This window comes from Phoenix dactylifera, chromosome 2, assembly GCF_009389715.1.
Source record: "Phoenix dactylifera cultivar Barhee BC4 chromosome 2, palm_55x_up_171113_PBpolish2nd_filt_p, whole genome shotgun sequence".
NCBI classification, from domain to species: Eukaryota; Viridiplantae; Streptophyta; class Magnoliopsida; order Arecales; family Arecaceae; genus Phoenix; species Phoenix dactylifera.
This window is the reverse complement of record NC_052393.1, coordinates 2,937,466-3,003,429: the sequence shown is the minus strand read 5'-3', so window position 1 is coordinate 3,003,429 and position 65,964 is coordinate 2,937,466. Positions and strand designations below refer to the sequence as shown.

Sequence of the window (65,964 nt, the reverse complement as noted above, 5' to 3'; positions counted from 1 at the left end):
TGGCATTGCAGGTGTTAATGTCTTTTTTCTTGGGTTTTTTCATTGTGGGAAATGGTGATCAGCTGCTCATTCTTCATTTCTATAGTTATCTGACATGGAGAATGTGAACATTCAAACTAATATGATTCCTTTCCTTCGCATCGTTACTATCCTCTTATGTTTTTCTGTTTATTTTTATTCTAGTGTTTCTGCTAAATTGACTGAACCATTAGCCTCTCATAGGCCATTTTACAGTAGTTACTCTTTTTCCAAATTATGGTAATCATTTGAATAGAATAAACATAGTTCATTGACTTGAACCTTTTTTCCGTTGTAGGGGACGCCAAAATATTGATTGTTTCCAAAGAAGGAGATGCCCTCTGGAAACCAAGGGTGACTCAAAAAAAAAAAAAATCCCTTCCATGTAAATAAACATATACATCAAAACTTTCTCATATTAGATCACTTAACACGAATTTGTTCTTCAAATTCATTTTCAGTACATCCACCTAAATCTTCGCTGTTCTCTTTCTTTTAAAGCGCCTTAAGCAGTATTGAATATCCCCCCCATGTCAAAATATTGTAGTTTATACTCTGCAACTGTTATGTCTTCATCTACATCACCATTCCTTTCGGACTTGAAGTTCATCCACCTTTAACATCAGAACTTCAGTTTATTGAATTAAAAAAAATCTAAATATTTCCATCAATGCAACAAAACATGAAGTTACTAAAATAAAAGCAGAGGAACAACAAATCTAAAGCAAAAATATGATTGCACTATATAAAATTTCATGCACTAGTCCACGGGTTGGCTGGCATCTAAATCCAGCTCCCAAATGGCATTTTATTGTATGTTTACATCTAGTTTAACATGCAGTGGAGCTTACTCATAAACTTTGACAAATCTCACGTCAATATATATGAGTGTGTGTGCACCCGCGCGCTCTTGTTTCAGTGAATGTGGTAATAATGAGCTTATTGATTGGCTTGCTCTTGCTGTTTACTTTCTAATCACATCATCAAACAATTAGTCATTGCACATTCAAAAAGTGAATTGGTTTTTAATCACTTTGATCTTATCTTTTTTAGAGAGGAAGAGAGACCATAATGAAGTATATTGCCATCAAGCCATGCTACAAATTATATCACCCAAAGGAAATACTTACCTCAGATGCTAACAGCTTACAATCAGCTATAAACCTATCAGGAAAGAACAAAGGTGCCAGACAATTAAGCTGACATTATAGCGAATAGATCTGGTGAGAAATTGATAGCTAGCCTCGCAAAGTGGGGTTAACATCAAGGAACAGAGGTAAGAGAATTTTATTGAATAGCTATTTGACCAGTTTAATAATTGGGTCAGATCATTACTTGAACCATATTGCGTGTTTAAAATCTGTTTAATCTATTTGAAACCTTATTTAACCTGTTTCTGATCTATTGAATCCAACCCGCTTAACATGTTTAACCTATTTAAATCCATTTAACCCATTTAACTTGACTTGACCTGTTTAATAAATGAGTTATATGGGTCGGATCGGATTACCTATTTTAATAAATAAGTTAGGTTCGGATTGATGAATTTTTGATCCGATCCGCATCCGACTCGATCCAATTACCATCTCTTATTCTAGGATTCATAGGAGGTTCTTTATCTGCATTAGGGTGAACGGGAAAAAAAAGTAAATAGAGATTTTCAATGCATTGCCGAAACACTATTTGACACCATTTTACGAAAAATAAAAACTTTGCACCAAATAAAATAAAAATGTTGCAGTTTGGTCCAAAGTCCAACACCTGCCCAAGATAAACCCACTCAACGAACTGGAGCCTCGACTCAAGAATGGATCTGATTTGCAACACCGCTTCCAGAAATCCAAATTGCAACCCATGGAAAAATACAATGGATCGAGCCTCGCGACAGGACGACATGGATATCCGGCCAAATGCTCGGCCGAGCCGCGACCGACCCGGAAATATCCACTGCGAGAAACCCTCGCATTTCCTCAAGCAGTTGGACGCACTCCCGTCACAAAACCACCGCCCACGTCCTTTGTTTATCGTTGTTGCTGCCGTTCCTTGTAATATAAACGTACGCTGTGGGGAGATGGCAACGTTTTTTATTGGGTTGGTCGGTTGATTTGAATAAGGGGGATGTGGCCCTGCACATGTACCCATGTGGGGTTACGAGAGGGACACAAATTTCTGGCTCGCCGGCTCATTAACAGCTTGGAGCCAGTGGCTTCTGTTGGCCCAAAAGAATGTCTTGCAAGGGCTTTTTAAGCCACCATGGTTGGTATAACAATTTTTTTTTTTTTCTTTTGTAACAAGCTTAACAATTTCATAAGTATTTTAAAGAATCTCTATATCTTCGATGTATAACTATATAATGTGTAGCGCCAATACTGCGAAGTTATTTCTAGGTTTGAGATGAGGGGCAAACAAATGCTTATGAAATTTTCTGAATACAAATGCTTCAAGCTGAAAAAGATTAATAAAATTTTCTGTAAAATATAATAGATAGAACTTGATTTTTTTAAAAAAATTTGAGTATTTCACGCCTTCCATATTTCTCAACAGACAGTAGCAATCGACTGATCCGCAACTTTTCTTATTGGTTGTTAGTATAACAATTGTTTTGAGAAATATGTAATTGATATTTGTATGACAGCTGGTTAGGGGGGAAATAAATTGACATTTTTATTATCCATTCAATTAAGATATTTTCATTAGATTCAAATTTGCATTCCAAGGCAATTTTTTTTCAATCCAATGAACATATATGTAATTGGATGACTATAGCTATTTTCTCTCAAAAAGCATTCAAATACTTGATTGGGCAAAGAAGTTTAAGAGGAAGATTGTTGCCAAAAGATATCTTGTTTTTTTCCTAAAATCTTAACTATATCTCTTTTTTCTTTTGCCAATTTTCCAGTGAATGGTGAAAGTTCAAGTAAATATCAAAGCTGACCCTAGTCTCTTGTATCAAGAAAAAGACATTACCAAAACTTGTCTAGTTGGTACCCTCAGGGCATTTTATAACTATGTTGCACAATAAGTTTTCAAAAAATGACATAAATTTAGTTATTCTTCTTGACTCTTCAGACATGGCAAAACAGCGCCATCTGTAATACTTTAATTGATGGTGATTACTGGGAGAAGAATACTGCAATGCATGCATACGAGCAAGAATTAACAACAAGATTATTGAAATTGAAATTTCTACTAAGAACTAAGCACGGCATATAGTTACCTTTGGCTTAAAACTGAAAACTACTAGATCTCACCTCCTGAGCCAGATAATTGCACAGTCCAATGAGATATTGTATATCTACCATACGTTGGAATTATATCATGAAATAATTCTTGAACTAAAAGTAAAATGCCGGCTCAGAACAGGCCCAATATTGCATGGGAATTTACTATTGTTTGAGAATATAGCAGCTTTTGGTAAGTCAGAAAGAACTCGATAAAAATTTTATTCTCATTGAACTATTAATCTATTTGAATTATACCTAGAGGTCTAGTGTTGCACTCCTAACAAAAATCTAAGAAATGACCTTACTATCAGGATTTCATAAAACTTTGATGATGCAGAGATAATTCATTTGCATGGTAAAAGGAACAAATTAATTAGCACCCCTTATTTCTTAATTAAGATCATACCATGTCCTAAGTTACCAAAGTGACCTCTCACCTTCATGGAATGATACAACGGTATCTTGGAAATTGATGATGCAACTATTCCCAAGAACATAGAGTCTTAAGAGCTAATTATTAAACATATAAAGATTTGACTAATCTAATGCTAGGCTCTTCTTCATTTAGTCGGCATTCTGGGGGGCATAATCCATGGCTCGTGGCCACCTAGAGGAATAAAATCCAGAAAAAAAGGAAGTTGTTATTCTTGTTTGTCTCACTGATCACTAAAATAGCTGCATACAAAAACATATACCAATATAGAGTACTAGGGCATGATTATATCAATGCAGATCATTCTAAAAGGCCAAAACACAAGTCATTAAGATGATTTGTGCTGAATAATAACATGATAAAAATTTCCATAAAACATGTAACTGAGTTCAAGCCAACTGTTTCTCCCTCCCACCTTTGATGTCATATGCTATGAAAAGCTACCATTTTGCCTAAACAATTAGACACCACCCTCGAACAAGGACAAATTAATCTCCTGAAAGTTTGTCACTTTAGGCCTTATTTTAATTAGTGTATATTCAATTAATTAAATGAAGAGCCGTGATCACTCATTTAATAGTCCTTTCAATCAGTCAGCATAGGATTCCAAGAGACAGCGGCACCAAACTTTATAGCTAAAAGACTTGAGAGGCACCAATACCCAACTTACAAGACCACCTCATCTAAGTCAATGCTTACAAATCCCTATTAGCACGTCTCCAAATTTTAGAAGACTTAATGTGACCCACTTGATCAAGCTTATCCCACATTAAGATAAACTCATTTAAATGGTAATTAAATCCAATCAAGAAAGAGGTTATATAGAGTTTATCTTATCTGATAGTTTCTGTGATGGATGGAAACTAATTAGAGATAAACCTTAGGGCTCGTTTGGTTCGCGGGAAAAGAAGGGGGGAAAGTGTGGTCAACGGGAAAGTAATGAGATGCCTCTTGTTTGGTTGGAGTTTTCAAAGGAGAGAGAAGGGAAAGTTGTATTCCCATGGGAATGTGATTCCCACATTTCATGGGAAAGTCTTTCCCATGAGAAACATGGGAAAGTTACTTTCCCATGAGGCGGGAATCACTCCATTTTTACTTTTTCCCAAAAAGTCCCTTCAGCATTAAAGAAGCATTAAAGAGGCATTAAAAACCTAATTTTTATTAAGGGCATAATAGGAATTATATATAACTTTCCTAGGAAAGTGGATGGCCAACCAAACATAAGCACCTTGGAAATTTGTCACTTTCCCATGGTCAACCAAACATGCCAAAAGTACTTTCCTAGGCATCCTCTTCCTAGGAATTTGTTTCCCAGGAATCATATTCCTAGGAAGGAAAATGCTTCCCGCGAACCAAACGAGCCCCATAAGGATCCGGGTTCCTAACCTAGCACTATAAATAGCCTGTGGATCCATCACCTAAGCATTCAAGTCCTGCATAGGTTAGAAGATCCGAGTCTACACTCTCTCTCTCTCTCATGGAGTCTTCTTCCTCCTCGGTGTGACATCTACTTGCTTGAACAGCATGAGCGGAGGTCAGTAAATATATAAATTTATTTATTATCTGTTGCATACATATCCAATATTGTGGTATTAGAGCCAACCTCAATAGCAAGTAGATGTGTCTTCAAGAGGAAGAGAGATTAAAACATGAGACTCTTGAAGTTGCTAATTTGACATCTTAAGATAAAGAAAAAGCACATAAAGGAAAAGATGTCCTTAAAAGGAAGAATACTAAAGTGTCTTCCAAGCGTGAAGGCAATAAGGTTGCATGCTTCTTTTGCAAGAAAAAGAGATACATGAAGAGGATTGTACCAAATATAGGAAGTGGCTTGAAAGAAAAAATAACCGACTATCTCTTGTGTGTTATGAGTCTAATTTTGTTAATATTCCTAATAATACATAGTAGATTGATTCTGGTATTACAATTCATATTGCCAATATCATATAGGGCTTTTCTCTCCCTAAAAGATTGACATAAAAAGGAATATTATTAAAGAGAACTCCTCGTTATTATGACATAGGCGATTGAGACATATCTCAATAGCAAGAATAAAGAGGTTACTAAATGAAGGAGTTTAAATACTCTTGATTTTACCGACCTTGGTACTTATGTGGATTGCATAAAGGAAAAGCAAACCAACAAGACCACTAAAGGAGCCAAAAGAAGTTCTGAGACTCTTCAGATAATACACAGATTTTTGTGGACCATTTACCCCACTTGTCTGAATGGTCAGAGATATTTTATCTCGTTCATTGATGACCATACTCAGTATATGTATCTCTATCTTTTATATGATAAAGGCACTTGATGCTTTCAAAACATATAAAGCAGAGGTAGAGAAACAAACCAAAAAAAATAATAAAATTGTAAGGCCAGACAGGGGTGGAGAGTATTATGAAAGGTACACAGAATCTGTGTAGATACCTGGGCCATTTGCTAGATTCCTTAAAGAAGAGGACATAATTGCTCAATATTCAATGTCGGAGATACCACAACAAAATACTGTGGCAGAAAGAAGGAATCATATGCTGATGGACATGGTAAGGAGCATGCTTAGTCATTCAAATATTCCTATCAAGCTATGGAGTGAAGCTTTAAAAACTGCTATATATGTACTAAATAGGGTTCCATCTAAGGCTGTTTCTAAAACTCCTTTTGAATTATGGAAAGGATGGAAACCAAGTTTAGGACATTTACGCAATGGGGTTGTCCAGTTGAGGTAAGGATTTATAATCTACACATGAAGAAATTAGACCTCGGGACGGTTAGCGGTTTCTTTATTGGGTATGCTAAAAACTTCAAGGGATTCAAGTTTTGTTGTCCCGCACACACATCTAGAATCGTTGAAGTTAGAAATGCTAAATTTCTTAAGGATCATGAGTTTAGTGGGAGTGGTTTTTTCTCGGACTATATCATTTGAGGAAATAAAGGAACCAATTGGTGAACCAAGTGATAAATCAATTAGAAATATGGTTGTTTTTCAAAATCCAGCTTCGAATATAATTAAAGAACAACAAATTCAAAAGCAACCATGCCTTGAGGAACAAACTCATACGGAACCTCTTATTAAATCAAGACGATCCTCAAGAATAAGGAGACCAACAATATCTAGCGACTACCTTGTATACCTTCAAGAATCCGACTTTAAGTTGGACCTTAAGTTGATCCTATTTCGTTTTTAGAAGCCATGACATGAGATATTTCCTCTTTATGGCATGATGCCATGAAGGAAGAGATGGAGTCAATGACTAAGAATCAAGTCTGTGATCTTGCTGAGTTACCACAAAGAGTAAAAGCCATTGGTTGTAAATGGGTCTTTAAAACTAAAAAGGACTTCTCTGATAATGTTGAGCGATATAAGGCTAGACTTGTGGCCAAAGATTTTACTCAAAAAGAAAGAATTGATTTCCATGAGACCTTCTCTCCAGTTTCTAAGAATGATTCTTTTAGGATAATCATGGCACTAATAGCTCATTTTGATTTAGAGCTACATCAGATAGATATGAAAATGGCTTTCTTGAATGGTGATCTTGAGAAAATGGTATACATGGATCAGCCTAAAGGATTTTCATCTAAGGATAGTCATCTGGTTTGAAAATTAAGGAAATCAATATATGGACTTAAACAGGCCTCCCGCCAATGGTATATTAAGTTTCATAATATTGTTACTTCATATGGATTTACGGAGAACATTGTTGATCAATGTATATACCTTAAGGTCAGTGGGAGTAAATATATTTTTCTAGTCCTATATGTGGATGATATTTTGATTGCAACCAGTGATTTAGGTTTGCTACATGAAACTAAAGATTTTCTTTCTAAACACTTTGAGATGAAGGATTTGGGTGAAGCCTCATATGTCATTGGCATAGAGATTCATAGAGATAGATCCCGAAGGATATTGGGATTGTCTCAAAAGGCCTACGTTGAAAGAGTTTTAGAAAAATTTAATATGAAGTTTTGTTCACTTTCAACAGCACCCATTGTCAAAGAAAACAAATTCAGTTTAAGACAATCACCACAAAATAGTTTGGAATTGAAGTATATGAAAAGCATACCTTATGCTTCTGCAGTTGGTAGCTTGATGTATGCTCAAGTATGTACTCATCCAGACATTGCATTTGCAGTAGGAATGTTGGAAAGATACCAAAGCAATCCAGGGCAGAAACATTGGAAAGTTACCAAGAAAGTGCTGCGGTATTTACAAGTAACCAAGAACTTCAATCTTACTTATAAACATACGGATTCCTTGGAGGTTGTCGGATATCTAGATTCAGATTTTGCTGGTTGTTCGGATATAAGAAAGTCTATAACTACTTCATCAATCATAGAAGCAGAATTTGTTGCACGTTATGGAGTGACTTTATAGGCTATATGGCTAAGGAATTTCATCGCAGGACTAACGGTCGTTGATTCTATATCAAGGCCGATAAAGATCTATTATGATAATTTGGGTGCAGTTTCCTTCTCTAAGAATAACAAAAGTAGCAGTCATAATAAGCACATAGATATAAAGTTTTAGTTGTGAGAGATTAAGCAAGATCTGGAGATGTGTTTATTGAACATATCAGTACTTAGCTGATGATTGCTGATCCCATGACTAAAACATTGCCGGCTAAAGTTTATACTGATTATGTGGATCATATGGGACTTATTAGCTCATTTGATATATGATCTTTTTCTCTCATTTTTGGTGTTCGCATTTTGTGAACAATGCTTACAGCTTTGATATATGACTATGGTTGTGCACATAAAGTTTATTTTTGTCCTGTATGGTGTCTTTTAAGACATAAAGAAAAAACTCTAAGGGACTATTATCTAGTCATTCGGTAAGATATGGATATATCTTATGAAGTACATATCAATAAATACCTTACATTGTAATACATGGAAGGAAATGTCTTCATAATAAGATATAACCGCTATGATTCATATAATGGTATTTATTGATAAAGGATACAAGATTGGATAAATTTATTATCTAGTCATTCGGTAAGATATGGATATATCTTATAAAGTACATATCAATAAATACCTTACATTGTAATACATGGAAGGAAATGTCTTCATAATAAGATATAACCGCTATGATTTATGTAATGGTATTTATTGATAAAGAATACAAGATTGGATAAATTTAATTTATTGCCATACTACAGTTTTATCACTATTATGTCACGTGGGCCAAGTGGGAGAATGCTAGCACGTCTCCAAATTTTAGGAGACTTAATGTGGCCCACTTGATCAAGCTTATCCCACATCAAGATAAACCTCATTTAAATGGTGATTAAATCTAATCAAGAAAGAGGTTATATGGAGTTTATCTTATTTGGTAGTTTCTGTGATGAATGGAAACTAATTAAAGATAAACCTTAAAGATAAGGATCCGGGTTCCTAACCTAGCACTATAAATAGCCTATAGATCCATCACCTAAAGCACTCAAGTCCTCCATAGGTTAGAAGATCCAGGTCTACTCTCTCTCTTGTGGAGTCTTCTTCCTCCTCAATGTAACATCTAATTGCTTGAACAACATGAGCGGAGGCCAGTAAAAATATAAATTTATTTATTATTCCTCTTCATACAGTACAACAATCCCTTGAACCATGCCATGTTATAGCCAAACATTCCCAAGTACGTCGCCTTAACCCCTTGACTCCAACCTCAAGCCAAGCCAAAAGACCCAGAGCCGCAAGCGAAAGACAAGCGACCATCACCACCAACCAACCTCCATTAGATCAAGGGTCGCCCATATACACATATACATATATAAGAACTAATAAGGAGGCCTAAAGACCCAAGAAGAGAGAGAAAAGGGTGGAACCAAGCCATACATGAGAATGGACGGGAAGAGGAGATCAACCGCGAAGGCGACGCTGTGCATGCCGAGGCTGATGAGGGGAAACGGGAGGGCGGTGACGACGCCGGCGTCGCTCCTGGAGCGCTTCCGGGAGGTGGTGCTGAGGCTTATCATGCTGTCCGCGCTCCCCAAGGGCACGCGCCCGCACCGCCGAGAGCCGGCCCCGCGCGCGAACCGCGGAGAGCCGGCCCCGCGCGCGCACCGCGGAGAGCCGGCCCCGCGCCCCTGCCACCAGCCGGACTCGTACCGGAGGGAGGCCGTGGAGGACTGTATCGAGTTCTTTAAGAAGTCGGCGGAGGGGGCCAAGAGCTCCAACGTCAACGACAAGTCCGTGGAGGTGGAGGTAGGCTTCACGGCTTTGCCGGTCTTGTAAAGGTTTAGGTCCCTGTGGCTTTTGCCAGTTCTTGTAATGGTCTGTGTGATTGTGTCCCTGCTTTTTTTTTTTTTCAAAATTTTCTCTAGTTTGGAGGTAAGTGACAGTGTAAAGGATAGGTAGCGTTGGTTAATTTTGCATAGATTGTAGAGGTGGATGTGTAGATAGTTCATGTACTACTTGGATTTTCTTCATTTTTATGTGCTTGATCGAGAGAGCCTTATGTGTTCGAGAGCCTTACTTAGGGGGACTTCAGTTCTTCTTCTCAAAAATAGAGAGCCTCATGTGTCTTAGAGTTTTTTTTTATTCGTTTTTTTATTTTTGTTTTTTGTGGCGGGGGTTGGTTGCATCGGCTGCCAATGGGCCCAGGCCCGACTAGAACATCAAATGCGACGCACATGCTAAGCGCTAACATCCTTATTTTTGTGGCCTTGATCACTACACGGCGATCTTAGATCACCAATGATCCTAGTAATCTGCATCCCGAGCTAATTTGATTCTCAAAAATTTTTAGATATCTATTATTAATCTATTTGATATACCATAGACGTTCAGTTAATACCAAAACTATCAATCATATATTTCATATATTTTACAGCTATTAAATAAATTTTTTAAACTAATTATTAAAAAAAATGTGAACATAAATTAAATAATCAAAATCTGTCATTCCGGACTAATTCAACAATGCCAAAAATTAATGAAAGCTTGTTAAAGTAACTTTAGGAAATTGTCAAATCTTCCTAACTAGGAAATTTTTTTATGAAATTATCAAATCCTTCCAAACTAGATGGACTTGTTTGTCTATAAATCGGTATTTTTTGAAAATAATTTTTTTATTGGACTAAGAGGTATTTTATTCCTAAATTTCAATCCAAATTAAATTACTGTCATATGGTGTTCTTAGAAATCTGCCTACAAAAATGGGTTTAACATCATTTGGTTGGGCCGTGATTTTAGAAGTGTGAGTGATGTGAAATCATTGCCACCAGAATCGTTGGGGTGCAACCAAACATAGTGATCCATTAATTTTGGGGTCATCACCCCATATCAAATGCCACTTAAGGTTTTAACAATGGTTTATTTTGTAGATGTACCCAAAATCAGGCTGAAATCCTGCATTCAGTTTGACGGCAACCCCATGTTCTGTAGTCTATAGTCTACTGTTATTGGATCTTTTCTGGAGGGAAAAAGAGAGGCTAGACGGTCAATCATTTTTTTGAGAAAAAAAAAAAAACAAGGAGACGCACTCCATTACAGGGCAATTAGATGACTGTAACAAAACTTAGCCGATGTAAGGTCCACCATGTTAAAAGTTCTTCAGCTAATGCTTTCTCATATCATCATTCTCATGAAAAAAAACTTAGTAGTCCAGTGGTATTTGATTCTTCATGGGGTAATATGTTAAGTCCTATAAAGCCAGTATTAGGAATATGTTTATAAAGACATACCCTCAATGATAAACCAAGCTTTTTTGTGGGTAAATTAGAGTTAGGAATATGAAAAACTACTTGTAATTGAAGATCACCAAGGGACTAGGCTTTGCCAGCAGTTAATATTGTTGCTACCACTTGAAGAAAGCTTGATATTTTCTCCTATAATTGCTAGACTTGGAATTAATATTATCAAGATCATCATCATCTTTGAACCTTCCTCATTCTAAAATAAAGTCAGTTACGGAGTATAATTCCAGTTCGAGGAAGAATCCGGCAAGTTCACCCTAATTAATCAGCTTTGGCACCACATTAACCTTCCAAGAATTGATGCCAGATTTTAGGCCAAGGCAGTTTAACATTAGAGGGAGGCATGCCATAGAATTAAAAAGCCGAACCAATGGGTGGGTAATCTATGCTGGTGGGTGCAATTCAGCCATGCTTACATGACGCCACCATTGAGAATTTATTAAAAATGACATCAATTAATTTCTATCTTTATATTAAGAGATGCATATATCAATTTAGCTATAGTGGTGAATACGCTCAAATGTCTTAAACTAGGATTTAATCTATTATTATCCTTTATCTCTGAAAACGGTCCATTTCTTGCAGGCTACAGCTCGAAACTCCATCGAAAAGGGGTTAGTGTAGAATAGATATAATGTAGCTCATACAAGCATGCATTTCCAAAAATGCTATATACTCATGTGATAAGATTAATTGTATTGTGGTAGATAAACTTAAATACATTATAAACTAATTGAGTTCATTGTTGTGCTTCTACCTTCAAAATAGTTTAGTGCTGAATTTCTCTGCGCTGATGCTAAAAATTCATATAATATGCTTTCTAATGCTAAATATATACAAATGATATCTTATAATAGTTAAGCAAATAAATGGTTGAGAGTAGTATTAATGGTTTTGGGTCTATAAATTCTCCCTGCTTTCCTTTACTCAAGCATCTACGATTTAGGGTTTAGGTATCAACGCCACCAACGCTCCCCCTGCAAGATTTGAGATAGAGGTAGAGAGAGTCCTATTCAAGATTTGTTAGAGAATGATTGACGTAGATCAATTCTACCCCCTGTCAAAAAAAGTTACGTAGTAGTACAAGCAGTGGAGAAGATCGCCGACAATATATTTCGATCACCACTGAGGTCCAAGGCAACAACAAAGATAGATCATTGAGGACTGCTTCAAATTCATGGAGCATGGCAATTGACATGGTTTTGGGAATAAGAAGAAGAATGCTCCATGGATGCAAGATGGAAATTGGGGGGAGGAAGGGGGTCAAGGGAGAGAGAGAGCCACGCTAGCTTTTATCAAATCCTTGACAATTTTTCTATTAAAATTAGTCAGATTCATTGGACTCTATACTTACTAAAAGTTTGAAAATTACAGCTCTCATAAAGTCGGCAAAGCTCAATGTTTTATGTTCATGTGGCAATATATCGAGTTAAAAAAAACAGCACTTTCTAGCCAAATATGTCCAAAAATTTTTTTTAACAAATCTTTAGTTGAATCTTGAATTACTTCTAGATCTCCAAACTATGCATGAAATGCAGCATCTGCTGACTTCATTTTTCAAAAAATTTATTTAAGGCACCATTTGGAAGAAAGAGAAATGGATTTATTTTAGTCATATTCTAATGGTTACACTTATATCATGTATAATTTATATCTAGAGGCTCATGATACAAGTTTAAAGAAAGTATGATGTGGTTAGACCCTCCTTTATCCCCTCTTTTTTTTTTTGGCAAAATCCTTTAACCCCTCTATTGTTGAAGAAAATGACTTATTTAAACCCCCACTAATATAATATTATATTATAATTAAAATATTATAGGTATTAATATACTATAATAATATATAATATGATATTGCATTATAATATTATTGCAAATAATATCATATAATATTAAACATTATTATAACCTTATTTTATGAAATAACTTTATATAATATCATAATATTATAGTGTAAAATATATCATGTGTAATATTCTAAGATATAATATAATATTATTATGTTATATAATATATTATTATATTGAGGACGAATTTGTTCAACTTCAAAAGAATCACCTTTTTCATTCACCCATTCCTAGATAGAAATCAGATACCACTTCTTATCCCCATCAGAATTTACATCATTTCTATTAAATACAAAATATAATTTACACTGATTTATGCAAATGTATAAATTAATACTTTCGATATAATTTTTTCTTTTTGAAAAATAAAATGTCGAGCCAAGCGGTGTCTAAAAGTACGATGGAATGGGAAATTACTTCGCGTAAGAGTTAAAAATAAAATATATCCAAAACATCACCCGAGAATAAAATAAAGAATTTTTTGCATAAATACCTTCTAAATATCAAATTTTATATAAATATTCTTCTAAAATTAATATTTACATGTATACCCTCATCAAACACTTATTTTACTATTCTATATTTTTTATCTTTATTTTTAAATATGTACTCACGCCATCTAATGACGTTAAAAACTTAACGGTTTCAAATTAAAATGACTAAACTATTCTTAATGGATACATGTGCAAAAAAATATATTTATAAATCATGATGGAGGACAAAAAAGTAATTTCAAATTTTTATTTTATTTCTAATTAAAATAAATATGGTTTTTATTAATGATGTTGAAAGCACCATTATATTAGAGCTATTTGAAAAAAATAGTGTTTTATAAGAGTACATAAATAAATATAAATTTTAAGAAGGTATTTACACAAATCTAAATTTTTAGGAGAGTGTTCATAATAATAATAATAATAATAATAATAATAATAATAATAATAATAATAATAATAATAATAATAATAAAAAGGAGAAGAAGGGTGTTGATGGCAAAAACTCTAAAATAAAATATATCTAAAACTTTGGCCTAGTCCAAGTCTAGTGCCGAAATCCTTTCGGATCCTTTACAACCTTTTGGGCACCCGATCCGGATATGCACAAGATCCGACCCGAATCCACCTCGTCAGGTTACCGATTCTCCCACCACTCCGGCAAGAAGGTCCAGAATGGAGTCCACGGAGAGGGCCGGCGTTTAATCTCTCTTCTCTCTGATAACAACGGTAAAATTCCTCGATAAACTGGAGATCCAGATAAGGAATTGGATGCCAGGTTTCCAATTAATCCAAGAAATCTAATCTCAATCATTTTTGTCTTCTTTTATTCTTCTTGATTAACATTAATTTGTAATTTGGGGTTATCGCAGGCGGGGCGCTGGAGAGGGAGGAGAGGGTGTCCATGGAGCTGACGGACGAGGTGCTCAAGAGCATGGAAGTCGGCATGGCCTTCCGAGATTACGTACGCGCCCTGCCCCCCTTCCGTCCCTTTAACTGACGCTCTTTATTTTCCTTTCATTTTCTTTATTTGAAAAAGAAGGGGATTTATGTTTTGGGAGTGGGATGATGATACGACTCTTTGATCTGTTTCTTGGATTTCCTTTAATTTCTCAAGTCTTTTTTTTTTTGATTGGTTTCAATTGAATTGGGGGTTTGAGAGTTGGATGGTTACTAAGAAAGGAGAATTCTTGGGAATTTAAGGAAAAAAGGTGGGAACTTGGAACGGACCAAGGTGAGGGCACTCGATTTGTACAGTTTTTATCTTCATTTGGACCTGTTGCAAGTGATCATTCACAATAGTCTTTTGGGAAATTCTATGGCGGCAGAACTGTGCGTCTGATATGGTCAGAAAAGTTCGGGCCTAAATTTTCCATAAAGGGATTTAATTGGAGAGAGATGCTTATTATTTTACCTACCAAAACCTCGATCTTGAGTACTGAATCATAAATCTTCGCTCAATTTTACTCAAGGTTTTTGTTTGACAAAGAAGTTTCATACCTTTTGGGAAAGAACAGCATATTTGATGCATCTGGCATGTTGCATAGATGATATTAGACACAAGTCCATCTCTATTTTCTCGCTTCTTTAGCCATCATCAATCACATTTTCGACGACTTTGCTCTTTTTAAAAAAGTCCTTGTTGGTTCTTAATTTCTTCAAGCAGTCACTCCTTAAGTTCGTCACTTTTATTCATTAGAATCTAAATATCAGAAGGTATAGATACGCACAAGTGAAATATGAATGCATTACATGTGAGACATTCAGAACTTATTTCATCTTTGATAGGATAAATCGTGATGCATGATCATCAGTTACATTAATTCAAGTGCTGATTCACTCTCTTAAAGCTTAACTTTATCATTTTAAACTCTAGATTTATTTCTTGATATTTCATATTTAGGGATCCTTAAACACCAAATGATGTAGCAAGTAGAGTTCTGTTTTTTCTTCTTCTTTTTTTTTTCTTTCCTCCTGAGGGGGAGATCTCAAGCTTATGAAACTAGACTTTTTGAATCTAAAAGAAAAAAAGAAAAGATACTTTAATATTTACTATTCCTACTATTCCCATCCCATATCACATTAGTTCTGAGATAAGGTTTAGGGTTCTCAGGGTTGTTAGGTACAGAAACAAGTTTTATGAAAAGTTCAAGATTTAGGGATGAGTAAGAGATTAAGGAAAAATAAGAACCAAAAGAAAGGGAACAAGATAAGCTTGAGTCTCCACCTTGTGAAGTGATTCAATTTAATTATTTCCCCAAATATACTACATGTGTAAATAAAGTCTAATAGCTTGAATGAAATTTCAGAGAATCATGAGTCTAATCTAGCAGGCATAGACATATCACTTACATCTTGTCTGATTACATAGTAAAAGATAGAAGAGAAAAGTTGGAAGAGGCCTTGTTCTTACGATATTTTTGTCGTTAGAAAGTCAGGGACAAAGATGACTAGAAATTATTACCTACTTTTTCGCATAAAAAGATACTCTTTATCTTTTGGGAGAATATACATAAAACTATAGTGGGGTTTGATCTGGTCAATTTCTTAATCTCCCGAGATTTTTTTTAACTTGTATGAGGCTTCATTCACATATCAGCTATATCAGCACTACTCACCACGTTGATCACCACTATGACCTTCAACATCATCACCATCAATGTCATTATGGGTTATCTAAGGGCATTTTGGTCAAATTAGTGTCAAAGTGAAGTAATTTATGGTAAAATTTACCTGGTTCGTAAGACTAGGCTTGCGAAGCAAGATGTTATACATTTAAAGGTGCACCTGAATAGTGTCAAATATTTCTAAGAGAAAATGGGCTTGTTCTTTTGCCATGCACGAGTCATAGATCAAAGGGCATTTCGTGGCACAGAGACCAAATTGTCTTGAGCTGCTCCTTGAGTCATCATGCAAGTGCCAACAATAGATTTCCTTGCCAGTGGACATTCTGCACTTGCATTGCGCTTCTTTGTTTCATCGCTCTTGCAACTGATCATTCATGGTAAGGCATTGAGAAATCCTTCAAAGGCCAAATGATAGGTTTTCTTTGTTTGAGAAGGTCAGGTAACTTATGTTAATAGAGCCTGTAGATAATTTAAAGGTTTTCCACATGAAAGGTCTCTAGATTGGGGCTTTTGGATATGTCTTCTGTCAATGACATTGAGACTGGTCGAGGTAACGCATTGAATTGCATAGAGGGTTAAGTGTAAAAGGAATGGACAAGATGGTCAGGGAGAGAGAAGGATGTAACCTTCTGTAGATTTTTCCTGGAATTTCAGGGGTTCGAGCAATTTGGAGGAAAGTAAGGGTCCTGATTTAATTGCAAATAGAATTGGCTTTATTTGCACACAATAATCAATAATGTAGGTATTATTCTCCTATTCTACTTATGCTTAGAAGTTAGAACACTTACAGCAATGGTTGATATCTGAAGCTTTAAGATTGGTTCAAAGGAATCACAGTTTTATTGTAATGCAATAATTTGGCTTCTTAAGGTTCTGCCAGTGGAACGATTTGTTGGTTTTGTATCAGTGGCGGAATTGTCTAGATGGGATGTAACTGCACTGGACGGCCCAATAAACCAGATGCATGAGATGGCTAGTGCTTGAAGCTGTTTGGTATAAGGTGAAGTGGGAGGGCCCTTAATGTAAGGTGGAGTAGGTGCGTGTGTATATGTATGTATGTATGTATGTATGTATGTATTTTATGTAAATTGGGTGGCATGTGATTACTTATTTGCATCATATGGAAATTTTATGAGGTCTCCAAGAATTCTTCAGCCTTTTGATATCTCTATGATTTTACATGGTCCTCATGCCATTAATTTGTTATATTGTTTATTTAGCTCAAATTCATTGGTAAATTATATTGAAAAGTAAAACTTCATTGTGTCAATCGTTATGCATCTTCCATTACTCAGTGTATTAGCTCTTCCATCATGAGTATCATATCTGTTCTCTGTTATGCTAGGAGCCTATAATTTCTGTGATTAAAAGGCATTGTTTTCGAGAGGTGGTCAGAAAAGGCTGCTTCTAAGGTACTCAGCGCAATCTCTCACACATGGCATACGACCTATTATTTGGGGCACATGCTTTCCAACTATGCAATTTTTGACGTGGTGTGTGAAACTTGTCTGTGCTATAGAGGCAGAAGGGCTGCTGAATGATTTATAAGTTTATACATGTATTTGAATATTTGTAGCATGTGCATGGTTGTGCTTGCATTGTGTATCTTGTGCATGGTTGTGCTTGCATTTTGTATCTTGATTTTGGAAATTTAACATGTCAAGTGCCTACATTTGTGTCACCATGTGATTCAAGTAGCATGAAATTTCTACAGTGTAGCATACCCACTTTAGAGTCCCCATGGAAACTTGCATCAGTACCTGCTTCTTAAGGATTGCCTTGGAATAAATATTTTAGAGATCCACTTTCGTGCACCCATATCTGGTTTCCACCCATATCTTAGGTTACCACATTCTAGAAATTGGTCATTGGGTACAATCTACATGTAATCTTCTATAAATCTTTTGGATGGGAGCTTTTAAAGGAATTCTTTGCTATAAAAATGAATGGGAACTTAATGTTTACATATTTTATCATGACTCATTGCGTGAAAGCTAGGTCATGGAGGCATGGCTTCAAATTGTTAAGAAAATGGTAGTCCAGATTATGCTAATCTTACCAACAACAAGTCTTTTCAGACTTAAGTTTGTTTTTAACATTTTTGAGTTTCATGGAGATGTTGGAGTGCCATGAGAAGAAGAATTTCAGTGACTCTTGACCACTTCATGAACATTATTCTTTCAGACACAACTTGAAATCTAAGAGGGATTTTGCAGTTATTTTGTTAAACATATAAAAAGAGGGCTGTTCACAGGGAATATATGATGGAGATGAGTTACTTGGGTGTCGGGGAATCCATTTACAGATGCTGATAGCTTGATAAATATACTGCCAGACATGAGCAGGACAGAGTCTGTTCCTGCACCAGTTACATTGGTTGCTACTGAGACCTAGAGCAATGATATCGCTGAAATTTATTGTATCTTTGAAGTTTTTGGCTGATCTAGTGCACTGAAATTCCTGTCTCCTTACTTATCATGGGCTTTGGACGGCATTGAAAACTCCTGTTATAAGGGAAGGTGCATCTAAGTCTGGAGATCCAGGTGATTTTCTTCCAAGCTCTGTGGTTCTTAAGGTGGTGCTTTTACAATTGGAATAAGAATAGTGAGCAATAGATGTAAGGAAATCACTTCTTAAGTGGCTTATGGAGAACTGTAAGCTAAACCATCTTCCAAAGGGCAATCTACCGCCCAATCTATCATTTGCTGGAGTATGGTGTGATGACCATTCCTTGCCATAAAACCTAGTTAATGTGGTATACTATCATTGAGAACTTGTCTTCCAAAAATATATGCCAAGGTTATATTTCTATTATTTTATGAATTCTTAGCATCTATTTTAGAAATCCCTTCTTAATTATCTGACTCAAACTGTATCCAGGAATGCAAAACATTGTGTTGTGATTTTATATTATAACTTTACCAGGTGTTATAAATTGTTATACTTAACAAAGTTCATTTCTGAGTTTCAGTTATTTGGATGATGAATCTCACGTACAATTCACAATGTGAACTTAGCTAGTATTATATGATCAATTGTCTCCGGGCGCCATTGAAATTCTTTTTCCTTATTTCTGCTCCTTATCGTATGTACTATGTAGTATCCCAGAACATGTAGAATGTATCACAGGCCTGGCTAGGATGCTGCTTCTATTGCTAGAAAATAAGTAATTGTTATTTGATTTATGCGTATAGTTCTTCAATTCTATCTTATTTGTCTTGACAAATCTAAGATCACCAACGTACTTCTTTTGCATTCCAGAACGGCAGAATCAGTTCCATGGATTTTCACAGGACTACAAATCATCTGGTAACAGCCAGTGATGATGAATCAATTCGCCTTTATGATGTTCAAAATGCTGTGTACGTATTTTCTTGTGTTTTTGAAATATAATTGTATCTTGTGGACACTCTTCACTAAATCTTTACTATAGCTAAGATGCTTTCGTCTTTGAAATTGTTCCAAAGAAGTGATATTTTGATCGGGATAGGGTGATATTTTACTTGAAAGAATGAGCATTCTCTTGCTGCCCTATTTGGCATAAAATATCCCTAGTATATTGGCAATATTTTTTTTTTTTTTTGCATAATGTTTTGTTGTTGATTTTGCTTTTATGTTTCAATTTACTAAGTCACCTCATCAAGGTTGAGGAACCTGCTTATTTGGCTAGTGCTCTACTATGGTTTCTAGAATTATATTGTTGAATTTTCTTACTCTTGAGTTGATTCTAGATCATCTAAAAGATCCTCCAGAAATTCATAAGAATTATAAGAGCACACTTGAATTCCACTTTAGCTGGATCCCTCAAACAGAGCTTTATCTTATATATTGTAATTTTAGCAAGCGAAAAGGAGTTGAGATGAAGGATGCCAAGACTGACATCTACTATGTACTATGTGAATTCTTAATCAGACATAACATGAATATATAGTTTCTATAATCTCCCTAAAGGAATCAGGGTGTCTGAAGCAGCAATGAAATCACATGACTCAACTGAAGTGCAAAAATCAGGCCTTTTTTTTTTAATGAGAACTAGGATGGGAGAATCCCAGCCCAAAATGGGGTTGAGAGCGGGACAGGAACCCAAATCCTTGCTACCAATCCCCGAAGATTTTACCAACTGCACCAGTTGGCACCCTCCAAAAGCCTACCTTCTGCCAATTATGATTCCAAATTTTCTTGTTATGAACACTGGGTTGGTTCGAGAACTCAAGTAAGGGTATTTTATGTAAATTCCTCATGTATTGTTCAACTTTTAACCTAATCCTGTGACGTTCTGATTTATCTCTTTTGGTTTTCTATGTGAAATATTGCTTTATCTTGCTTATCTTTTTCATTCTAGGTGTTTAAAGACCATCAACAGCAAGAAGTATGGTGTTGATTTGGTTTGCTTCACTGATAATCCAGCAACAGTTATATACTCTTCAAAAAATGGTTGGGATGGTAAGTCGAGTTTGTGTCTCGTCCGATCCTTTGCTTTTTGTCTCAAGTCATTTTTTGTACTTACAAAAATAATTCAGAATCTCTGCGGCTGCTTTCTCTGAATGATAACAAGTACTTGCGGTACTTCAAAGGGCACCATGACAGGTGATTTCGTGCTTACACTCCCCTTTTTAAAAGAAGTCAAATTGACTCAATTAGAAGGTAGAATTTATATTGAGATAACATGTTCCTTGTTTTTTTCTTTTTTATTTTTGTGGTTAGGGTTGTCTCTCTGTCACTCTGTCCTCATAGGGAATACTTCATCTCTGGGTCTCTTGATCGGACTGTTTTACTATGGGATCAAAGGACTGAAAAGGCTCAGGTAGAAAAAAATGAAATTTTTGGGTGTCTCGGAAGATAAGATGCTTTCTCAAATGTAACAGCTGGTTCATTTATTGTTGCAGGGCCTTTTACGTGTGCAAGGAAGACCTGCAGTTTCTTATGATGACCAAGGAATGGTTTTTGCAATTGCATTTGGAGGCTACATACGAATGTTTGATGCTCGGAAGTATGAGAAGGTTAGCAATTCTGTGGATTACTTACCCAGCATTCAAATACTGACATGGTCTTTGATGATTTTTTTTGTTTTCTTCTCTCTACCCCATTTAGGGCCCTTTTGATATCTTTCCTGTTGGAGGAGACAATTTAGAAGCCAATGTGGTAAAGTTCAGCAATGATGGCAGGCTTATGCTATTGACTACTACTGACGGGCATGTTCATGTTCTTGATTCTTTTCGGGGCACTGTTGTGAGTACATGACAATTTTCTCTTGTCTTGCATATGATTTTTTGCATTGCAAATCTTCTTGACCAAGGAACCATTAGTATGATCTCTTCAAATCTTTTCCCACTGTAATCATGTCGAGTTTGTCAATCTGATTTGGTTTTTTCGTCATCTGGTAGATATCCACATACAATGTGAAACCAGTTTCAAGCAAGGCAACATTAGAGGCATCCTTCAGTCCAGATGGAATGTATGTTGTATCAGGTGCAAATACTTGTTTCCATCTCCTTTGTTTGGTAACATGGATTTTCTTTTGAACTGCTTTTGTTCTGTCTTGAAATATTCGTTTCATGATTGTCTTTGTGCATATGCTGATGCTTGTATGAGCTCAATATTATTTAATCTTTCTATTTTAATCAACAGGTTCTGGTGATGGGAGTGTTTATGCTTGGAGTGTCAGAAGCGGCAAAGTATGCCTATAATCCTATATCCTGTTCAATTCAGTTTCTTTTTCTTTTTCTTTTTTGATGTAGTAGTAGCTTGTTCTTTCTATCCCTTGTGTTGTCCATTACTCCTTGGTTTAGTCCCTAGTGACATGTTCTTCTTTTTATGATCATTGTGTTTCCAGGTTGCATGCTGGGCAAGCACTGATACTGAACCACCTCTGATAAAGTGGGCTCCAGGAAGTCTCATGTTCACTACTGGATCATCTGAGTTGTCATTTTGGGTCCCAGATTTATCAAAGTTGGGATCCTTTGCTGGCATTAAGTAGAAGTTTTAATGATGCTCCTGGTTTACTCATAACACCTCACAAAGGCTTATTTGCAATAGCTAGCATATTTCTGCTTTATTCCCCATTAAACTTCATGTCTATTCTTTCCATTTGCTCCAAGCAGATTGAACTCGATGGTGTCAATGTGATAGGACTGCAGGGACCAAGAAACTAGCCTCCATTCTGATCAAGGAAGGCCTCCACCATTGATAGTTTAGATAAATTTTGGATCTTTTTTTGCCCTTTCCTCGCGGTCTTGGAGGAAATAAGCAGAGCACTATCTATTGGCATACCATGAGGGGTTCGACAAATTTAGTGTTGTAGCATACATCAAGTTTAGAGTTCAGTCTCCTATGATTATTTAAAATGCGATGATATATTAAATATCTTAGGCTGCTCTTTTATTTCCCATGTAATTGACTATCAAAGATGTGGTTATCCTGGGGCTTATCTTTGTACAGTGCATCTAATTATATTACTTAAGCTGTTCTTACGGTGGTTCCGATTCTTGTTTCTATATATTCTCGTTCCAATCTTAATATTATTCCCATAAGAACTGACACAACTAGCAGTCTAAAGGAACGCAAGATGCTGTACGGAGGAGTCCAGTACAAGACCAATCCTACCTCTCCTACCAATCAGAACGAAAAGGTTGAAAGACAAAGGACAAGGCGTGCCTCTGAAGCGGTCTCCGGGAGACCAGCCACTGAAGTCACGCCAGGAAAGCATGGAGGTAAGTAAAGATATTAGGTGTTCATTAGACGTAATATATGTGTCTTTCATGGAGAGTATCGTAGGATCCATTAAATGACAAGAGATTAGATATAGATACCTGTGCCACGCCTATGTGCCTTTAAGATTGTTTAATTGGCACTGGATCCCTGAGATTTTCTTCCTCTGAGGGCGCAAATCCCTGTAGACTTTGATGGATGTGAGAGAGAACCTTCACATGGTATTACGCAGCTGTTTTCTATTTGTTTTCTCTTTTTGTTTTTTTTTTAATGTCATCGCATAAAACGATGTCGATTAAGACTTTTGAAAAAGTGGTGAGAGATAAGGAAGGATATGCACTTATAATTGGTCCCCTTCCTAAGGTGTTATTTATCATTATAATGTATATGTAACAACCATTACATATTCTTTTCAGCCAAACGAGTGCATATGGTTGGGAGCAGCCCGAGTTAGAGCGCGCATCCTCTGCAGTGAATACACGGCACCGTAGCGTGCCATGCAGCTATGAATGGCCGTCATCGAAAAATGAATAAATTAAGAGCCGGATAAGGTTTCTAAAATTAGAACATAAGATTGGTTCAACTCAGATCCCAAGTGAATCAAAAATTAAAAAGAAGTACCATCATAACAATTTTTATTATATTCACTTATGGTTAGCATTCTATAGAAGTATCCTAACAACAAAAGATATATTTAAGAGTACATTACAACAATTCTCCTTAGATTTATATTTATTATAGTTACACTCAGTGTTTGTTTGAATGATTGAGTTGAAAATTTTATAGATATATTTAAGAGTACATTACAACAATTTTCTCTAGATTTATATTTATTATACTTACACTCAGTGTTTGTTTGGATGATTGAGTTGAAAATTCTATATAATTCATGGATCGAACCAATACAACTAGTAAAATTATAATTACCTCATCTAAAAAGTCAAAAATTTCTTTGAGTGAGGAAGAGGATGATAATATTTTCTTTTATCTTGAGTAAATGTTATATGATTTAAGATTATTTTGATTTTTTTTATTTTTTTTTATGTTGCTTCTGGGTCCTATATAAGGTTAATGGTTTGAAAGTGTTGGATAAAAATAAATTTTATAGTATATTTTTTAAAATTATTAAATGCAAGTGCAATTTATTTTTGATTTCAGAAAATTTTTTTAATTTACTCTATATTTAAAAGAGGTTGGGCAGCGCCTCCTTCATAACCACTTCGCAAACATGAGTCCACATGTCACCTTCTCATTAATTGTCCTTTCCAAAGCAAATTTAGCAAAATTAATTGCACCTCATCACGCTCCCAATTTGCTGCCTACCTAATGACATTCGTCTACCATTTAGGGCTCGTTTGGTTCGCGGGAAGCTTTTCTCTTCCTAGGAATATGATTCCCGGAAAACAAATTCCTAGGAAGAGGATGCCTAGGAAAGTACTTTTGGCATGTTTGGTTGACCATGGGAAAGTGACAAATTTCTAAAATGCTTATGTTTGGTTGGCCATCCACTTTCCTAGGAAAGTTATGTATAATTTCTATTATGCCCTTAATAAAAATTAGGTTTTTAATGTCTCTTTAATGCTTCTTTAATGCTGAAGGGACTTTTTGGGAAAAAGTAAAAATGGAGTAATTCCTGCCTCATGGGAAAGTAACTTTCCCATGTTTCTCATGGGAAAGACTTTCCCATGAAATGTGGGAATCATATTCCCATGGGAATTCAACTTTCCCTTCTCTCTCCTTTGAAAACTCCAACCAAACAAGAGGCATCTCATTACTTTCCCATTGACCACACTTTCCCCCCTTCTTTTCCCGCGAACCAAACGAGCCCTTACAAGTAGGAAAAACTCGAACATACCATAACACCTTCAATGACACTGGGATTTTTCAGCGTATATAAGTATTTGATGTCCTCGAGAGGAGCAAAACAAAAGGATTTTTTTAATCAAGAAATACAAGCGATGATGCAACGAAACCCCATTATAAAGCTTTTCTATCAAGAAATAAAGCTTTTTATTAAGAAATATGTGAGAAGGAGACAAGAGTTCTCTTTCCGGGGGTGGTGGGGGGCCTAATCAATTCATTTAAATAGAGAATTAAAATAGAGTAAGTAGAACTGCTCTATTCTAAATGTTGAATTAGATGGGGTTTATCTATATTTGGCATGAGGACGCCCTTTTAGGTGGCTATTGACGACCTGAGCCCAAGTTTGTTCAACCAAACTCCAGCTAATCTATTTCCTATTATTGGAACAGGTGGCTATGGACGTGCGCTGTAATAATTATTCCAAAAAACGGAATAACCGGAAGGAAGGGTGTGTTTTTGGATCAAGGGACGTGGCTGGCAGCGAACAGAGCAAGTCAACGACATCTAGTGTTTGGCTACGTGACTGCTGTAGTTTTATCCTTCGTGTGCACAGAGGCAACCGGCGGAGCCTTCTCTCCCAGGGCAAGTCAGAAGAAAGTTTTATACATTAGGGTTTAGCTCGTGGGGAGAGGAGGAGAAAAAGTATGGTTAATTAAAAAATAAAAAATAATTTATATTTGGTTGGAGTTTTTAGAGATGGAGAAATAGAAAATATCTCAACTGGTGGAGTATTCTCCCAGAAAAAAGTTTGAATGAACTGATTTAGCTCGCGGTTTAGTCAAAGTGCCATTTAGTGTTTTTTTATAGTCAAAGTGCCATCTATTTTTTAAAGTAAAATAGATATATCATACATTACGGATACATATACAGTTAAAAAAATTAAAAAAATAATAGATTCTAAAGCACACCGGGTGCCATTTGATGCTTTCAAGTGACCCAAATATGGGTGGAAGGTGATTCAATCAACCAGATGGATTGATCTGCAATTAATTTATCTTACCATGACTTCAAAATCGCTGGCTGTAAGCATGTAAATAATAAAATACCAGCCCATTAAGTACTTGGATAACACCTCATCAATCAACGAAACGTTCAAGAAAAACTAATAAAACTTCTTGTTACAGGTAGAACACTAGCTTCTACATGCTTATTTAATTAATCAAAATACCAGGTAAACTAAACCGAGGAGAGCTTGGAGAGGTTTCAGAAAGAAGTAGAGACAGTTTAAGTATACAAGAAAGGTAGGAGCATAGGCCGTCGTGGGTGGGCCACCCTTTTCTTTCCCGGTCGCCGGCGTTATCACATCTTCTTTTTTTTTGGTACAGGCGTTATCACATCTAATCTACTATTCATGTCATCCCATTAATAACGCATAAACCAGACAAAGTTAGATCAATCGATCGATCTAGTCGAGGGACCGGTAGATGACGACGAAACAGGGGAGGATGGCCCTCGGATTGGCCACGAACAGCTCCTCGAGAGTCGCGTACGCGCCGCCGTCCCCGGGACCCGGACCCCCGGCCACCGAGTCGTAGGCGTCGTCCACGACGGGGTCGGCGTCTCCCGGGCGAAGGATCCTGCCGGCGATGACCCGGCACACGAGCATGGCCCTCAGCCCCCCGCCGCCGCCGCCGCCGGCGGCACCCGACGACGGCAGACCGCAGTCGTGGGCGCGGCCGCTGCTGGCGGTGGTGCGTACCCCGTGAGGGTGGTGTGCCCGGCCGAAGCCGTGGCGGATGATGGCGCAGACGCCGCAGGGAGCGGCGGCGCCGATGGCAGCGGCGGCGGAGGAGCAGAGGGCCGTGGAGCCCCGGGCGCCGAGGGAGCAGGCGAGGGTGGTGCAGTGGAAGCGGAGGAGCTCGTTGCCGTCGGCGGCGCAGCGGGGGTTCTTCTTGTTGGTGAGGGGTTGACGGAGTCCCCCGGCGGCGGCGGAGGCGGCGTGGAGGTGGAGGAGGGCGCGGCCCTTGACGGCGTTACGGTAGTCCTCGAAGCGGGCAATGGTGCGCTGGTTGGTGTGCACCTTGAGGATGCGCTCGATCTTGCAGATCGGATGGTCCTTCTTTTGCCAACTGGACTTGAAGATGATCTCCACGATGTTCCTCCCGGAGTCCTCCGGCCCCAGTTCCGACACTGTTGATTTATTATAATAATTACCTCTATTTTGACATCATTACCATCTCCCCTTTTTTTGCTGAAAATTACCATCTCCTGTTCGATGGATGCAAAGGCAAAAAAGATCGCACACTCTTTCTTTTCTTTTTTTAAAGTAAATGCTACGAGACCTCTAGTTTTTATGCATTATCGAATCATTCATCGGTATTTAGTTTGTTCCTTTACGTGTTGTTGAAACAAGTTTAACATCGAAGAAACTACGTAATTCATATATGCCGAGTCTCGAAGAAACTACGAATAGAAAAAATTAACAACACAAAAAAATAATGTTTGTCGATATATTCATATATCTGTTCATGTAAATTAACCAAGTATGGTAACAGCAAAAACAGTAAATGTTAGCAACAAGCACTGCAGGAGAAATTATTAATTTGTAATTCATTAACGTAATTTTGAATAGTAATAATAAAGTGTAATTTTTTTAGAAAAAAATAAGTGGACAGTTTTGAACAGACTTAACCACGCAACAGTAATTTGGGACAATCATTTGGTACAGAGAAAAAAAAAAAAAAAAGGAGAATTCGATAATTCAAAGAATACTGTTTACCAAACTAACAGTCAAACTCAAACATCGATATGCCGTAATATTGATAATTATTGAGCAGGATTTTGTTTTCTTTCAGAGAAAAAAAAATGGTTAATGGAGCACACCGACACTCCCATTTATTGTCACCGGCTCTCTCCTTCCTACCCTCTGGTCCTTCTTTAATTCTCTCTCTCTCTCTAACAATTGCAGTGAAAACTCAAAACGAATGGAACGGAGGAAGGAAAAGAATCAGAAAGATAGAAAGGAAGTGTTACCGGCATGGCGAATGGTTTGATGGAGCTCCAAACTCTCGGATTTAGTAAACACCTCTCCACAGGAGGGGCAAGCGCACAGCAACCTCGACCTCGGGTACCTCCTACCATCACTCAATGACTAAATCTTCTTCACTTGAAGAGGGAAGTGAACGAACGATGCAAGAGAGGAATTGGCCGGTACCTGGAAGCGGGCTCGGCGGAGATGGCATGGCACTCGTAGCACCCGGAGAGCTTCCTGAGCTGCATTCCCCCCTTGGAGTGGGACCCGGAGCTCACCACCGGCGGCGGCGGGGGGCGGTGGCGGCGGCGGGCGAGTGGGGTTGTGTCGAGTGGCCCGCTGTCGGAGGCGGAGGAGTAGCGGTCGGTGTCGGAGCGGTGGACGACGCGGGTGTTGCCGTGGACCACGTCCCGGAAGGCGCAGATGGACGAGCCACACGACGACGACCTTCCCCCCAGCTTCGAGGGGTCGTGGACCTGGGTCGACGGTGCGGCGATCCTGCAGCTCAGCAGGCTCTTGAACTGCTCCCACGAGGAAGGCGGCGCCGGGGTTTTGGCGGGCTGAGGTGGTGGTGGGGGCTGAGATGGCTTCTTCTTTCGCTTGTGTTGGCCATGGTGGTGGCTTTTGGGGGTGGCGGAGGGGAGGAAGGAGGTGAGAGACATCATGCAACGAGGTGGACGAGGACCGGAGCTGGTCTCTCTATCTCCCTCTCCCTCTCTTGGAACCCTCTTTTTTCTCTTTTCTTTGCCTTGGCATATTAAAAGAGAGAGAAAGAGAGAGAGAGAGCTAGGCGAGAGCAGGTGACATGGTGCGGAGCCGGTGGAGGTGGTGGAGGGCGGAGGAGGCCACTTGGTTTCTATTCCTTGTTGGGTGGTGTATTTTATTACAACATGAGATGCCGCGTGGGCCATTTTAATGAGCCATAGACCCGTGAGTTGTGACCCCAATTAAGGGTACGGTATGTGCCTTGAAGGTGATTTTGAGAGAAGCCAAACCAGGTGCAATGATACCACCGAGGTTGCAGCACAGGTGGGACGGAACTTTATTTTTTTGGCGCAGTAATACCATCAAGGTTATAGCACAGGTGGAACGAAATTTTATTTTTATCAATATGGTCCAAACTCAAAATACGCAGACATCGATTAAATGTGAAAACTGAATGTTTTTCATCTGGATACGTTCGATGGGAACGCTTCTGATCCGCTGATACTAAGATAGTGCTAGGTTGACATACTCGTACATGGGTAATCACGGATTGGAGAGGATATAAGTGCATTGTCTATCAGTACCGGACATTTTTTTGTGGAAGGAAGACTCAATTTCTTTTTTTTTAGCGCAAAAAAAAAAAAAAAACAGTTGCAATGGTTATTGATTCCAAGGCTCATTAGGCTGAGTCCTCGGGTCAAAGCACGAAGACCGGGGAAAGTAAAAGAGATGGAAACGGTGGAGCCGGGCATAGCTTAAAGAAATAACCTTTGGCAAGGTTGGGACGACTCTGACCAAGGGATTTATTAAAGAGAAACACCAGGATGACAGCCCTTGATCAAATAGAAGCGTTTTGAGATTCTTGCTTGTGCCCACCTATATCTGCACTCAGTTCCCCCCTGCCAATGTGCCATTTGTTTGATGCATGAGAGTCAGTGCTATGTAAGGACATTGGTGCAATCCAGATGGGAGCCGTCAAATTGTGGCATGCCATGTCATTGCCATGTCAAAACTTCTTAACTTCCTTGAAGGGATGGTATATAGTTGGTCATCATAGCATTTTTCTTTTCTTTGCTTTTCTTTTCTTTTCAGAGAGGTAATCGTTATATGATCGAGAAATCCGTATGAAATTTACTTATCATTCAGGGAAGATGATAAAATTTCTCATGAATTTCATGTTATTTCAGAATAATGTGCACTTATAATATTTGACCAACGGAATGAATATTCGATATTCGGAAAGAATCTTAAGCATTTGTATTTTCTAAAATCTTACAAAAATATTAATAAAACAAACAACATTAACTCAAAAAAATCTTAATCATAGTATAACACAATATAGGCAACAACAAAAATCAATAGCAAATTATCTAACATAGCATCGTGACAAATGAAAATGAATGCTTAAGCATAATGTCATATAAAAATAGTCATTGACCTCAAACATGTATAAATTACGTATCAATATTTTTTTTTTCATCAACTAAAGTTTGCTCGTGTCGTCCATCGAAATGAAATGGCGATAACTCATCTCAGGCAATTGTTAAGCGGTCGTTTGGGCTCTATTCCCTTGGTCATGGTGAGGAAAAAGGAAAGGCATAGCTTTGAAATATTTACAGCTTAGCAAGGACTACCTATCTAGACATAGTGGGAGGGCTCAACAATGTTTAGAAAACTCATGTAAAACCAAATATACAAGAAAAAGAGGAGCATCTTATTATCAATATAAAAATTTCTGGACTTATTCTAAAGAATAACAAATTTATTTTGGCTGCAGACCAGATGACAATTTCAAGCTTCCCTTAGGCATCCTCGATTACTCTTGTCCACATGAGGATATATTCATGCGATCTCCATCAAAAGGGATTCCTTTTTTTCAAAATGATAGATTTCTTTTGAATAGTTTTAGCATTTGAACATTTTTGATGAACACTGTGCTGTTATATATGCTGGTAATGCTACACTCAGAAACAGCCTTCAAGCAACACCCCTCAGTCTCACCTCTCCAAGCTTCATTTCATCTCCTATCATCGGCTGTGGACCAAGATATTCCCTCCGTTCATCATTCGACATGGCTCGTAGCCTTCCAGCCCTCATATACTGAGTGGTAAATGAGTGGTCGTAGTTATCTTGTTCACTTACGTCACACCCATCATATGTTGATTGTTGTGATGATCATTAGTAAGGTACAAAAATTTCAGTAGATCCATCTGTATTTGGCAGAGACACATGAAATCAAGATATGTGGAGATATGATTGATGAGTAGTTTCCACAGTCTATATAGATAGACACGTTAATGTCATTGAATCCTCACACAATTTGTGCAGTGTACCAGTTTGAACAGAGAGCAATTCATTGTTGCAAAAGTTGTGCAATGGCCGATGTGAATTGTGAGATTATTGTGTTGTGATAACAAAAACAAAACAAAAAGCATGCACCGAATGACATGTTTTATCTCTAGACTGCTACCGGAGTAGCAATTTGGTTTCTTCTTGCCTGAGATTCCATCGAGGGAGAAATGAAAAAGAGCATAAGCCAAGGGCACGGTGTACATGAAAGAACAGGTTGGAAGAACATGCAATCATTCTCCCTCAAATGCCAAGCAGCCTCTTCCACGGTCCCGTCCACTAGAAAACATGGGAATGGGAAATGAGGGTCGTTTTCCATCACTTTACTTGAAGAAAAAAGATCATTAGTGATCAAAGCTTGGGAAAATGGTCAGTGATCGACTCAGCTTGCTTTACTCAATCCGTGAAGACTCGTATAGGAGTGTGTTTAGTCCTACATCGGTTATTCGTCAAAAAAATCTTGGATACTTATATAGAACTAAGAAATCTAAAAAATACCTTCAGGCTAGCTTTTTTGAATGAAGTCCTGAGTTGTTACAAATAGTATTAGAGCGAACTCATTCCATAGCACATATGGACTAGAGGACACTGCAGTATGAGTTTATGGAGATTGACCACAGGTCGATCGTGGTGCTTATTATTAGATTTGAATGGATTTGAACCCTTAGCTTGACGAAGATATTAGGGGTTGAACGAAGGGAGTATGTGAAGACCCCTACGAGCATGTATTTAGTTCCACATCAATTTTCTGCCGAAGAGATCTTGGATATTTATATAGGATTAAGGAACCCAAAAAATACCTTTCAACTTATAAGTTGTTACACAATTACCAACTAATGCAATGGTTGACTTACACTCAAGTCAGCGGCCATGTCATCTATGCAATGGATACACCTTCAAACCCCGAAAGCGGATGGAAGAAAGCAATCTATAGAAAGACCATTGCATTTAACTATTTAAGGGAGCTCTATGGTGTTTAACACATTATTATGAGGACAAACAGAGAAGTGAAATGCTTTGTCAACACAAATATCACACAACAAAGATACTATTATATATGTGACCCTGTTTATCTACCAATTGAATTCAGATGGATGTGCCTGTTTTTATTCTCAAAAAACCTGCAAGTACATAAAATGTCAATATTCAACTTGTTGGTCATCAACTGTGTAATCCACGATCATTCAAAATATGAAAACGATCGGTGGCGTTAATGAGAGATTTGCACAGGTTCTAGCACTTCATGCCTTGCAGTCAAGGAAGACCAGGAACTAATGGTAGACCTCCGAGGATGTGATTTATGACTGTATATTACTGTCTGTTGTGCTAATCAGCAACTGAAGCTCATGAAATTTCATCGAATTCTCCGAAAATTAGATCAATCAGAGCATGTGAGTTCAGTATCCTAGCATCAATTCTATAGCAGTCCTCAGAATAATTCATCTAGAGTCAGGTTGTTGGCCGTCATGACACAGTTGAGCAGTGCACTTCGGTATAAACCATCCCCCTTTGTTGCCAAAATGCATCCATATAACTGTTAGTCCATCGGACCATCAAAGAAATCAATGTTTCCATCAAATATATGTCTCATAACCTTTTCTTTTATTTTTGTCCACGACTGCTTCGGTTGTAAAACTTGCTAGCTTTTCCCACGTATAAAGCATGAAGTTCCAAGCTGAGTACTGTCTCAATATCTTGTCCTTCCCCATTGGGGATCAGATGCCTCCACATACACCCAATCTCTTCACTAGATACAAAAGACACCTCGACATGCGCTACCTTGATTGCTCCACATCTGATAGAAGCGCAGTCCACCAAATAAAGCTCTTTTGGGACTATGTGAAGCTGGCTTTGTAGCGCAGTTAATTGCGAGGTCTTGGACAGTCGGATAACAACTATCCGGCATAGCAAAAGATCTCCTGATGTAAGTAGATCTGGTAAACTATTCAACAAGTTGAATAATCTCATAAGTAATTTGAAAGATCTCTGTATCTTTAATGTACAACTATATAAGCTCTGCATCCTGATATGAGTCGGTTTTTTTAAAAAAGATAGATCAACATCACTCAACGAGCGGCGCCAATGCTGCGAGGTTATTCTCAAGTTTGAGATGAGAGTCGAGCAACTTCTCTAAATACAAATGCTTTCAGCTGAAGAAGGTTAATAGTGGATCATTTTGCAAGAAATCAGAAAGTTGTGCATCCTCTTCCTCTTCCATTGCTGATGCGCCTCTGCCGGTGCCTTCTAACCATTCTGTACAATTTCATGTCATGCGATTTTGTCTATATGTAGCATAAATTCAGGAATAGACATGGAGATGGGTCTACAAGAATATATGAAGATAAATCTCTTAGGATTTGAAGAGTGTACATCAAGCAAGCATCACTAAGTAGATACGCCAAATCTATCAGATATGTAGATATGATCATGGCTGTTGCGACATTGGACTCATATTGAATTATAATGTATGTGAAGAATCTAGCAGCATAGATAATTTCATCTGTTGAAATGTTGCACCACAGCTGACAATCTCTTCTGTTGGTGCTTACTGTATTAGATGCGCATATTGGTGTAGCATGGTCCACCTGGGGGCCCAGAACAAAAACCCACCAACAATTTAGATAACCATCAGCTCCAAGTGCTCTAAAAGGGAATATAATCCAAATTTAATGCTCAAGCGCCTTTCATGAAGCATGATCGACCTGCTAAAAAGCAAACAGAGCTAAAATGGAATCAGTGGAGACCATGCATGGAGACAAGGAGGAGACGTACAATAAAGTGGATAACCGGTGGTTAAATTGGATTTATATAAATGGTGAAGTTGGTATTCTGGGTTTGCTGGTTAGGTGCCATGCAAGTCAATAAGAAGGCTCTATAACAAAGCCCTGATGCCATGTGAGATTCTGCAGTGGGCATGTGAGTTGCCTGCCTCTAATACTGTGGTCAATGTAGTGCGCCTAAGGTGTTTGCAAGTATGTTCTGTAGAGCCTTATTTTAACAACTATTTCTACCAAGCAAATACTCGAAAAAGAAGGCTTACACTCTCAAGAGTAACTCAGTAAACTATCTGTGAGCTTTGGTCTGAAAGATGCCAAGGTATGTTGGAAAAAAGTTATATCGCTAATCTGGGTAATCTCATCCAAACATTTCTACAACTCCAGATTCTTCTCTTAGGATAGCCCCAAACTGTCAATTAATCTGCAAAATTTGAATTATTTAGATTGTCAAGTAACCACACACAACTTCTACAAAGAGTAGGGAGAACACCAGAGCAGTATTTTTCAATTCATGAATCATTCCAAATCGTTAAACTTGCAGTCATGTTTCTCTGAGGAGACATGCTTACATCGTGCATGGTGGCCATATTTTTTTGGCCTTGACCACTTGTTTCGAGGGAAAAATGAGGGATTGACTCAACTAACTGTTCACCAACCATTCGTTGATTTGTGAAAAGAGGAGGAGAAAAATGTGGTCAATAAAATAAATAAAGAAATATCTTATATTTGGTTCTGCTAATGGTCGACCCGGACCACTTGGACAGGGCCTGTGATCAAAATTAGACCGAGACCGAGACTCATTTCTCTCTCTCTCGATTAAAGGCTAACGGTATTAATTTCATGTTGATTAGAGCCTTCAACCCCAGAGAAGCATCGAGACTAGGGATCGGGCCATGTGTTGGAAGCTATAGTTAACCTTGTCGGAAGGATTTTCAGATCTAATTGAATTAGGACTGTAAGTTACCTCTACCCCTAGCTTGTTTAATCATACTCATGATGTAGTACATATTATTTGAAAATTAATCTATTTCTATTAAGTATATTATGCACACTGCATAAAATTGAATTGTAAAATGTTGGATCAAGTATGATATAATTTACATGAGCATGAATCATATTTTATTGCATCGATAAATGTGTTGATAACATTATCTTCTGATTTTGCCACTCTCTAATCTAACTATGATCACACAGGTTTAGAATATAATCTCCTTTTGGGCATCCAATGAAGCAATCACTAGCGCATGCCGCCTAACGGTTTGTTACAATCAGGAGCTGTTTTTTTTCAAACCTAGCCAATCGAGGTTGCTGACAGTATATTGCAATTGGGAGCAAGTTTCCTTTCGGGCCTAGCTAATCAAGATTGATGGCACATGCTGTGGAAGCATGTATCTTCGTGTAATTTTAGAGCTAATTTTCTTCCAAGCCTCCAGTGGGGGATTACTATCACATGACCAGTGAACAATATGTTGTAGTCAGGATCTCATCTCTTTCAGGGCTTGCCACGGGCTAATTATGGCCATAGTCGTGAGGACTAGGAGAGAGTGAGAATGGATGATCCATCCCTGGTTGTTTTGAAAATTTATTTTTGACCAAATACATTATATATTCTCAAATCTATGTTGATAGATATGATATGGTTTCATATATTCTTGAGCATGTTGTTATTTATGGAAAATCATGCAAAATTCATATCTCTTGCATAATATATTTGATCTAACTAGAGGTTAGTAACTTACTGGGTTGTGAAACTCAATATTTCTCTTCTATTTTTTTTCAGATGCAGTCGAGTAGACGAGGCTTGGGATCAAGCAGTGAGGAGCTTAGGGTAGTGTTCTTGAAATAATTTAATTCTTGGTAATTGTAGACTATTCTTTTGGAAACTAAATTAGATTATTTATTTCTACCATAGTCTCAGTTGGAATGATATGTGTATGAATCAAAAGGCATGCCTTGGAATGATAGTCTCAGTTAAATATTTCATATCAGGCCGATCAGGCAATCTGGGCCGGCCCAAACCGTAATCGGACCTTGGTTAGTGGATGTTGGCCCAGAGTTGCAGACCCACCGAGCCCAATGGGAACCATGATCAGCGTACTCTTCAAGATTCGAGACACGGGCGAGATATGATTGGAACCATCAACCATCGGCGATGGTAAAACCCTCCTTCCGGTTCACTCCGCTCCAGAGTTTCTTCGACCTCTCCTCGCCCCAAGAAATGGAAGAACCCCGATATTTTCCATCGGAGGGAGGCCAATGCCCGCCGGCGGCGATCAGGCGGAGGAGGCCCGGTGGACTCCAAAACCGAGGGCGACGGGGGAGGGCTGCAGCATTCTCCTCGGCATCAACGACGGCGACCGTATCGTCTTCGCCCGCGTCTCCCCCGCCGCGTTCGTTCTACTCTCCCTATCTCTCTCTCTCTTTGATTTCTTGGATGGTCGAACACACTCATATGGATAGGGTTTGTGCTTGTTCTTGCAGGACTTCGAAGATTGGGAACCAGAAATGCTTCTCGATCCCCTTGATCGGCTGCCCGTTTGGATCGTTGCTCCGAGTCCACACCGGCCGCGATGGTCCCCATCTGGCACGCTGCGCTGCTTCCACTGCCTTGACCCACGGTTAGCCATTCCTGACCGTATTTATCTTCTTGTGGCTTTCTTTGATATTATCTCGTTGTATTGCATGAATTCATTTGTATAATTCATAACAGGTATTGCGATTCTTGGGTTCGTTGATTTGGATTATCGTTCACAACTCTAAAATTTGGTTTTCACAACCTGAATTCTTGGCGAAATTGCGTTTTGAAAAGCTTCTTCGTTTCCTTGCGTCGTTCTTGAGCCTCTCATGCTCCTATTTTCTTCAGGATTGAAAGCCTCGTATTCCAATTCCTCCACCATTGAAGAAGGTGGTCTTGAAACGTATTTGCCTTTTGGCTTTAATTGGTTTTTCACCTATTTGATTGACCCGAGTTTCTTCATAAAGGTCTCTTCCTACCCAAACATATTGTTGGCATTCTTTGTGTAGAACCTTCCCAACAAAATCACAGGCTGCATGCTATCTTGTCATGATAATTCTGAAGCCGAATTTGACGTCCCTTTTGTCCAGCAATCTATCTATTCTAATCCACTGTTTCTTGTTTCATATATTGAAGAAAAACTTGAAGCTTAAACCAAGGACTGTCCTTAATCTGCCTACTTTCCCTGGCAATTTAAATTCTTGTTTTCTTCCTCATGGAAACATCTGAATCCATAGGCAAAATCTCTAAGTGTGCCGACTTCCTTCTATTCTTCTAGTGCAATTCTTTTGCTCGACTTTTAAAAGTGCATGCAGACCGTGTAGATTCAAATGCAGCAGGTGGCTTAACCTAGCTCCAACTCAACTTAAATTTGGCACAATTAGGATTTGACATATAAACTTGTCGGTTTAATTTAAGTTGACTCTAGGCCCTAATATTCCAACTAAGCTAATAGGTGTGGCAAAACTAGATTCAACCAAAATAGTTAGATGTTGTCTGCTTTCTTTGTAAATTTTAGATTCACGTCTAGTCTGGCTTGAAGCTGCCCCTAACATCTAATAACTGAATAACCAAATACAATTTAGACCAATACTGGACATATTTGTCCTAGATGTCGGGGTGCCTTGTTAAATTAATAAAAGCAATTAGCATAATCAATGGTCCATTTATGAATGAAATGGGATTCATTATTGGCGCAAGACTAAGTTAAGATCAATCTTCTCAATTGTTGTCATAGAAGATCAAACCAAATATAGGTTTTGGGCTTGAAGCATCTCTATACCTATTAAACGAAAAGGAGAGAGAAAGTTAGAGACCTCTCCAAAATTTGGAAAATATGGAAAGAAATTCATAGAATAAATCAGAAAAAAAAGGAGGAAAACCGCACGACTTGGACTCTTCAAACTTAAGTAAAAGGAAAACTGCACGACTTGGGCTCTTAAGGAAAAAATCTTGGATGTTCCTTCTGAACAAAAGAATGAGACCACCCTTGAGAATTTCTCTTCTCGAGATAAAAATTTGAACATCCTTGACCTTTTTATGGTATTGTAGGGAGGTCCAGGGGGTTTTGGCTTTCAGTTGGGATTGCTTCATGCATTGGGATAAGGGTAGGATAGTAATTGGATTGAGGCTCAGATGTGGCAAATACGGTGCCTTGTGGTAGAAGACTTCTTTTTATTATGGTCATCTGTATGGGCAGAGAGCCAAAAGTCATGCTATTCGTTTGGATGATCCGTAGGGACAACATTGCTAAGTTGGACCGAGATTGGTGATAGGTGTTGCTGAGTTGTTTCCGCTAAATAAAAGAATCAAAAGGAACCGTGCATGTTAGTTTGCCATTTACTTTGAGGTGCACTTAACTTGGTTGTCTCTTGGTCTATGGTTTGATGACACCTCCCACAGATACAAAATTTTGGATCTCTCCTCTCCAACAACTAAATTCATTTTTTATTTGGAAGATGCAAATGTAGGTAGACAAAACTGGTAAGGATGAGGATTCTTTTTTTTTGTGGAAATAGGAGTCCTTCCTATTGGTGAGTTGGGGACCTAATTAGCGAGCGAAAACTAGTAAGGATCCTCCCTTCTTTCGATCTTCGCAGGTTGACACTAGATTGATCTAGAGGCATCATGAGCCGCTCGATTCCAAAGCGGTATAGAGAACCATGCACACAAAAGAAACATGTACAATCCTTCAAATCCCGGTATTTTTCCATTGCATTTTCCATATTATTTCTTTGATAATTCCTATTATTTTTATATACAATCCTTTCGATTAAATATTAACTTCTATTGATTCTTTGGATTACTTTTTCGATTATTTTTCTTATATTAAGTTTTAATGCACATTTGTTAAATTTTTATTAAATATTAACTTCTATTAAATTGCAATTCATTTGATTGTTTCTTATTTTATTAAATGTAGCATTTGAATTGTAACCTTGCATTTAGTGTCACGACGATCAAAAGTAGCATGAAACTAGAAAAAAAAACCTCGTCTCTAGGTTAGTATTGCAATTTTTCAATTTATTCCTTCAGTTATTCCTACTATTTTAACTTCGTCTTGAACTTTTTATTTCTTCTTGCAATTCCTTCGATTATTCATTGTTTATTATAATGGTAATGTTTGAATGGCCATAGTATTAACTTGGAAGCAGATCCATGCTATAGAATTTTTTATTTCGAAAAGTTTAATTTTTAGTAGTTTAACATGTGAAATAATATAATTGTCATGCTTCAGATGTTAATTCACATATCATATAATGCTCTAATTATTAAAAATAGGATTGAATTATCAATATTTAATAAATATTAATATTTACTATTGAAGTTAATTTAATATTCGAATTATATGTTAACTTATATATTGAATATTGAATTTTATATTAAATATATTGAATATTTTAAATATAATATTTGCTATTAATTTGATTAGTATATATAAAATTTAATAAATAACTTATTAATGTTAATATTAATATTTAGTTAATGTAGAAGTTAAATATATGGTTAATATAAAACTTATTAATTAATATATAATTTATTGACATTAATTTTATTTAATATAGAAGCTAAATATACGGTTAATATAAAACTTATTAATATTGAAGTTGTTACCATAAAAGTTATTTGGGTAGATTATTATTATTATTATTGTTGTTGTTGTTGTTGCTGCTCTTTAACTTTTATTTAGTATTAATATATTACTATTTACTATAGAAGTTATTTAATATTTGATATTAATATCAATTTAATATTATTTATGAATAGATTAAATATTCATATTAATATAAGTTTTTGTATTAATATTTATATTTAATATTAATATCAATTTTATATTATTTATAAAATGTGAAATATTCGTATTAATATAAATTTGTATATTAACGTTTATATTTAATATTTAATATTAATATCAATTTATATTTAATTTTAATTATGAACAAATTAAATATTCAAATTAATATAAGTTCTAATGTTAACATTTAATATAGGTTAGCACTATGATTTTTCCAATTATTTTCTATTATTTTAATTTCATTTTGAATTTTTTATTTTGTAAAAACAAATCTAATTTATTTCTTCTTGCAAATCTTATATTTTCATTAAGTTTTAATGAAAATATGTTATGCTGCTGTGAATAGAGCTATATGAAATTTCTCAACAGTTGAAAAAAAAAGTTGTTCGGTTGTTCAAAAAAAAAAGTTCGTTTGTAAGCGAAATTACATGGAATTTTTTTATAAAAAAATCATGCATAGAAAAGAAAAAAAGATCTAAGAAAGTCACTTGTACTTTCCTTTTATTCAATAATATTTAACCTTTTTCTCCAATATTAATTTCATGAAGAATCCTTTCACACGTATTCTTTCTCAACCAGCCACATGTGCTTCCCTTTTATTCAATATAATATTAAGAATCTCATGTCTTACTAATAATTTTTCTTCATAAATTATTGGTGCAGAAAAAGCAATATAATATATCGAATGATTTAGTTCTTGGTGCCATTGGGTTAAGTCTCTACATAATTATTTAATTTTCAATAACGTATTTGTTTTATAATGCACTTTATATATTTTTGTTCATATATTTCAGTTGTTTATTTGTATGTATTTTTTGTTCGTTATATTAACAATCTTTGAAAAATCTTCAAAATAAAAATATGTTATGCTACTTCGAATAGAGCTATATGAAATTTCTCAATTTTTGAAGATATTGAAGGAAAAACCCATACATATGTAATGTGCTGATCCTACTTATTCCACAAAAGTGAAATTTAATTTTTTTTTCTTTTTTTAATACATTGCATGATGTTATTTTACTGATGATGGATCTGCATAAGTCAAGAAAGGATGGGCTGGGCTATGGAAGAATAAGTCCGTCCAATTTAGAACATGGAAATTACCCAAATGAAAATATGTTATGCTACTTTGAATAGAGGTATATGAAGATATTAAAGGAAAAAACCATACATATATAATATGTTGATCATGCTTATTCCACAAAAGTGAAATTTAATTGTTTCCTTTTTAATACATTCTGTAATATTATTTTACTCATGATGGATCAGCATAAGTCGAGAAACGATGGGCTGGGTCATGGAAGAATAAGTCCATCCAGTTTAGAACATGGAAATTACCCTCTGTATATAGATTTATGTTGTCTATTTCAGCATAATGCCAGTTTTTTGTTGTGGGTAATTCATTTTCTATCAAGTTAAATGGTTGAACTTAGGTAATGTATATATCTAAAAAATTATTTCTTCAGTATATCTTATTGTCAACAAAAATAATGCATTCATCACAAATGATTTTCCTTATTTTGCTACATGACTTAAAGCATGCAAAATATTCTTTAAATTGATTGAAAAGAATTGCACATTGTGTTATTTCCAATTGGTAATTGTAGGCATAAACTGGATAAAATTTCAAAGCAATTCGAAGTGCTGGAATAAAATCCATGCATATGTGCATAATACTTATGTAAGAAAGATAATGTTTAGTTATTTTACAAATAACAAAATTGCCATCAACCAAAATGGGATAGATTGTGTAGCCTAAGGTGACTAAGGGTGATTCAGGTTGGATCTTGAAAGGTGACCTATTGGACTTTCAAGTTGCCTGGTCTATCTAATGTCATGTTGGTTGTGAGTCAAACCTACATAGACTTTTCTTTTATTCCATTCTTAATACTTTCTACTTTTATTAGAACTTTTCCTTCTTATAGTATCTTTTTTGGCAGTTCAGCATCAAAGTTGGGACAAGTTAGCTAAATCAAATCATGTCAAAGACTTTCTTGCTAGGTGCAATAAAGTTTTATATGTCATGATGGATTAGGTTAAACCATGACTAGATGAGTTGAGCTATTTAAAATTAAGTCCAAATTAGATATACATGGTAGGCCATAGTTGTACTGGGATTGTAAATATAAATATTTAAAATGAATCTATTCGCATGCAACGAGTGGCAATATTTACATTATTATATTATGCGAAAAGGAGAAAGTATTGGAAGTGAAATTCTTTCTCTCCTCTTTCTCAAAAATCTAGAAAAGGGGATAAAATCATAATATTTTGCTTGATTTAAGGTCAACCGGGGCGTCGAAAATACAGGGTATTTATTTCCCTACATCTTTTTCATTGTACGTCTGCCCCTTTTCCCGCCTCTCCTCATTGTCATCATTAGATTTTTTTTTTGATAATATTTCTTGCATTTTTTTGATATTAATATTTTTTATTAACTAGGTCCCAAGTATGATATGCTTTGGTTATTTTTTCAGAGAAACTTGCAATGCTGATATTAGGTTTCATATTCTAATCTATTCAAAGATGCTAAGGTAGCTTTATGTTGCACAATTTTATCATTTCTCTATATTTTTTTTACTTTGAAGATTTAGTTTTTCTAATAATTAGCTCATCATCATTATAGATAGGAAAAATTAAAATAATCGTGGATAACCAAGATTTCAAATCTTAGACACGATGTATTAGTGACTAACTCTTCTTCTTTAAGTGACAATTAGCATATAGATTACATAACAGGGGGGTTTAATTAAATAGTGTATAGACTATTGGACACAATCTTGATGTATATCATTCGATTCGACTCCGCATCTTGTTTTGTATTTCCACCTAATTACAAATTTTGTATTTCTTGCATTCTTCAATCATTTTATTAAATAATTTATCATTCCCATGAGTGCTATATTTTTATTAATGAAATTTTGAAATTAAAATGATCGATAATTATAAAATGCGTTGCACCTATAATATATTTTTTATTTTATTTTTTGAAAAGTTATTTATTCTTCTATTAGGTAAATTTATATTTAAATTTTTATTATCTTCTCCGCGCATTGTGCGGGTATGAACTCTTCAGGATGACTGAGTACTTTGATACAAATTTGAGTTTGTCGCTTGAGTATTACAGCATATTCTTCTGATGGGAGGATGAATTTTCAGTATCATTTGGTTTGTCTCTTCATTGCTGTGTCTCGCTAATTAATTGGACTTTTGAGGACACATACTAAGCAATGAACTAGGTTCTAACATTTATTAATTTTTGAACATGTGTATATTAGCGTAAAGCTAAAACCCATCCGTGAATGATTCAACCTGCATTGTCTTCTAGTCAAACTAAACCACTAGTTGACCTCCAAAACCATGGGGTCGACATCAGCAGTAAGAGTCTTTAAAAAAGTGGAGCCTTAGAAATATAAGGTTTCAAGAAAGATAAAACTGGATGGCTTAGCCTGGTATGAACTCTTCAGGATGACTGAGTACTTTGATACAAATTTGAGTTTGTCGCTTGAGTATTACAGCATATTCTTCTGATGGGAGGATGAATTTTCAGTATCATTTGGTTTGTCTCTTCATTATAACATGCAAAGAAGAATTTTAGAGATGCTAGATTAAAGGAAAAATAAGGATAAAAAAATTTAAGGTAAGTTGTGTATTTATTCTTTACTTCTGGAATTATAAAACAAAAGATTTATGGTCTGAGAAATGGGCATGCATAAGCATAATGGTGACATACCATAAGCAATGTTAGAGCCATTAGTTTCTAGAGGTTGGGAAAAACGGGGTACTATAACTTTGATATGCTAGCCAATTTTCTTATCTTGTTTGAGAAAATTTACTGAGATCATTTCTTGACAAGTTTAAGGAAAGAAAAGGTAAGAGTGGAAAGTCAAGCTCTTCCCCTTTTTTGGGTAAACCAAAGTCAAACTTATTTGACGGAGATTTTTGACCATGGAATGGTCGTCAGACCACCAACTTGGTTTCTGTTGATTATTATATAACTGAATGTTAGTATCTTTTGCAAAATCAGTTGTTTGGTATTCCATCAAATGCAGGATTATTCAAGCACCTTTTCTGATCTCTGTTTTTCACAAAACTTTGCCCACGAAAGCTCCAAACCACATGAGAATATCCAATCTTCAGAAATACAATCACATACTTAGGAGTCTTTGCTGACTGAATGTGCTTCCAAAAAGCTTTTTCTGATGATCAAGTTGTCAGGGAAGGAGATTCTTTGCCAGGTGAACAGTTAGTCGTCTCCCAAGAAACATCTCTTTTTTCTGGAAGTGATCTGCAAGATATTATGGGCACACATAGATGTTCTCCTATCATTGTAGACTGCAGAGATAAGACCACTCCTACAGTTTTCAAGTCAGTCAATCCAGGGAGGAGGGCATCACCAGAAGTCATAAAGTTATGGAAGGAAAAAGGCCTTAGAAGGTAAGGTATAAACTGAATATAATGAAAGCGAGATCTTAGTCTTTAATGGCTCTTTTTCTCATTCCTTTATGTAGCTTGATGGTTGCTGCTCCAGAACTGGAGGTGGGGAGCTTAGTTCAAGATCTGCTGCCACTTATTATCATATTCTGCACCATTTGCAATTTATCACCAATGCCATCAGGTGATTAGATATTTCATATGACTAGTATTAGCAGCTATTTCATATGCAAATACAGAAAACAGTACTCGCTTATGCCCCATATCTGTACTCACATATGCCGTATATCTCCTGTTAATGTGCTCCTTTGGCTATATTAGTTGGATCTTAACCATGCAATTGGAAAACTATTTCTGTTTATTGACCTTACTCGTCCTGATTGGTGATGAAATATGCATCCTCATGCAACATGCATGCAGAGACTCCAAACTGCAAGAATGGCCATTGGATTGCAAATTTGAGAGCCTTGCTTCGTGAATATCAGGTCAGACTTTCTAATGTGGTTAAAATAGAGAGCCATTTATCCCACTGTTAACATGTAAGTGTATATGCACATTCATTAGCATGAGGTGCAACTTAGATCACTTGAAGCAGTAATGTGCATGTACATTTTTATTTTTTTTTCCTTGGTATCGTCTCTCCATTTTGCCTATAATTTTCGTTCATGCTAAAGGCACGCATCTTTAGTTCAAATCAGCAAGATTAGCCATCAGATTTGAGACACTTACTTTCAGCAAAAAATGTTCTTTCATCATGTTATTTATAGATTATTATGCTTGTTAAGACGTAAGTCATTGAATTAATTGCTGTCCGCTGCATTTGTTCTGCTAACATCAGCAGATTTAGAACTATTGTATTTGCTCAGATGTCAACTGATGCAATCAGGATCTTACTACTTTGCAGGGCTATTTTCAGACATTTAGTAATGATGCCAGCCCCCTTATAGGTCGAAGGCATTTTTCATTAGCTTTCTTGTGTGATACCATCCAGTCACTGTTTTGTACAGAACTTTCTCCATAATCTTGGGACATTAGTGAGTGCGTCTCCAAGACTGATTCTGTTGTTTTAGTGTGCGGTTATTCTTCTGATTTTTCTCTGAACTTCGTACACGAAACAGCCATAGAGAAGCTTTCCAATCGCTTAGGCCCAGTTGTGTTAAAATATGGGAAGTTCATGGGCCATGCTGATTCAATAACATGCTTCTTCACCATTATGCAATGAAACTTTATACTTGACCTTGTTTTTTTGCGTTAATTCTAGTGGACATCTGTCATCCACTAGAGTTTGTCTGGGAAAGAAAAACTGGCTAGTTTAGCTTGTGGTGCTATAGGAGGTTTTTTTGGATGTTTCTATATCTGTAGGAGCAATGCATAAAGCCTGGCAATGTAAGTGAAAACAAGGTTCTTGACTTAATACTTATGGTAGGAAATTTGCATGTTATCATGTGTCGAGTTCTGCTAAAGCTTCCGCCCACTCACTGTTGTGGAATTATATGCTCCTATATGCTGCAGGTCATGTTTCTTGTTCATTCTACTCCTTTTTCACCCCCTCCATTTCTGTTATGATGATTAGAAGCCAACGGTTTCATGGCCAATATAGGGCACACAGCACTTGGTCTTCCGGCAAAAATTGCCATGTTAGTGGTCAAAAGTCAAGACTGACCAAGCTCAGATTCATAACTCCAACGCCTATCTGAAACTGCAAGATGGCCAGAAGTGGCCGACTAACCCACAGTTACGTCACAGTATCCAGAAACAATGTTAGCCCTAAGCTCCTGCCAAATCTATGTTTGATCGAGCATTTTGGTTCGCAGTATAAAGACACAGAATTGTTTGTGCTACGTGTCAGAAATGAATATTGCTCGTTGTTTCAAATGCTGTTGCAGGTTCTTCCTTCACGTACTCATCCACTGACGTAGATGAGTGGATTTAGTGGTTACATTTTAAGTGGAATTAGAATTTGCCGTAACGAAAGCTTGCAATGGAAATGATTGACAGCTTTAATCCTAAGGCTTTGTTTTTTTTCCTGGCAATCAGGAAACGCAAGCAGCTTAAGGGAACAAACCCATCATGACAACACAGACCCGAGGGGTAGAACTCTCCTAGTTTATTTTCTTGCAGGGAGTTCCCTGTCTGACCCCAATTGGATGCATTTATGTTTTATATTATATGTAGTATAACAGTCCTTGATAATTATAGGATGTATTTGGTACTTGCAATAAATACCACCAACCATGCTGGTGCACGGTAGGCGATCATACGAGTATCATATATTTCATTTCTGTGGACTGCAAGACACCAATGTGCTGCTTCTTGGACAAGGTTTCTAGAATTGCTCTATTGCCAGTTAGTAACGAAAACAACAAATCTAAGATTTATTTTGTAGAAATTTTATATATGGGCCCAGCTGAAACATTTACATCAAAGATTGTTGCTTGTGCTTGCTGATTCCATCAAATCTCCAGTGTTAATTAGACACGCTTATTTTCTTCAATCATCATGGTCTAGTTAAGCTACTTACAAGAGAGTTGACAGGAAAATTTGAATGCGCACTTGAATGGTATCACTATAAGTGGTCAAACAAAACCAGAGATGAATGGTTGTTATCCCTGATGGGTAAGTTTACAGGATCACATCTTAAACGAAGTTAGAAACATCTGGAGTAATTTGGAGAAACCAAGACTGGATTTTTTGTGTTCTGAAGATCGATCGAAAGCTAGTTGATCAAAATATAGTCCCAAGGAATTTGCACACTGGGGACCCAATCCTCACTAGAGAAGAAAATTGGTTTTCTGAAGAGTAGAGTGGATGCTTCCCTTGTTTGCTTAAGGCTACTTAATTTCATACCGAGCATTGGAGCTGGAAGATTCATACATCTTAAACTTGAACAGCAGGCAGAACCTCACAAAACTGAAGGCGGAAATAGATGATAGTACGATACTGCCAGTACCTGTTTGAAGTCCTGTTGTGCTTGTTCCCCGATCTGAAATAATGCGTAAAACTGAGAGATGCTTGGTTTCCAAATTCTCATCAGGACGCAAGATTATCCTAATTGATTGGAGAAGGTGAATTAATGGAGGGAACAAGTCTAGCTGGATCCAAGCCCGGCTAGTTTGACCTCCTCCCCCGCGTGGGTCCCATCCTTTTGTCTGTTACCTGTTTTTACTCTGGTTCGACCTGGGGGCATATGAATGAGATATTGACAATAGGAGCCCGATGAAATAAATGCTTGTTTAAAGGCTCTGACTTGTCTTAACTCCTTGGGATGGGTTAGCATGTTCCCATCCGAGGGCCCTGTGCTCTCTTTCGTTCGGGCCTTCCGAGTTGGAAGAATTCATGGTGAAAGAGAAGCCTAGAAGTTTATCACCCGTCACGCTGCAGTACGAAATTCCAGTGCGGAGGGCTTCCCCCCCCGTGGCCGGCGGTCCCCACCTTCTCTCCTTTTTTTTTAATGAAAGGGAAGCCAAAATGGCCACCCCCGTTGTTGAAGGATCAAGAGAATATTTGTGAGAGGATATTTATAGAAGAAGGATATCTATCTCCTTCTCCCAGCTGTCGTGGCTCCCACTAAACCCCTGTTATCTTTAATGCAGTACCACTTGTGGCCGGGATATCTGGACTGTGTGTTCCAGAGGTGTCGACATCGCCGAGGGTACTGTAAACAGTTGCAGCGGCAGCGGCATTGCAGCAGAAGCTGGGTTTGCTGAGTCCGAGAAATTATATCGATGTACCCATTCAGCGGTACTCATGATCAATTCAAAGTTGTGCCCGTTCAGCGGTACAGATGATCAATTCAAAGCCAGGCCATCTCAGCATAAGAAGTCAAAAAAAAAAAAAAAGGAAATTTAGCTCTGCGTCCGCTGGGGATACGGATTGCATTTTTTTTTGCGTGGGAAGGAATCAAGTGCAGCCTAACCGTAGAGTTGAATTAGAAAGTGCGACTAAGCAAGCTGCTGCCACTTTCTGCATGAGATCACGTCGATCTCAGGGGAACATGGCGGTAGGAATCAAGAGTGAGTTCCAGACAGCAATGGTCTTCTTGCCGTTGCCGGCCATCATCTAAATTGAAGGCAGGAATGCGTCCGATGGGTTTGGGTTGTTGGGGCGTTCCTGCTACGGAGGAACGAACGCCGCCTTCTTCTCTTTGCTTTCCTCCCTGGTGTTCCTCCTCCTCTACTTTCTCTTGTTCTGGTGTATGGATGGGAAAGAGGGGCAGTGTTCTAGTCTCGGCATGAGTTGTTTTTGCCTTCTGGACTCTGGTATAGTGGGACATTGCCGGCGGCTCTAGTCCCGTCGCCCACCCCCTGTTGCGCTCCAAAACTGCTTCTCCTCCTCCGCGGCTCATGAAGTAACCCTGTCTCAGCAATTTAAAGAAAAAAAGGACAGGAATATAAGTCATATGAGAGACTCTTTTCTTCTTTCCGAATGCGATCTTTTATGACTGCTTTTCCTGGTTTAATATATCGTCACATCGAGACATGCAACTGCTCCTAGAATCTATTTAGGAATTCCTGGACCCTTTGCTATATTTTTCTCAGAAAAAAAAAAATCGATAGTACATTAGCCCCCTGAATATTATCAAGGAATGCATTAGAGAAGTTTATATGCGCTCCAAGAGGACCGTACGTTTAAAGAATATACATCAGAACAGAAAAAAGTGTTAACCCTTAAGAGAGTCGCAGACACACTTCCAGGGAGGGAGAACCGGAAACAGTAGCAGCTCTTTTCACCCTTAAGATAGTCGCATATTCATAGTATATCACGACATACAAAAACTTGCGATAAAGATATACCTTGTAGCTCTTCTCCGTAAGCACAGAACCAGGGCACTCGCAGCTCCCCATTTGCCCAACGGCATGAAGTCCAGGTGAAGCGCAAGTAGCATCAGCCCCTACATCACAGAACCAACACACGGCCATGGCCAGCAGATGAAAAGGAGCATCAGTGCTGAGAGTTGAAGGGAGAGCTAAATTGGGATTTATGCAACTGCATGCACCTGGAGGAGTGGTGGTGTTGGAGGAGGAGGAGGAGGAGGGGAAGTCCACGGAGAGCCTCCTTTTCCGCCTCTCCCTGGCCTTGTAGTTCGAGAACCAGTAGAACACATTCTTGCCTTCAATTTTGCCATACTGCCTCAGCCTGCTTGAAATTTTCTGGATTTGTTCAACATTAGGTGACCTCACTCCATGGTTGTGGTAAAGGTCCCTCAGTATCCTTGCCTGCTCATTTGTGGGGATCCACTTCACGCTGGACTGCCTAGACTTCAGTGGATCGCTCTTGCTCCCATCCACACTTATGCTCTGGTGTTTCATGGCCTCAGCAGCCACCAGAGAATGGGGGGGGGGACACACGTATAAAAAGAGGGGCATATAGCCATAACCATATGTAACCTTTTCCGCATCATTTGAGGTTGGCAACATGGATCCTGATTTGCCAGGAACTTTTATTTAGGTTATGTCATTCTGAGTTTTTCTAAATCTTTCCATACAAATTTCATTAATATTTTCTCAAATCTTAGGCTAATATGCCAAAACTAGCCTTGAAGCTCCTATGCTTTTCTTCTCTTTTTTTTTCTTTTTTTTTTTGCTCTGAAAAGGAAGTATCATACCAAACGTATACGGATACAGTCAAAAAAGTCAAAAAGCAATACATCTCAGAGAGTACTAGATAACTCCACCTCGCCCACCCATAGATGTACATCCGAGTGATGGGCTATAAAAAAAGCCACTCAATTTGCAACTCCATTGGCCTTCCGAAAAACATGCTTAGGCTGAATCGCCAACCCATCACGAACCATATCCCGGATATCTCTCAACAACAGGTGGTAGTCATCGACCCCCTCCTCCCCCGAAGCTTGTAGAGTCTTTCCAATGATCGTCGCTGAGTCGCTCTCCAAGAGGACCATCCTGACCTGCAAAGTATGTCGCACATAACACAGTTTAGACCAAACCGCTCTCAACTCTGCCCCAGGCACCGATATGTCAAACAACTGGGAACCTCCGGCAGTAATCACCCTAGAGTCTAGGCCCCTCACCACAAAGCCTGCACCTCCCTTCACGCCGCCCTGCACGACGCAACCATCGAAATTGATCTTGAGAAAACTCGGGGGTGGAAGCTCTTAGGTGAAATGGAAGGAGCCATTACATGGCATGTGACGCTCTTCTGGCCTAACAATTAAATGAATCCCACGCTACAGGCAAATGGACGGATGGGCGCTGCCATTAGAAAGAACTCGCCTCCACAGAATAGATTATTTATGGCATGCCGACTGCGATTTGTATAATATTTTAGTCCACTAATTTATCAAAACGGAATAGAATTGAAGTAGTTCTGACATCGCGCCCTGAGCCCATGGATTGGGCTTTCTTATCATACGAATTCTGCAGGTATGGGAGGAAACGAAGGGCAGGGAAGAGAAAAGAGAAGGGAGAATTCTCTCTCTACATTGCACTACTCTCTCCCTCTCTCAACGCCCAAAGAACGACGTTATTCCTCCTACTCCTACAGTTTGATGTGGCTTAAATTTGATCTACGTCTAGCAGAAGGTCAATTTTAATAGCACTCTTATTCTCAGACTAATTTAAATAAGAAAAATTAAGAAATAGTCTTTATTTATAAAAAGGGCGCAAATGGAAGAAATGGAATGACCGTCAATGCAAGCAATCTATGAACTAAGGTAGCTCTATCTTCTCTGGGGGAGGAATAAATAGGTAGATCAATAAGTAGAGTCTTATCCGAACCCACTCACTGAACTATTCGCCAGTAGGTATGCGTAGGACTTATTCCGAAGGCTACCGACACACTCCTCAGTAGAGGGTGATTTTCAGAATTCTGAGTTTTTTGCGAATGAAAAGACACGATACTCGTCTCTCTCACGTTGTTTCCAATACCCTATCTCTCACGCTGTATCCCACTTCCTTTCTTTGCCGAATCTGAGCATCTTCAGCAACGAGTTCACCATCGACGCATCCGCGAGAACCTCCGCAGCTAGCTTCTCTTCCACGACCGCTCCTGAGCAGAGCCTTCTTTCCACATGGAACGCGCGTCCTTAGGAGACGGTGATGCCGGTCCCTACTAAAGGTTGCCCCTCCGTGCCGCCCATGACGCTGGTCTCATGCGCACAGGTGACAGGACAACCATGCATGCGTCGCACTGGAGGGACCCATTGGCGCCGCAACCACCGCGGCCTCATCCTTCACCGGCGCACCACCATCGTTGCGATCACCATTTCCTTATCTTCAAGGGCATCGTGCTCTCCATCATCGCCATTCCGGCCACTACTGGCCCTTTGCTCTTCACCGGAGCCCCAGCGGAGCCTTATCGCTCCCTCACGACTGTGCCGGCGCCGGTCTCCCCCCAGATATTTTCTCGGTTCGCAGTTGATCACAGCCCACATCACTTTTTTGGCCGCCTCATCGTTTTTACACCTTCCTGTCGCCAACGATTCTTCACCAACCTGGCTCGACCGGGCCGAAGTCCCGAGCCCGCCAAGATCCGCCGCCAAGAGTCGTGGTTCCGATCTCCGTCTACCACTTCCCACCGCCGGCTCTACCGCGAGCAACGACAGCCTCCGGACGTCCTCTAGCTGCAGCACCATGAGCAGCCGTTGCCTTCATCGTCGAGAAGCCTCCGCCGCTGGCCGCCTCTCTCTGCTGAGGGGTTCAGCGCCATCTCCACGATTAGGGCTTGCACCGAGAGCTCACGGGGAAGGAGGAGAATGGATTGGATCGGCTTATTCCAAATGGATCTGTGACAAGGATCCTACTCGAATCCAATTAACTTAAGGACCCAATCAGTGCCGCATCAGCCACAGCTACAGCCACATCATCAAAATATCGGTCATGTTGATGCCATATCACTCACCATGTCAGCGCACATGTCTTCATTGATGCCAAGTTAACCGCCACACACCCTTGCCATGTTAGCGGGCACATCATTGACCATGTTGGCCACATCAACAGTATGTCATCTATCATGCCACATCAGCATAGGTCAGCTACATTGATCAGACCGGTTCGAATCAGTCAGACTCCATCGACCACTCGATTCATCCATTTTTGAACCGATTTTGGACTGGTTCAAACCGGTCCCTATATTTTTTTTTTTTTTTGGGTACAAAGTTTTCTATATCTTTAGGTATGCTCTTTCTCTTTTTGGCCTTTATTTGCCTTAATTCTACCTTTATAATTAGTTTTTCGTGTCTATTTCTTCGATCTGGCATTATATATTTGCAATTACGAATGAATTTGATACCACTCTATCTATTTTTACTACTTTGGATAAATTCAACACATCAACTATCTCCATTAGTATGCAAAATTGCAAAATATACCGAGCTCGATGGCTTGTGATTGAAATCCAAGCATGGATAACAAGGTAATGGCAAGCCAAGCAGGGTGCAGAGTGCCTCACAAGCTTCAAATAGGTATATACACGTACACCATGTGGGAATTGATTATTTATAATATAACCATTTTGAATAGTTTCGAATGCACAAGATCTAGCTTTCACATCTCAGAGCCTCTCAAGAACTCAAGCCTTGGATCTATCCAGATGTAGGTGGCTCCATGCAAAAAAGTCTAAGCTCAGGCTAGGCTGGAGCGACAACTATAGGGCCAAATATAGAAGAGCAACTAGTCAGATGAGTCACTCAAAGACCACCAATCGCAAGTCCCACTGGTCGGACGAATCTCACAGACCAGCAACCATGGGTAACAAATGTCGAACGCATATCGCAAAGACCATTGACGATGCTGCACTTGAGCACCATATGTCGAACGTGTCTCCCAAGAGGCCACCTACCTGCAAGCCTAAGAGGCTAAAGAGACAACCCAGAAGCAACTGAGACCTTCGTTCTACCGGCTAAGAGCCGATGAAAAAAATCTAATAAAAATTAGGTGTGGATAGGAGGAAGCACTCCCAGCCTACTCATCCAGGTGCTAGTTATCCAAAGAACTTAACCGACAAAAGATCAAACGATCTGAACTCCTAGCAATCTTAGCTCTTCAAGTTGAGAATGGAGACCCTGGGTGAGAAGCCAACCTTAGAGCTACAATATAGTGGATATGACCCACCAACTTAAAAGCGATTACAATAACCTCAAAATATCACAAGGTCTCACCAACAAGCGACATAGCTTGCAACTCCGACCTACAAATCTACGACCTATGGTTCAGACAACCAGGGAGCTAAACCTTCAAATACTCCCAACCTACACGCCTACATTCATAGAAAAGTGAGTCCACAACCTCGACCTAAAGCGGGTGGCAAAGGTCCAACCATACTTCGCGCCCATCAAAAGCTAACACAACTACAACGACCTCAATGTCAACAGGACAAGCTTAGATACTCAGGTGGAAAAAGCAATTATGAATAGTCACTGTAATAATAGCTGTCATAATGATAAATAATACAAAATAAAAATAACATAATTATTTTGTAATCTTTGTTCACTTGATTAAAAAACATTATTATTTCAAGCCATATAATTAGTTTCAGAGAGAAAATTGATGCAAAAAATTAAAAAAATAAAAAAATAACATTTTATCTAGCAAAAGGGTACAAATAAAAATAACAATTGCAATTATATACATTATATCAAACAATTTGAATTAGGGATGAAAAATATGATCCGACCTGCCAACCCGACCCGTGTTCGACCCACCATAAACAGATTTGGGTTTGGTCTAATAGGTTTAGATCGTAAACAGGTTGACCTGTTTAACTTGTTTGTTAATTGGATCGAATACATATTTTAGATGTCTGATCCGTTTAACCCGTTTATTAATCACAGCCATTCGATCACTGACACAACCTCATCCTTTAGTCCGGCTCACCATCGCTTTAAGTATCCCCAACTCTATCTCTAGACTCCTTTTTCGCCTCCGTCTGGGCTTTTAGGAGCCAAGAGGGAAGAGAGAGAGAGAGAGAGCGAAGGCATCGACGAAGAAGAAGAGAGGAGACGTCAAGCATTTATGTCATCTAGTTTTCTCGACTCAGCATTCCTCTCTTCATTGTTTTCAGAAAGCCAAGCTCAACCTCTTGGGATCTCTCATCTTCTTTGTTCGTTGCTTAGCCTCGCTGTTCTTTTCTCCTTCTCCTCCCCCTCTCATATTCGACGGAGGCTGGAGGGATCGAAGATGGCTTCGATGCGATTTCGATTTCCTCGGTATCGATCAACTCCCAGTTTACCATTTCCCCCATATTTTCCATCATTGATTAAACCCTACTAAGATTTTTTTCCTTTTTGGGTGTTTGGTTTGGAGTGAAATATCTTATGGTTTTTTCAACGATTAGATCTTCCATGGTTTCTTTCTTTATGTTGATCTAAGAGTCACCGAATGAGGGCCGTCCTCTTGTTGATGGGGCTGGGACTCGCCGGATACATAGTCGGACGCCCTCTATTCTGGCACCTCGTCGAAGCCCTCAGCCACTCCTCCGCCTGCTCCCCTTGCATCTACGACTGCTCCTCCCAGCCCCTCCTCTTCATCCCCGAAGGTATTCTTCTTTTTATTCTTATCTGATCTGCTGCTCTCCTTCCTGTTCTTGCTCGGATCCGAGATCTGAACTCCTCCTGTCGCGGATTCGAGCATGCTCGTGATAAAGATTGCATCTTGCTTAGATCTTCCATGGTTTCCTGTTTATTAAATAGGTTAAATGGATTGGGTTGGTGGGTAAACAGATTAAACAGATCGTTTCGGGTTGGACAAACAGGTTACCTGTTTATTAAATAAGTTAAACGACTCGGATCAGATTACCTGTTTATTAAACATGACAGGTTCAGATTATAATTTCTGACTTATTTAATAAATAGAACGGATTTAGATTTATAATTTTTTAGTCCGACCTATATATAATCTGAATCATTTATGTCTGGCCCGATTCCATTGCTACCCTAGTTTGAATAGGTTCAATGCCATTCTTTTCATACTTCGTTATTTTTTGGGCGTAAATGGGAGGTGGTGCCCACCCAGCGTTTATTGATTTAAGAGGGATATATACAATGGTTTCGAGGTGGTCCACGCCGACAGAATCTTCAGAAGAATGGCCCACAGGTGTACTAGTCTAGTTCTTATTCTTGGTTCCCGACAGGATTTGATTGGCCTTTGAGATGGATGGGTCACGTTGCTACGGCCATGCAACGTGTTTATCCCATGGGAACTGGGTACAGGAGGAGCTTCTTTCCATACAGTTTTAACTTTTAACCCATAGTTTTTCCACTTATTCCAGCAACGTGGCTGCCCAGTTTTTTTTTTTTATTATTTTTTTTCTTTGCCAAAACGGCTTTCCAGCTCTATGAGTACTGCCCAGAATAGCGCAAAACACAATTATAAAGGATAGCCAAAAACACGAAGGATAAGCTTATCACAAAACTTGCAGCCTCAGTTTCATGAAGAAACATGATTTTCAGAAGCTTATTGACAAAGTGGATATCATATCCCGTACCACTTTATCCTGGGGAGGAAAGTAATGACAATAATACTAGAATACGCAACTCACAAAAGCATAGCAAGTCGAGCCTTTTAAGACAAATCACTATGCCAATTCAATTCATAAAATATAAAATACTCACACTTGGTGACAATTATAGTGCCACTCTGCATCCCTCATCTGTGGCATTAAAGGCCATTACATGTATCAGCTGTACTTTTTCTCATAAATTTTCTGTAACTGCTCAGATTGGCAAGATAATTTTAAGACCGGATCACCAAAGCATCCCTATATTGACTGAAGTATTTTTAAATCCACTAACCTCTTAAATTTGCATCTTTATTTCATATCATCTATCTGCATAGCTTAATATTACATTCTTTTCTTCAAGGTTCTTAATTTGAATATTTGCGCGACAAAATTAGTCCTTTCACTGTTAACGCCCAGGGATTTGCATAGTGAAATGAGCAATACATGAATCATACATATATATATATATATATATATATATATATATATATATATATATATATATATATATATATATATATATACAAACAACATACTAGTGTTAAAATTTTTGGGTGATTCCAAAAACAAAATTTATGAGTTATCCTAAATGAAAGAAAGAGATAGCTAGGTGTCATGAACTTAAAATTCTATTCCTTTAGGATAACTTGGCACAGCACAATAAAGTTCAATGATAGCCCTTCCAAGCTCTCTCAAAAGTTTACAAACCTCGCTCAATAAAATTGGGTTGGGCCTAAGGTTCATTTTTTATTATCTTTTGCGAACTTTTTGAGTACTGATTATATCCTTCTGCCACAAAAAAACTGGTGGGAAAAAGGATGAGGGCGAACTAGAGAGGAAAATACAGCATATTATCAACAAACCCCATTAACATTAAGGAAATTAGATCACAATATATCTATGAAGGTCTCTTGATGTGATAGCTGTGATTCTTATAATATTGAACTAGGCTAATCTCCCTCACTTGGTGAAGCCGACAATGATGATGCAGTCAAGAGGGTAGATGAAGACTCTAAAGGCTCATGAACCACTGAGTTAGATGAAACAGATATAGGGTTGCCCTCCAATTGCAACATAAGGCTCCCAAGAATCTCGGTTAACGTTTTCTTGAACTCGGCTTCATCCACAATCTTCCCATCGTCTGCATTTACCATCTTCAATGAGTCATTCACAATAGCATCAACCTGAAACAGTAATCAGAATGTTATAACCACAAAATGGTAGAGTCAACAGATTGATGCACTTGTTAAGCCATTTGTCCTTTCAACTGCGTGTGAACATTAAGGAATTACTATCAAGTATCCAAGGATGTCATATATTTAGAAAATGCCTTGAGAACGGATCACTTTGGAAGAACAAATGCAGATAGAATGGGGGCATTAGTTTGAAGAAAAAATTATAAAAGAAATATATAGGAATTCTAAAGAGATGGTTAGCACTTGATTTTCTTGAAACAAGAGAAAAATCTCTCACTGGATAATTGTAAATTTTCTAACAAGTCTATAAATAAAACCTGGAGGGATGTTTCTTCTAAAGAGAGGAATCCATACATGTTAAAGATACACACACATAGATGACCTTCAAGCATGACTTGATACATATAAGAAAGGGAGACCGGCCAAGTAGCTCAAATATATCCCATCTGGAATGTGGGTATAATTAATAACTTTTGTAAGCATCATGAACAAGAATTGGACATCCAGTTGTTGCCATATGGAAATAACTTTTTTCAGCTTTAAAGGATTGAAAGAAAAAGTCATCATAGATTTTTTTTTACCATTACCATCCATAAAAATATAATTTTGAGAAATGAACAACATGGTATGTATTTTACCACACCAATACAATTGATATCGTTCATTTTTATACTGACTTGACGCATAGGTTAGAGAGCAGCAAAATATATGAATTTTGGTTTCTAGACATTTATTGTAATTAGATCATGTTTGGTGATTTGGATCTTCAGTTTGAATGGACTGTGGTGATTTTAAAATCGTTAACTCCTTTTATGGGAGTGACTAAAGTGTGTGGTCCGGCTCTAAAAATATATGTGCACTTATTTGTGCATTTTTCACCAACTAGGAACTTCAATTTAACTTCTTTTTTCTAACAGTAGGAGTATCACAAATTAGAATAATCTGAGCCAAACACCTGGGAAACAGCTCATGGTTTGAAACCTAAAACCTCCTGCCAAATGGATGAGAGGTGCAATCTCTAGGCTATAGCTAGTTTGCTCGGTTGAACTTCTCTGGAGTCTGTTTTTGCTAGTCTTCAATATAGTAGGCTAGAACGGATTGCTTTTTCAGCTGTTTTTAAGAATTTCTCCACGCATGTTCTCAAGCGCCCAACAAATCATATACAGGAGAACTAATTTGAAACTACTTAAGCATGTAGATTACCTGACCAACAGCACCAAAAGGAGGTAAATCTGCAGAGGAAGCCATCCTATCTAGTGCAACCCGAAGATAGTCCTTTGATGTTTTCTGATGCTGATCCTTCGGTAGGTCTCTCCACACCGAATCCAACAACTGAAATGACCCACAATGTAATGTTTAGTGCATACCTGATTTTTTTTCCCTTTCAAGAAAAAATAGTATTCTAGGACAGGAAAAAGTTGAGAGATGATTGCTTCTACTTCTGTCAAGAAATGCTGTGGAAAGTTTCTTAGTCACATACATATAAAAATTATTTAGTAGTTTTCAAGATGATCGATCAGTTGTAATACATGGTCAATCCAGTTTCTTTCTTTCATCTCTTCAATCATCAGAAAATGAAAATTTAGCCTTGCACTTGGATTTGTAATTTCATGTTTTAGTCTGCTTCTTCAAATTTTATTGTTCATGCATGAAGTATTTGACTCACCATTGTTGTTTGATCCATGAGTCCTTAGACCTAATGGCACCACTTCTTTGTGGTGTAAATAATGTCAAACTAAAGCCAAACCAAAGTTCAGGTATTGCACTATGGATATTGTGAGGTGACCATTATTATATCATGAACGAGAGCTGGTTATCTAAAATAAGATCTGTCTATAAATGTGTTCTAGCAAGTTTTAACACAACATTCATCTATAGATTAACTATCATTTGGGAATAATGTGATTAGATGGAAAATCATGAAACCAGACCCCCCCCCCCCCCCCCCCCAACAAAGAAAAAAAAAACTAGCAAGTTTTAACACAATATTCATCTATAGATTAACTATCATCTGGGAATAATATCATTAGATAGAAAATCATAAAACCAGACTCCCCGCTCCCCCACAAGCTAGCGTAGGCAATAGTGTCCAGATAGTCCAGTGCTAATAGCTCTAGCTTTAGATCCATAAGGCTAGCCAGCCACTTATATACTAATAGGCAGAAAGATACCCCAAAGGGGCAATAAAAAAAAGGTGGACTTGCAGTAATCAAGGTTCCATGTAATTTTGTACCTGATCATCTCTAGGAATTTAATGGTGTGTGCATATAGTGGAATGAATTGTTAAGCAAGAAGGTATCTATCATGAAGATTGTCATCATGTAGGACGACCACAAACCATTTTCCCTAAGCACATAATAAGGCCGAGGACAGGAGTTGGTGACACCTAGTGTGTGCTAAGGTTTGCTCTCCACTTCCCTCCTCGGTTAAAAGAGTGAGAGGGAGTACTTGTATGACTCAGAAAACTCAGGCACAACCTTTGTCAGGTTTGGTCTTCTTGGTTTTAGATCCTACAGAAACAAATCAAATCTGAGATGGTGCTTTCCATCAATTAAAGCATGTGATGGGAAAAAATTACAAATGAAGTTATTATGGACACAAAGGAAAAAATTACAAATGAAGTTATTATGGAATGTACGCTTTGGAAAACCTTTTTCCAAAATTTCAAACAAATTATACCTATGAGGAGCTGTACTAATATTTGGTCAATACCGATAAGGTTAGAGTAATCACAAGAATACCTAGCCTACATTATACTAAACAAGCTATTGGCCTGTGAGTCCCTTGTATATGACTAGAAGGCCCCACCCAGCTGCAACATTGATCACAATTAATGTCTATTTTATATGTTCTTAGCAGTTCCGTGGTTTCACCTTCACTAAAGGGATAAACTAAACAATAGCTTGTCTATTGTGTCCATAACTCCATATATAAAAAATTTCATGTAAGATAGCACAATTCCTTGAAAAAGCATTTAAAAACCCACATTTCCTTAAGGAACTAAAATTTACAAAATAGCAGAAAATTGTCTTTAGGGCCTTTTTTAATGCTGCATGCTGTGTCCATGGATATCTCCCAAATGTGCAATCAGGGGAGGCCTGACTTGAAGAAAAAAAAAAAGATAAGGATGTTGGAGACCTTTTAAAAGGTGATTACTACCATTCCTATGTTCTTTGGATTATGCAATCCCTGCATCTGCAGTTGCATTTCTTTTTTTATGCCCCTCCTCTAGACCCCTACTCGAGTTTGGCCCATACATGTAAGCATCCAAACAAGCCAACCAACATCTTGGAAATACCAAACAAGCACATCTCTGTAACCACTTCTATTGCAAAAGCATGGAAAATATTTTAAAGACAAATTTAATTATTAAACAATTAAGCACATGATGTTGATATTAAAACCAACCTTATCCAATTCAAATTTGTTTGATAATAGTATCTTGATGCCACTTCCATCAAAGGTGTTTTCACTATGGGCAACAATGACAGGGTGCTCTTGGAGGCATTGGATGAGGCTGCACAAAAGCTTTTTAAATTCTTCAAAGAAGATCTCTTGAGAAGCATGTTGTTCGAGCCGATCGGTAGAAAGTGATTGTAAAGCAGGTTCCACGATGTTACTTATGACCTATAAGAATAAATCGACATGGCTCGTTATAGAAATAAAAAATTGTAGAATCATGTTAGGAACTTCTAATTTGTATGGATTTGTAGCTCACTAGTAGATTTCAGCATGAGCACATGCTCCACTACCAGGATATGCAGTCTTAGATGCTACACATAAACTGACTGTATGTGCTTAGCAGACCTTGATAAAATTGAGGGAAAAGTATGAATATAAAAAAACGTCATCATAGTATATTGCAGACATGATAGCATGTAAGATTTAAAATCAACTCCTCTCAGTTACCCAAGAGTCAGAAGCTGGTGGCATGCCATGCTCAACTGTGAGTTGTTGAAGACCCACTGTCAAGCACTTGCGGAGAGACTCATTTGCTGACTCCATCTCTGAGAATATGGCAAGTGCGTCTGGTTCAAATTTTGGGCTCTCGACAAACTCCTTCAAGTCTTCCCCATCAATCCTCAAGATGACGATTGGGTCCCTTTTTAGCCCAGCTGCCATGCCCAACAAAATATCAGAAAGTACCTCCTTAAACTCGGACTTGCTCACTTGTTCTTGCTTTCCATGTGTGAATTCATTCAAAACCTTCAGACAACAGTGCAGGAACATGATTATTTGGGCATGTAAATGCATAAAATATATAAGTAAAATGCATTTTCACTCATTCTCCATCAAGCTAAATTGCAAATAGCAGACAATGTAGACTCAGAGATATAAGAAACCATTTTAAAAGAAAAATTCCAAGGCGATCACCATCTTAAATCAGCATAGTCAGTACTGACTGAATGGTGCTATTTGCTGGTGATTGGAAGAGCACTGCTTGATCATCTCAACCATATGGTTAAGAGAATCTTGTATTTATCCTACAATAGGTCTGGTGCTGATAAAATAAGCTGATGGAGGTTTCCTCTCATGCTGACAGTTGTCATACTCCATTCGTTAAAGACATTCTTTAAATATATTTCCTTGGAAATGATCTGATTGTTATGGTGCTAGCTAGGCGCTTAGTTTCATTTCTGAAATGCAAATCAAAATTGATCCACAGAATAATTTTCTTAAAATGATTTTTAAGGCTCACAGTTAATTCATGCTTTCATTACGACTTTCACAATGTGAGACACTGAACCAATTAAAAGGAAACAACTTGCAGCAGATGGTTTCTGTCCTCTTTGTAGGCCAGCAAAAATGTGGGTTAAATCATTGCTATCTGGTAATTAGAAGACATGTCAAGACTCACCAGATGACAGAGATTAACTGGAAAATTAGGAGTTCACAAATGACTGACACTGCCTCAAACCATGGCCCTCTTACAAGCTAGTTTCCTTACTATAGATATTAATAACTCGCCTGTTTGCAGGCAGTGACAAGAAGCCGAATGTTGTCATTAAAGAAAACTACTACTCAGCACATGCCATGCACATGAGACAGCAGCACCTCGTCTCAATCTTTGGCTTTTCCCAACAGCTTCCCTTCCCCTTTTTCAGTCACATGAGACTCTGCATGAGACAACGGAATGTCCGCATTGGATGTATGATGCCATGGGGGCATTTCCATTATATAACAGTATAGATTTATAATTTCAAATCCCCCAGGCCTCATTAGCCCAATTAGGCACTGTTGCAGGTGCTGTATAAGCCATATATTGACACCCCCAACATATATGCAGCAATGGCATGGTATTTAGAAAGCCTTCTGAATAATCACTACTGTTTGCAGCAAATGACCGTAGTGATTCTATTATCATGTAATGCGATGTTCCAAAACCCCAAGAAGTTTGCAGTTAATTCAATTAAAGCAGCTTAAGGAAGTCTAAAGTTGTTGACCTTGACAGAGACCAACACTCATACATAGTAATCCTACCACACTCTTAAATACACCGAGCTTCAAACTTCTTAGCAGTGCATGTTACGAAGTGAACCTCAAAATGCTCAATGCAAATTTTTAATCTGCACTTTTGCATGAAAATCTAACCAATAACTGTATTAGTTAGAAAATAATCCATTCCAGTTGCAGGTCTCAATTCAACTCTCTCCTGTATTTCAATATAACACCAATGCATGTAAGATTAATGAACTATTAAATTTACATCAACTTTTGTTTAAAAAAGTCAACAGATTTTTATGGAAACTAAAAAAAAAAAGAATACTGCAACCGAAGATGTTACCAAATGGTTATCGTGCTTTCATTCCACGCATTTATCACTTATTTCTTGATATTGTTTCTCGATATTCTGTCCGATGAAAAGTATTTGTTGACCAATTTCTCATATGGTGGCTACTCATATAGTCCTATACCATGGCATGTCACAGAACAACTTCATATTTTTACCATCAAAGAAAGTTCCCAATAGATGTTCAATCAAAAGAAAAAAAAACATCACAAAATAATTTCTTGAGCCAAGGATCAGATAGATCATTTCAGCATCCATCTTAACCTTGTATCAGTATATTTAATATAACATTAAGTCACCATTATGGATGGCAAACAAACTTGGCATAAGGTAATCATTGTGGTGTATGGTTGTGCCATAGACCAATCTACCTAAAAGTTTAACATAATCCTAACCCAGGTTGTATACTTATAGGTAGAAAGTGAAGAACAGAGAGGCGTACTCATAATTTACTTATCCTGGTGACAGGCAAAGACACAACAGCAATATTTTCTGGGTTAGTTGAAAAAAAATCTCAAATTTTCCACAAAATTCAATTGGAAAACGATCAAATTATTCACGAATTATTTAATACTATCGAATGTCACAAATTGTTCATGAACATCTTGACTTGCTTATCAAGTAGATGCGGTGGTGGAGTAGGGTACCTCAGAGTAGATGTGGTCGGAGTCCGTCGAGGTGCCCTGGGCCGGGAGGCCAAGGGCGGCGCCGATGTCAGCGACGGCGGGCTGGAGCTCCTTGACGTCGAGCTTACCGTCGTGGTTGACGTCCAGCTCCTGGAACTTGTGCTCGACGAAGCTAGTAAAGGCGTCTTCGTTCTCCACCAACTCCCTTATCTCCGTCCCATCCAGCACCACCTTCTTCTCCTCCTCCTCACCTCCCTTCTTCCCCTTCTCCCCGCTCTTCTTCCTCCCCAACCAACTGGCCATCTCCCCGCTCCCTCCCCAACTCTATTTATTGCGCAGCGGTAGCGGTCGCAGAGATCGATACCAAACGAAAAAAGAAAACAAACAAAGCTGCAACCGGTGCGACTCCTGTGATCCCCTTGTGACCTCTTTTTCCTTCTCCTTTTCCCCTCTCCCTCGGCCTCTCCCTCTTTATATACAGTCTTGGGCTTTTTCGGTGATGTGAAGGAGGGGAGTGGGGATTTGTGGAAGGAGGGAAAAAGGGCCAACCGCCATCGGCCACCCACGAGACCTGGGTCGGACACGTGGTGGTCGGCGGCTTTAGATGGGGAACCTTCTTGCCTTTCTCTTTTGTCTGGCTCTCTCCTTCTTTCAAAAGCGTGACGGGAGGCGAATTAATTGCCCACCCGCTCCCTCTCTTGTCGCCATCTCCCGTCTCTGTGACGGTGCGGAAAGAAAAAAAAACAGATTACAACTTGCTCATTAGCACGTGACTGCCGCGTCAGCGTTTGGTGGATAAGGTTAGGCCCGGATGCTCAGGGGACGGACCAGCTGCTTTGGCTCTTTTCGCAGATCAAGAACTTTCCAGCCTTCTCTATTCTGCAATGTCAAACAGCTTAAGTTTGACGCAATTAGGATGGTTGGTGGTGCAATCAAATGAAGAAGTATCGAACTTCTAATGAAAAACTTCTAATGATAAGGTTAGGCTCTCTCTCTCTCCCCTCTCTCTCTACCGTTCTCCCCTCCGATGACCGCAGGAAAGGAGTTGGGGGCTGACAGCTCTGCAAGGCGGACGGCGATAGGGAAGGAGCCTCGGGATGAAGACGAACAATTGGTGTATGGCCCATGGTTGTCTACGAATTGGACAAATGGTTCCAGGGACCCTAAAGGGGGATGCCGGAAGCTGAAGTCGGGTGGGGCGAGCACGAGCTCTGCTCCGGCTCCGGTGGTCGATGTCTCAACCCTGGGTCACGGCGAAGGGGGATCGAGGTCGCCTACTTCCCCGCCGGACCTGGAGGGTTGGCAAAAGCCAACCAAAGTAGCCCGGCGAAGATCGCCGGAGCTGATGAAGTCGGGATGCCCAACTGAAAGGGTGGTCCAAGGGATGAGTCAACCCGGAGGCCAAACCGAGCCCAACTGTGAATCGGCGAGGGGACTCGGTGGGGGACAACAGCCTTCTGGACCGGTTTCGAGCAGTGGGCCGAGCCCAAGCCCACTGAAGAGGGCCCGAAGTCCACCGAAGCCCCAACGAGCTTCGGCAGTCTTCGGCTCGGGGTTGACGGGGGGCTGTCCGGCTACACCAAAACGGGCTCCCTCTCCCAGCGGATGTGCGGCCGGAAAGATCGGAAAAGGGCGCTGGAGAAGCAGAAGCTCGCCACCCCCCCTCTCGCCGGCAAACTCAAGCATGGCCGGGCAGATGGAGGAGAGGAGTGGTCGGCGACTCGGGAGGGGCAAATCGCCCCGGAGGGGGCTGGCACGGGCAGCATCGGTGGCGGCGGAGCTACTGGCGAGGGTGACCGGTGAGGAGGTATCCGCCAACGCTGGGAGGATGACGATGATCGGAGACCCTGTGGCTGTGGAGCCGGCTGGCGATGGGCAACCAATCTCTGATGGAGGGATGGAAATGGCCCGTGTGAGCTCTACAGGAGGTGGTCTCGGGATAAATCAGGTAGCGGTTTCCTCTTCCCGCTCTGTTTTGTGTGGACAGCAGGAGAATGCTTGCAAGGAAGGTAAGGATCTCCATTGTGATGGCAGTGAGGGGGGACTGGAGCATGCGTGCCAAATGGCACAGGTGAATAGTGATCTTCACTCTCAAGCTTTGAACCAATTGAAAGCTTCGATGAAGGGTGTGAGTCCCAGCGTTTCGATCATTGCTAATGACTTAGTAATTGGCGGTGGTGGGAACTCGATGACTACATGTGGCAACGATCCCGGGGGTGTGGGCGGTGCCGGTGATCAGTGTTCATTATGAGAGCACTCCTTTGGAATTGCCGTGGCGCGGGGAAGCCCTCTTTTGCCCCGGCTTTTCGCAAGTTAGTGCATCTGCACAAACCGGAGATATGTGTTTTGTTCGAGACCTGGTTATCCGGGTCGAGTCTGCAGAAGGTAAGAAAGGTGCTTCCGAGGTCATGGGGGTTCTATGCTGTGGAATCTCAGGGATTGTCAGGAGGTATTATTGTGACTTGGTAACAGGGTGGTTGTAAAATTGATGTCTTCAATGTTTGCAACCAAGAGGTGATTATAGTGATCTCAGAGGAAAATCGCAGACCGTGGGTTCTTGCAGCTGTGTATGCTAGTACAAAGTTTATAGAACGGAGGGCTTTGTGGGAGGAGGCATCTCAGCTTATCAGTCAGGGCTATCCTATGTTGGTGGCAGGGGATTTTAATTGTATTGCTCATCCCCATGAAAAGATGGGGGGGAGGGCTTTTACTTACAAGAGGGAGATCAGGGAATTTCAGGACTTCATTATGGAGAATGGCTTGATTGACTTGGGCTTCTCGGGGCCAAAGTTTACATGGTGTAATAACCAGCAGGGGCAGGCTCGGGTCTGGGAGAGATTGGATAGAGTCTATGCCACAGCCGGGTGGGTCCAGTGCTTTCCTGATCATCATGTTCGTCATCTGCCAAGGATTGCATCTGATCATAGCCCTTTACTGG

General features: G+C 38.6%; 5 protein-coding genes across 11 annotated transcripts; 2 read left to right on the top strand and 3 right to left on the bottom strand.

Moving 5' to 3' along the window:
- Window positions 1-14,299: 14,299 nt before the first annotated feature.
- Window positions 14,300-22,833, top strand: LOC103719890 (protein ANTHESIS POMOTING FACTOR 1). 4 transcript variants are annotated; one of them, XM_039117397.1, is made up of 12 exons: window positions 14,300-14,441; window positions 14,585-14,676; window positions 19,601-19,701; window positions 20,682-20,782; window positions 20,860-20,926; window positions 21,044-21,143; window positions 21,226-21,339; window positions 21,431-21,568; window positions 21,724-21,808; window positions 21,968-22,014; window positions 22,173-22,336; window positions 22,441-22,833. In XM_039117397.1, exons 1-11 carry the CDS (start codon window positions 14,315-14,317, stop codon window positions 22,314-22,316), a joined length of 1,116 nt encoding a protein of 371 aa, XP_038973325.1. In that variant the 5' UTR covers window positions 14,300-14,314; the 3' UTR covers window positions 22,317-22,336; window positions 22,441-22,833. The 4 variants fall into 4 exon arrangements, with proteins under 4 accessions (XP_038973325.1, XP_008807589.2, XP_008807586.2 ...); XM_008809367.3 differs by having other exon boundaries at window positions 22,173-22,831; XM_008809364.4 differs by having other exon boundaries at window positions 14,371-14,490; window positions 22,173-22,831.
- Window positions 22,834-25,941: 3,108 nt separating this feature from the next.
- On the bottom strand, window positions 25,942-28,765 carry LOC103719889. Of its 2 annotated transcripts, none has more exons than XM_039117384.1 (3): window positions 28,065-28,765; window positions 27,884-27,981; window positions 25,942-27,040 (listed from the first exon to the last, which is right to left on the bottom strand). In XM_039117384.1, the coding sequence occupies exons 1-3, from the start codon at window positions 28,544-28,546 to the stop codon at window positions 26,316-26,318; spliced, it is 1,305 nt and encodes a 434-aa protein (XP_038973312.1). In that variant the 5' UTR covers window positions 28,547-28,765; the 3' UTR covers window positions 25,942-26,315. The 2 variants fall into 2 exon arrangements, with proteins under 2 accessions (XP_038973312.1, XP_008807585.4); XM_008809363.4 differs by having other exon boundaries at window positions 27,884-27,984; window positions 28,065-28,760.
- A 7,105-nt stretch (window positions 28,766-35,870) lies between these two features.
- On the top strand, window positions 35,871-45,400 carry LOC103719886. 3 transcript variants are annotated; one of them, XM_039117376.1, is made up of 8 exons: window positions 35,875-36,102; window positions 36,194-36,330; window positions 43,575-43,635; window positions 43,669-43,760; window positions 43,857-43,959; window positions 44,034-44,140; window positions 44,377-44,441; window positions 44,861-45,400. In XM_039117376.1, exons 4-8 carry the CDS (start codon window positions 43,700-43,702, stop codon window positions 44,975-44,977), a joined length of 453 nt encoding a protein of 150 aa, XP_038973304.1. In that variant the 5' UTR covers window positions 35,875-36,102; window positions 36,194-36,330; window positions 43,575-43,635; window positions 43,669-43,699; the 3' UTR covers window positions 44,978-45,400. The 3 variants fall into 3 exon arrangements, 2 of the variants coding, with proteins under 2 accessions (XP_038973300.1, XP_038973304.1); XM_039117372.1 differs by having other exon boundaries at window positions 35,871-36,102; window positions 43,575-43,959; XR_005507533.1 differs by lacking the exons at window positions 35,875-36,102; window positions 36,194-36,330 and having other exon boundaries at window positions 39,876-43,760; window positions 43,864-43,959; window positions 44,377-45,400.
- Window positions 45,401-47,232: 1,832 nt separating this feature from the next.
- Window positions 47,233-49,382, bottom strand: LOC103719906. The gene has a single exon (XM_026809553.2). The coding sequence runs from the start codon at window positions 49,371-49,373 to the stop codon at window positions 48,624-48,626; it is 750 nt and encodes a 249-aa protein (XP_026665354.2). The 5' UTR covers window positions 49,374-49,382; the 3' UTR covers window positions 47,233-48,623.
- Window positions 49,383-56,024: 6,642 nt separating this feature from the next.
- Window positions 56,025-63,505, bottom strand: LOC103719885. The gene is made up of 5 exons (XM_008809359.4): window positions 63,048-63,505; window positions 60,519-60,815; window positions 60,018-60,236; window positions 57,813-57,941; window positions 56,025-56,597 (listed from the first exon to the last, which is right to left on the bottom strand). The coding sequence occupies exons 1-5, from the start codon at window positions 63,327-63,329 to the stop codon at window positions 56,364-56,366; spliced, it is 1,161 nt and encodes a 386-aa protein (XP_008807581.1). The 5' UTR covers window positions 63,330-63,505; the 3' UTR covers window positions 56,025-56,363.
- Between the last annotated feature and the right edge of the window lie 2,459 nt (window positions 63,506-65,964).

What these genes read in the sequence shown, in the direction of transcription:
- LOC103719890 (XM_039117397.1), top strand. Translation starts at nt 14,315, where the DNA reads ATGCACAAGATCCGACCCGAATCCACCTCGTCAGGTTACCGATTCTCC. An exon ending in TCTTCTCTCTGATAACAACG is followed by an intron (nt 14,442 to 14,584) that starts GTAAAATTCCTC and finishes GGGTTATCGCAG; the next exon opens with GCGGGGCGCTGGAGAGGGAG. An exon ending in TTCAAAAAATGGTTGGGATG is followed by an intron (nt 20,783 to 20,859) that starts GTAAGTCGAGTT and finishes AAAATAATTCAG; the next exon opens with AATCTCTGCGGCTGCTTTCT.
- LOC103719889 (XM_008809363.4), bottom strand. Translation starts at nt 28,546, where the DNA reads ATGATGTCTCTCACCTCCTTCCTCCCCTCCGCCACCCCCAAAAGCCAC. An exon ending in TCCGCCGAGCCCGCTTCCAG is followed by an intron (nt 27,985 to 28,064) that starts GTACCGGCCAAT and finishes GAGTGATGGTAG; the next exon opens with GAGGTACCCGAGGTCGAGGT. An exon ending in TCAAACCATTCGCCATGCCG is followed by an intron (nt 27,041 to 27,883) that starts GTAACACTTCCT and finishes ATAAATCAACAG; the next exon opens with TGTCGGAACTGGGGCCGGAG.
- LOC103719886 (XM_039117372.1), top strand. Translation starts at nt 43,700, where the DNA reads ATGTGCTTCCAAAAAGCTTTTTCTGATGATCAAGTTGTCAGGGAAGGA. An exon ending in AAGGAAAAAGGCCTTAGAAG is followed by an intron (nt 43,960 to 44,033) that starts GTAAGGTATAAA and finishes TCCTTTATGTAG; the next exon opens with CTTGATGGTTGCTGCTCCAG. An exon ending in TTTATCACCAATGCCATCAG is followed by an intron (nt 44,141 to 44,376) that starts GTGATTAGATAT and finishes ACATGCATGCAG; the next exon opens with AGACTCCAAACTGCAAGAAT.
- LOC103719906 (XM_026809553.2), bottom strand. Translation starts at nt 49,373, where the DNA reads ATGTTGCCAACCTCAAATGATGCGGAAAAGGTTACATATGGTTATGGC.
- LOC103719885 (XM_008809359.4), bottom strand. Translation starts at nt 63,329, where the DNA reads ATGGCCAGTTGGTTGGGGAGGAAGAAGAGCGGGGAGAAGGGGAAGAAG. An exon ending in CACCAGCTTCTGACTCTTGG is followed by an intron (nt 60,237 to 60,518) that starts GTAACTGAGAGG and finishes TTATTCTTATAG; the next exon opens with GTCATAAGTAACATCGTGGA. An exon ending in ACAAATTTGAATTGGATAAG is followed by an intron (nt 57,942 to 60,017) that starts GTTGGTTTTAAT and finishes GGGTCATTTCAG; the next exon opens with TTGTTGGATTCGGTGTGGAG.